At 40.9% G+C, this 72,089-nt stretch overlaps 1 protein-coding gene and 1 long non-coding RNA gene across 2 annotated transcripts in view; both read left to right on the top strand.

Annotated features, from left to right (window-relative positions):
• Positions 1-35,382: 35,382 nt before the first annotated feature.
• Positions 35,383-48,196, top strand: LOC115434690 (uncharacterized). The gene is made up of 3 exons (XR_003937579.1): positions 35,383-35,500; positions 45,830-45,838; positions 48,186-48,196. It is a non-coding gene; the product is annotated as an uncharacterized LOC115434690 (long non-coding RNA).
• Positions 48,197-69,794: 21,598 nt separating this feature from the next.
• The window catches only part of fgf8a (fibroblast growth factor 8a), a 9,345-nt gene continuing 7,050 nt past the window's right edge, over positions 69,795-72,089 (top strand). Inside the window, 3 exon segments of the mRNA XM_030156087.1 lie at positions 69,795-70,170; positions 70,263-70,299; positions 71,067-71,247. Of these exon segments, the coding sequence (XP_030011947.1) occupies positions 70,139-70,170; positions 70,263-70,299; positions 71,067-71,247 (250 nt within the window). The 5' untranslated portion in view covers positions 69,795-70,138.

Genomic DNA, 72,089 nt, shown 5'->3' with positions numbered 1-72,089 from the left:
TGTTGGACGTGCTCCCATTGGCGTAATGCATTTCCACTTTTCAAGGGGGCGCAGCTTCAACATTTCTTTACCGACATCTACGAAATCTATATGTAAATTCAATTTCTCGCACTTCTGAATTTTGTGCAAAATTTGGTGAGTTTTCGTAAATGTTCAGGGGGTCAAAATTGAGCTCAAAGCGCAGGAGAAAGAAAAATAAAATAAGACAAAAAAAAATAAAATAAAATAAAGCCGCAAGCGGCATCTAAAGGCCCTCGCCAAGGGCACGTCCAGTGGATGTATGCTCATCGTTCAGCAGGTGGCGCTCTAGCCCCAAATTTTGTGTCTTCTGATGAATGGGTTTAGGCCTGGGACATTGACAATTGATTTGAGACAAATCAGTGTTTGTATGTCCGAACTGGACAAAATTTTGTATAAATAAATCTGTAGGGGGCGCTATGAGCCAAAATTCAATTTGTTCCATTGAATGGATGTAGGCCTGTGAGATGTGCCACTGAGTCAAATTTGAGCCAAATCGGTGTTCGTATGTCTGAACTGATGCAATTTTCGTGAAGGTAAATTTGTAGGGGGCGCTACTGAGCGAAGTGGCAATTTCTTTTGATAAATGGGTGTAGGCCTGGGAGATTGACAACTGATTCAAATTTGAAACAAATTGGTGTTCGCATGTCTAACGTGAACTAATTTTTGTAAAGGTAACATTGTAGGGGGCACTATGGCGCCGAATTTAAAATTTTTCTGATAAATGGGTGTAGGCCTGAGATATAGACGTCTGAGTCAAATTTGAGCCAAATTGGTGTTCGTATGTCCAAACTGAAGCAATTTTAATAAAAAATATTTTAAAAATTTTTTGTAGGGGGCGCTGTAGTGCAAAATTTCAGTTTCTTTTGATAAATAGGTGTAGGCCTTGGAGACAGATGTCTGAGTTACATTTGAGCCAAATCGGTGTTTGTATGTCCAAACTGATGTCATTTTTGTAAATGTACATTTGTAGGGGGCGCTATAATGCGAAATTTCAATTTCTTTTAATAAATGGGTGTAGGCCTGGGAGATAGACGTCTGAGTCAAATTTCAGCCAAATCGGTGTTCGTATGTCTGAGCTGAAGCAATTTTGTGATGGTAAATTTTCGAAAAAACTTCGCAAAGTTTGCAACCTCGTCACACAAAAACAGTGATGCTGATTCAAAAAATTCGGCTAACTTTTGATGCCCCACTTCTCTAGATACTGTACACCGATTTTGAGCTCATTCGGCCAAACGGCTGAGTAAGAGACAGTTAAAATACAACTTCAGCGAAAACGCTGACTCAGCATTTTGGAAATTTCAATCCAATATGGCCGACTAAGGGTTGGTTTAGGGGCGTGGCCATAATAATATTTTTTGTTTGTCTTCTCATGATGAATCTGTGTACCGATTTTCGTGGCTCTACGACAAACTTTATGTTGGACGCGCTCCTATTGGCGCAATGCATTTCCACTTTTCAAGGGGGCGGTGCCGCAACATTTCTTTACCGACATCTACGAAACCTATATGTAAATTCAATTTCTCGCACTTCTGAATTTTAGGCAAAATTTGGTGAGTTTTCGTAAATGTTCAGAGGGTCAAAATTGAGCTCAAAGCGCAGGAGAAAGAAAAAAAAAAAAAAAAAAAAAATTAAAGCCGCAAGCAGCCTCTAAAGGCCCTCGCCAAGGGCACGTCCAGTGGAAGTATGCCCATCGTTCAGCAGGTGGCGCTCTAGCACCAAATTTCAGTTTCTTCTGATGAATGGGTGTAGGCCTAGGAGGTTGACAACTGATTGAAATTTGAGGGAAATCATTGCTCGTATGTCCGAAGTAAGGACATTTTTGTATAAGTAAATCTGTAGGGGGTGCTATGCAGCTAAAATTAAATTTCTTCCGTTGAATGGGTGTAGGCCTGCGAGATGTACCACTGAGTCAAATTTGAGCCAAATCGGTGTTCGTATGTCTGAATTAATGCAATTTTCGTGAAGGTAAATTTGTAGGGGGCGCTACTGAGCGACATGGCAATTTCTTCTGATAAATGGGTTTAGGCCTGGGAGATTGACAACTGATTCAAATTTGAGCCAAATTGGTGTTCGTATATCTGAAGTGAAGTAATTTTCGTAAAGGTAAATTTGTAGGGGGCGCTATGGCACAAAATTTCAAATTTTTCTGATAAATGGGTGTAGGCCTGGGAGATAGACATCTAAGTCAAATTTGAGCCAAATCGGTGTTCGTATGTCTGAACTGAAGAAATTTTAATAAAAAAATGTAAAAATTTTTTGTAGGGGGCGCTGTAGTGCAAAATTTCAGTTTCTTTTGATAAATAGGTGTAGGCCTGGGAAACAGATGTCTGAGTCAAATTTCAGCCAAATCAGTGTTCGTATATCTGAAGTGAAGGAATTTTCGTAAAGGTAAATTTGTAGGGGGCGCTATGGCACAAAATTTCAAATTTTTCTGATAAATGGGTGTAGGCCTGGGAGATGGACGTCTGAGTCAAATTTCAGCCAAATCGGTGTTTGTATGTCTGAGCTGAAGCAATTTTTGTGATGGTAAATTTTCAAAAAAACTTTGCAAAGTTTGCAACCTCGTCGCACAAAAACTGTGATACCGATTCAAAAAATTCGGCTAACTTTTGATGCCCCACTTGTCTAGATACTGTACACTGATTTTGAGCTCATTTGGCCAAACGGCTTAGTAGGAGATAGTTAAAATACAACTTCAGCGAAAACGCTGACTCAGCATTTTGGAAATTTCAATCCAATATGGCCGACTAAGGGTGGGTTTAGGGGCGTGGCCATAATAATATTTTTTGTTTGTCTCCTCATGATGAATCTGTGTACCGATTTTCGTGGCTCTATGACAAACTTTATGTTAGACGTGCTCCCATTGGCGCAATGCATTTCCACTTTTCAAGGGGGCGCTGCCGCAACATTTCTTTACCGACATCTACGAAACCTATATGGACATTCAATTTCTCGCACTCCTGAATTTTCGGCAAAATTTGGTGAGTTTTCATAAATGTTCAGGGGGTCAGAATTGAGCTCAAAGAGCAGGAGAAGAAAAATAAATTAAAAAAAAAAAAAAAAAAAGAAAAATAATAAGAATTTGAGCAAGAACAATATAGCCGTTTCTATGGCAACCACGTATTTGGCCTTATGTCAAAGCTCTCGAGGTCCCCCACATGTCTGTGGAGTCAGATGTCACGTGTCGTGCACTTACACCCACGTGACTGACCCCGAGTGGGCGTGTCCCATTGACTCCCATTCATTCTGAGTAGGTGTAAATATGCGATGTGTGCACGTCATGTACATCATCGGAAAGGTCTCAGTGCTGTGAATGTGAATATGTGTGAGTGGCGACAGTGGCGAAAGGCGACCGCGTCACTGGCGATTTCGTCCCCATGCGCCCACTGCAGACTCAATAGGCCCTGCGCCAGCTTTACTCGGCTCGGGCCTAATAATAATAATCAGAGCAAGAACAATATAGCCGTTTCTATGGCAACCACGTATTTGCCCTTTTTTGAAAGTTCTCGAGGTCCCCCACATGTGTGTGGGGTCAGATGTCACGTGTCGTGCACTTACACCCACATGACTGACCGTGACTGGGCGTGTCCCATTGACTCCCATTCATTCTGAGCAGGTGTAAATATGCGATTTGTGCACATGTCATATACATCGTCGGAAATGTCTCAGTGCCGTGAATGTGAATATGTGTGAGAGTGGCGACAGTGGCATCTAAAGGCCCTCGCCAAGGGCACGTCCAGTGGAAGTATGCACATCGTTCAGCAGGTGGCGCTCTAACAACAAATTTCAGTTTCTTCTGATGAATGGGTGTAGGCCTGGAAGATTGACAAGTTATTCAAATTTGAGGGAAATCATTGCTCGTATGTCCGAACTAAGGAAATTTTTGTATAAGTAAATCTGTAGGGGGCGCTATGCAGCTAAAATAAAATTTCTTCAATTGAATGGGTGTAGGCCTGCAAGATGTACCACTGAGTCAAATTTGAGCCAAATCGGTGTTCATATGTCCGAGGTGATGCAATTTTCGTGAAGGTGAATTTGTAGGGGGCGCTAGTGAGCGAAATGGCAATTTCTTTTGATAAATGGGTGTAAGCCTGGGATATTGACAACTGATTCCAATTTGAGCCAAATTGGTGTTCATATGTCTGAAGTGATGTAATTTTCGTAAAAGTAAAATTGTAGGGGGCGCTACAGCTCCAAATTTCAAATTTTTTCGATAAATGGGTGTAGGCCTGAGAGATAGATGTCTGAGTCAAATTTGAGCCAAATTGGTGTTCGTATGTCCGAACTGAAGCAATTTTAATTAAAATTTTTTTTTAAAAAACTTGTAGGGGGCGCTGTAGTGTGAAATTTCAGTTTCTTTTGACAAGATGGTGTAGGCCAGGGAGACAGATGTCTGAGTCAAATTTGAGCCAAATCGGTGTTCGTATGTCCGAACTAATGTCATTTTTTAAAATATACATTTGTAGGGGGTGCTATAGTGCGAAATTTAAATTTCTTTTAATAAATGGGTGTAGTCCTGGGAGATAGACGTCTGAGTCAAATTTCAGACAAATCGGTCTTTGTGTTTCTGAGCTGAAGAAATTTATGTGATGGTAAATTTTCAAAAAAACTTCACAAAGTTTGCAACCTTGTCACACAAAAACGGTGATGTCGATTCAAAAAATTCGGCTAACTTTTTATGCCCCACGTCTCTAGATACTGTACACTGATTTTGAGCTCATTTGGCCAAACGGCTTAGTAGGAGATACGTAAAATATGTCAGCGAAAACGCTGACTCAGCATTTTGGAAATTTCAATCCAATATGGCCGACTAAGGGTTGGTTTAGGGGCGTGGCCATAATAGTATTTTTTGTTTGTCTCCTCATGATGAATCTGTGTACTGATTTTCGTGGCTCTACGACAAACTTTATTTTGGACGTGCTCCCATTGGTGCAATGCATTTCCACTTTTCAAGGGGGCGCTGCTGCAACATTTCTTGATTTTCGTGGCTCTACGACAAACTTTATTTTGGACGTGCTCCCATTGGTACAATGCATTTCCACTTTTGAAGGGGGCGCTGCCGCAACATTTCTTTACTGACACTTACGAAACGTATATGTAAATTCAATTTCTCGCACTTCTGAATTTAAGGCAAAATTTGGTGAGTTTTCGTAAAGTTTCAGAAGGTCAAAATTGAGCTCAAAGCGCAGGAGAAAAAAAAAAAAAAAAAAAATCTGAGCAAGAACAACATAGCCGTTTCCGTGTCAACCACGTATTTGGCCTTATTTGAAAGCTCTCGAGCTCCCCCACATGTCTGTGGGGTCAGATGTCACATGTCGTGCACTCACACCCATGTGACCTACCCCGAGTGGGCGTGTCCCATTGACTCCCATTCATTTTGTGCAGGTGTAAATATGCGATTTGTGCACGTCATATACATCTTCGGAAAGGTCTTAGTGCCGTGAATGTGAATGTGTGTGAGAGTGGCGACAGTGGCGAAAGGCGACCGCGTCACTGGCGATTTTGTCCCCATGCGCCCACTGCAGACTCAATAGGCCCTGCGCCGGCTTTACTCAGCTTGGGCCTAAAAATAATAATAATCTGAGCAAGAACAATATAGCCGTTTCTATGGCAACCACGTATTTTCCCTTTTTTGAAAGTTCTCGAGGTCCCCCACATGTGTGTGGGGTCAGATGTCACGTGTTGTGCACTTACACCCATGTGACTAACCCCGAGTGCACGTGTCCCATTGACTCCCATTCATTATGAGCAGGTGTAAATATGCAATTTGTGCACATATCATATACATCGTCGGAAAGGTCTCAGTGCCGTGAATGTGAATATGTGTGAGAGTGGCGACAGTGGCGAAAGGCGACCGCGTCACTGGCAATTTCGGTGTTCGCATGTCTAACGTGAAGTAATTTTCGTAAAGGTAACATTGTAGGGGGCGCTATGGCGCCGAATTTAAAATTTTTCTGATAAATGGGTGTAGGCCTGGGATATAGACGTCTGAGTCAAATTTGAGCCAAATTTGTTTTCGCAGGTGGCGCTGTAGCCCCAAATTTTGTGTCTTCTAATGAATGGGTTTAGGCCTGGGACACTGACAATTGATTTGAGACAAATCAGTGTTCGTATGTCCGAACTGAACAAAATTTTGTATATATAAATCTGTAGGGGGCGCTATGAGCAAAAATTCAATTTGTTGAATTGAATGGGTGTAGGCCTGTGAGATGTACCACTGAGTCAAATTTGAGCCAAATTGGTGTTCGTATGTCTGAACTGATGCAATTTTCGTGAAGGTAAATTTGTAGGGGGCGCTACTGAGCGAAGTGGCAATTTCTTTTGATAAATGAGTGTAGGCCTGGGAGATTGACAACTGATTCAAATTTGAAACAAATTGGTGTTCGCATGTCTAACGTGAACTAATTTTCGTAAAGGTAACATTGTAGGGGGCGCTATGGCGCCGAATTTAAAATTTTTCTGATAAATGGGTGTAGGCCTGGGATATAGACGTCTGAGTCAAATTTGAGCCAAATTGGTGTTCGTATGTCTGAACTGAAGCAATTTTAATAAAAAATATTTAAAAAATTTTTAGGGGGCGCTGTAGTGCAAAATTTCAGTTTCTTTTGATAAATAGGTGTAGGCCTTTGAGACAGATGTCTGAGTCCAATTTGAGCCAAATCGGTGTTCGTATGTCCGAACTGATGTCATTTTTGTAAATGTACATTTGTAGGGGGCGCTATAGTGCGAAATTTCAATTTCTTTTAATAAATGGGTGTAGGCCTTGGAGATGGACGTCTGAGTCAAATTTCAGCCAAATCTCTGTTCGTATGTCTGAGCTGAAGCAATTTTTATGATGGTAAATTTTCGAAAAAACTTCGCAAAGTTTGCAACCGTGTCACACAAAAACGGTGATGCCGATTCAAAAAATTCGGCTAACTTTTGATTCCCCACTTCTCTAGATACTGTACACCGATTTTGAGCTCATTCGGCCAAACGGCTTAGTAGGAGATAGTTAAAATACAACTTCAGCGAAAACGCTGACTCAGCATTTTGGAAATTTCAATCCAATATGGCCGACTAAGGGTTGGTTTAGGGGCGTGGCCATAATAATATTTTTTGTTTGTCTCCTCATGATGAATCTGTGTACTGATTTTCGTGGCTCTACGACAAACTTTATGTTGGACGTGCTCCCATTGGCGCAATGCATTTCCAATTTTCAAGGGGGCGCTGCCGCAACATTTCTTTACCGACATCTACGAAACCTATATGTAAATTCAATTTCTCACACTTCTGAATTTTAGGCAAAATTTGGTGAGTTTTCGTAAATGTTCAGAGGCTCAAAATTTAGCTTAAAGCGCAGGAGAAAGAAAAATAAGACAAAAAAAAAAAAAAAAAAAAAAATAATAATCTGAGCAAGAACAATATAGCCGTTTCTATGGCAACCACGTATTTGCCCTTTTTTGAAAGTTCTCGAGGCCCCCCACATGTGTGTGGGGTCAGATGTCACCTGTCGTGCACTTACACACATGTGACTGACCCCGAGTGGGCGTGTCCCATTGACTCCCATTCATTCTGAGCAGGTGTAAATATGCAATTTGTGCACATGTCATATACATCGTCGGAAAGGTCTCAGTGCCGTGAATGTGAATATGTGTGAGAGTGGCGACAGTGGCGAAAGGCGACTGCGTCACTGGCGATTTTGTCCCCATGCGCCCACTGCAGACTCAATAGGCCCTGCGCCGGCTTTACTCAGCTCGGGCCTAAAAATAATAATAATCTTAGCAGGAACAATATAGCTGTTTCTATGGCAACCACGTATTTGCCCTTTTTTGAAAGTTCTCGAGGTCCCCCACATGTCTGTGGGGTCAGATGTCACGTGTCGTGCACTTACACCCACATGACTGACCGTGACTGGGCGTGTCCCATTGACTCCCATTCATTCTGAGCAGGTGTAAATATGCGATTTGTGCACATGTCATATACATCGTCGGAAAGGTCTCCGTGCCGTGAATGTGAATATGTGTGAGAGTGGTGACAGTGGCGAAAGGCGACGGTGTCACTGGAAATTTCGTCCCCATGCGCCCACTGCAGACTCAATAGGCCCTGCGCCGGCTTTACTCGGCTCGGGCCTAAAAAATAATAATTAAAGCCGCAAGCGGCATCTAAAGGCCCTCGCCAAGGGCACGTCCAGTGGAAGTATGCTCATCGTTCAGCAGGTGGCACTGTAGCCCCAAATTTTGTGTCTTCTAATGAATGGGTTTAGGCGTGGGACATTGACAATTGATTTGAGACAAATCAGTGTTCGTATGTCCGAACTGAACAAAATTTTGTATATATAAATCTGTAGGGGGCGCTATGAGCAAAAATTAAATTTGTTCCATTGAATGGGTGTAGGCCTGTGAGATGTACCACTGAGTCAAATTTGAGCCAAATCGGTGTTCGTATGTCTCAACTGATGCAATTTTCGTGAAGGCAAATTTGTAGGGGGCGCTACTGAGCGAAGTGGATATTTCTTTTGATAAATGGGTGTAGGCCCGGGAGATTGACAACTAATTCAAATTTGAGCCAAATTGGTGTTCGCATGTCTAACGTGAAGTAATTTTGGTAAAGGTAACATTGTAGGGGGCGTTATGGCGCCGAATTTAAAATTTTTCTGATAAATGGGTGTAGGCCTGGGAGAGAGACGTCTGAGTCAAATTTGAGCCAAATTGGTGTTCGTATGTCCGAAAAATTCGGCTAACTTTAGATCCCCCACTTCTCTAGACACTGTACACCAATTTTGAGCTCATTTGGCCAAACGGCCAAGGAGGAGATAGTTAAAATACGACGTCAGCGAAAACGCTGACTCAGCATTTTGGAAATTTCAATCCAATATGGCCGACTAAGGGTTGGTTTAGGGGCGTGGCCATAATAATATTTTTTGTTTGTCTCCTCATGATGAATCTGTCTACCGATTTTCGATGCTCTACGACAAACTTTATGTTGGACGCGCTCCCATTGGCGCAATGCATTTCCACTTTTCAAGGGGGCGCTGCCGCAACATTTCTTTACCGACATCTACGAAACCTATATGTAAATTCAATTTCTCACACTTCTGAATTTTAGGCAAAATTTGGTGAGTTTTCGTAAATGTTCAGAGGGTCAAAATTGAGCTCAAAGCGCAGGAGAAAGAAAAGACAAAAAAAAAATAATAATAATATTAAAGCCGCAAGCGGCATCTAAAGGCCCTCGCCAAGGGCACATCCAGTGGAAGTATGTCCATCGTTCAGCAGGTGGCACTCTAGCACCAAATTTCAGTTTCTTCTGATGAATGGGTGTAGGCCTGGGAGATTGACGACTGATTCAAATTTGTGGGAAATCATTGCTTGTATGTCCGAAGTAAGGAAATTTTTGTATAAGTAAATCTGTAGGGGGCGCTATACAGCTAACATTAAATTTCTTCAATTGAATGGGTGTAGGCCTGCACGATGTACCACTGAGTCAAATTTGAGCCAAATCGGTGGTCGTATGTCCGAAGTAATGCAATTTTCGTGAATGTAAATTTGTAGGGGGCGCTAATGAGTGAAATGGAAATTTCTTTTGATAAATGGGTGTAGGCCTGGGAGATTAACAAATGATACAAATTTGAGCCAAATTGGTGTTCGTATGTCTGAAGTGAAGTAATTGTCGTGAAGGTCAAATTGTAGGGGGCACTATAGCGCCAAATTTCAAATTTTTCTGACAAATTGGTTTAGGCCTGAGAGATAGACGTCTGAGTCACATTTGAGCCAAATTGGTGTTCGTATGTCCGAACTGAAGCAATTTTAATAAAAAAAAAACAAAACTTGAAGTGGGCGCTGTAGTGCAAAATTTCAGTTTCTTTTGACAAATAGGTGTAGGCCTGGGAGACAGATGTCTGAGTCAAATTTGAGCCAAATCGGTGTTTGTATGTCCGAACTGATGTAATTTTTGTAAATGTACATTTGTAGGGGGCGCTATAGTGCGAAATTTCAATTTCTTTTAGTAAATGGGTGTAGGCCAGGGAGATGGATGTCTCAGTGAAATTTCAGCCAAATCGGTGTTTGTATGTCTGAGCTGAAGCAATTTTTGTAATGGTAAATTTTTGAAAAAACTTCGCAAAGTTTGCAACCTCGTCATACAAAAACGGTGACACCGATTCAAAAAATTCGGCTAACTTTTTATGTCCCACTTCTCTAGATACTGTACACCGATTTTGAGCTCATCCGGCCAAACGGCTTAGTAGGAGATAGTTAAAACACGACGTCAGCGAAAACGCTGACTCAGCATTTTGGAAATTTAAATCCAATATGGCCGACTAAGGGTTGGTTTTGGGGCGTGGCCATAGTAATATTTTTTGTTTGTCTCCTCATGATGAATCTGTGTACCGATTTTCGTGGCTCTACGACAAACTTTATGTTGGACGTTCTCCCATTGGTGTAATGCATTTCCACTTTTCAAGGGGGCGCTGCTGCAACATTTCTTTACCGACATCTACGAAACCTATACATAAATTCAATTTCTCGCACTTCTGAATTTTGTGCAAAATTTGGTGAGTTTTCGTAAATGTTCAGGGGGTCAAAATTGAGCTCAAAGCGCAGGAGAAAGAAAAATAAGACAAAAAAATAAAAAATAAAAATAATAATTAAAGCCGCAAGCGGCATCTAAAGGCCCTCGCCAAGGGCACGTCCAGTGGAAGTATGGTCATCGTTCAGCAGGTGGTGCTCTAGCCCCAAATTTTGTGTCTTCTGATGAATGGGTGTAGGCCTGGGACATTGACAATTGATTTGAGACAAACCAGTGTTCGTATGTCCGAACTGAACAAAATTTTGTATAAATAAATCTGTAGGGGGCGCTATAAGCCGAAATTCAATTTGTTCCATTGAATGGGTGTAGGCCTGCGAGATTTACCACTGAGTCAAATTTGAGCCAAATTGGTGTTCGTATGTCTGAACTGATGCAATTTTCGTGAAGGTAAATTTGTAGGGGGCGTTACTGAGCGAAGTGGCAATTTGTTTTGATAAATGGGTGTAGGCCTGGGAGATTGACAACTGATTCAAATTTGAGCCAAATTGGTGTTCAAATGTCTAACATGAAGTAATTTTCGTAAAGGTAACATTGTAGGGGGCGCTATGGTGCCGAATTTAAATTTTTTCTGATAAATGGGTGTAGGCCTGGGATATAGATGTCTGAGTCAAATTTGAGCCAAATTGGTGTTCGTATGTCCGAACTGAAGCAATTTTAATAAAAAAATATTAAAAATTTTTGCAGGGGGCGCTGTATTGCAAAATTTCAGTTTCTTTTGATAAATTGGTGTAGGCCTTTGAGACAGATGTCTGAGTTAAATTTGAGCCAAATTGGTGTTCGTATGTCCGAACTGACGTCATTTTTGTAAATGTAAATTTGTAGGGGGCGCTATAGTGCGAAATTTCAATTTCTTTTAATAAATGGGTGTAGGCCTGGGAGATAGATGTCTGAGTCAAATTTCAGCCAAATCGGTGTTCGTATGTCTGAGCTGAAGCAATTTTTGTGATGGTAAATTTTCAAAAAAACTTTGCAAAGTTTGCAACCTCGTCACACAAAAACGGTGATGCTGATTCAAAAAATTCAGCTAACTTTTGATGCCCCACTTCTCTAGATACTGTACACTGATTTTGAGCTCATTCGGCCAAACGGCTTAGTAGGAGATAGTTAAAATACAACTTCAGCGAAAACGCTTACTCAGCATTTTGGAAATTTCAATCCAATATGGCCGAAAAAGGGTTAGTTTAGGGGTGTGGCCATAATAATATTTTTTGTTTGTCTCCTCATGATGAATCTGTCTACCGATTTTCGTGGCTCTACGACAAACTTTATGTTGGACGCGCTCCCGTTGGCGCAATGCATTTCCACTTTTCAAGGGGGCGCTGCCGCAACATTTCTTTACTGACATCTACGAAACCTATATGTAAATTCAATTTCTCAACTTCTGAATTTTAGGCAAAATTTGGTGAGTTTTCGTAAATGTTCAGAGGGTCAAAATTGAACTCAAAGCGCAGGAGAAAGAAAAATAAGACAAAAAAAAAAAAAAAAAAATAATAATAATCTGAGCAAGAACAATATAGCCGTTTCTATGGCAACCACGTATTTGCCTTTTTTTGAAAGTTCTCGAGGTCCCCCACATGTCTGTGGGGTCAGATGTCACGTGTCGTGCACTTACACCCACATGACTGACCGTGACTGGGCGTGTCCCATTGACTCCCATTCATTCTGAGCAGGTGTAAATATGCGATTTGTGCACATGTCATATACATCGTCGGAAAGGTCTCAGTGCCGTGAATGTGAATATGTGTGAGAGTGGCGACAGTGGCGAAAGGCGACCGCGTCACTGGCAATTTCGTCCCCATGCGCCCACTGCAGACTCAATAGGCCCTGCGCCGGCTTTACTCGGCTCGGGCCTAAAAAATAATAAAAATAATAATAATCTGAGCAAGAACAATATAGCCGTTTCTATGGCAACCACGTATTTGCCCTTTTTTGAAAGTTCTTGAGGTCCCCCACATGTGTGTGGGGTCAGATGTCACCTGTCGTGCACTTACACACATGTGACTGACCCCGAGTGGACGTGTCCCATTGACTCCCATTCATTCTGAGCAGGTGTAAATATGCGATTTGTGCACGTCATATACATCGTCGGAAAGGTCTCAGTGCCGTGAATGTGAATGTGTGTGAGAGTGGCGACAGTGGCGAAAGGCGACCGCGTCACTGGCAATTTCGTCCCCATGCGTCCACTGCAGACTCAATAGGCCCTGCGCCGGCTTTTCTTGGCTCGGGCCTAATAATAATCTGAGCAAGAACAATATAGCCGTTTCTATGGCAACCACGTATTTGCCCTTTTTTGAAAGTTCTCGAGGTCCCCCACATGTCTGTGGGGTCAGATGTCACGTGTCGTGCACTTACACCCATGTGACTGACCCCGAGTGGGCGTTTCCCATTGACTCCCATTCATTCTGTGCAGGTGTAAATATGTGATTTGTGCACATGTCATATACATCTTCGGAAAGGTCTGAGTGCCGTGAATGTGAATGTGTGTGAGAGTGGCGACAGTGGCGAAAGGCGACCGCGTCACTGGCGATTTCGTCCCCATGCGCCCACTGCAGACTCAATAGGCCCTGCGCCGGCTTTACTCGGCTCGGGCCTAATAAAAATAATAATAATCTGAGCAAGAACAATATAGCTGTTTCTATGGCAACCACATATTTGGCCTTATGTGAAAGCTATCGAGGTCCCCCACATCTCTGTGGGGTCAGATGTCACGTGTCGTGCACTTACACCCACATGACTGACCCGAGTGGGCGTGTCCCATTGACTCCCATTCATTCAGAGCAGGTGTAAATATGCACAATTGTGCACATGTCATGTACATCGTCGGAAAGGTCTCAGTGCCATGAATGTGAATATGTGTGAGAGTGGCGACAGTGGCGAAAGGCGACCGCGTCACTGGCGATTTTGTCCCCATGCGCCCACTGCAGACTAAATAGGCCCTGCGCCGGCTTTACTCGGCTCGGGCCTAATAATAATAATCTGAGTAAGAACAATATAGCTGTTTCCGTGTTAACCACGTATTTGACCTTTTTTGAAAGTTGTCAAGGTCCCCCACATGTGTGTGGGGTCAGATGTCACATGTCGTGCACTTACACACATGTGACTGACCCCGAGTGCGCGTGTCCCATTGACTCCCATTCATTCTGAGCAGGTGTAAATATGCGATTTGTGCACATGTCATATACATCGTCGGAAAGGTCTCAGTGCCGTGAATGTGAATATGTGTGAGAGTGGCGACAGTGGAAAAAGGCGACCGCGTCACTGGCAATTTCGTCCCCATGCGCCCACTGCAGACTCAATAGGCCCTGCGCCGGCTTTACTTGGCTCGGGCATAAAAAAATAAAAATAATAATAATCTGTGCAAGAATAATATAGCCGTTTCCATGGCAACCAGATATTTGGCCTCATTTGAAAGCTCTCAAGCTCCACCACATGTCTGTTGGGTGAGATGTCACGTGTCGTGCACTTACACACACGTGACTGACCCCGACTGGGCGTTTCCCATTGACTCCCATTCATTCTAAGCAGGTGTAAATGTGCGATTTTTGCACATCATGTACATGTTCGTAAAGGTCTCAGTGCCGTGAATGTGAAAATGTGTGAGAGTGGAGACAGTGGCGAAAAGCGACCGCGTCACTGGCGATTTCGTCCCCATGCGCCCACTGCAGAGTCAATAGGCCCTGCGCCGGCTTTACTTGGCTCGGGCCTAAAAAAAAAAAAATAATAATTTGAGCAGGAACAATATAGCCGTTTCTATGGCAACCACATATTTTGCATCATTTGAAAGTTTTCGAGGTCCCCCACATGTCTGTGGGGTCAGATGTCACATGTCGTGCACTTACACCCATATGACTGACCCCGAGTGGGCATGTCCCATTGACTCACATTCATTCTGAGGAGGTGTAAATATGTGGTTTGTGCACATGTCTTGTACATCTTTGGAAAGGTCTGACTGTTGTGAATGTGAATATGTGTGAGGGTGGCGACAGTGGCGAAAGGCGACCGTGTCACTGGTGATTTCGTCCCCATGCGCCCACTGCCGACTCAACAGGCCCTGAGCCAGCTTTACTCGGCTCGGGCCTTATTAAAAAAAATATAATATATATATATAAAAATAATAATCATCTGAGCAAGAACAATATAGCCGTTTCCGTGGCAACCACATATTTGGCCTTATTTTAAAGCTCTCGAAGTCCCCCACATGTCTATGGGGTCAGATGTCACGTGTCGTGCACTTACACCCACATGACTGACCCCGACTCTGCGTGGCCCATTGACTCCCATTCATTCACTGCAGGTGTAAATAAGCGATTTTTGCACGTCATATACGTCTTAGGAAAGGTCTCAGTGCCGTGAATGTGAATATGTGTGAGAGTGGCGACAGTGGCGAAAGGCGACCGCGTCACTGGCAATTTCGTCCCCATGCGCCCACTGCAGACTCAATAGGCCCTGCGCCGGCTTTACTTGGCTCGGGCATAAAAAAATAAAAATAATAATAATCTGTTCAAGAATAATATAGCCGTTTCCATGGCAACCAGATATTTGGCCTTATTTGAAAGCTCTCAAGCTCCACCACATGTCTGTTGGGTGAGATGTCACGTGTCGTGCACTTACACACACGTGACTGACCCCGACTGGGCGTGTCCCATTGACTCCCATTCATTCTAAGCAGGTGTAAATGTGCGATTTTTGCACATCATGTACATGTTCGTAAAGGTCTCAGTGCCGTGAATGTGAAAATGTGTGAGAGTGGAGACAGTGGCGAAAGGCGACCGCGTCACTGGCGATTTCGTCCCCATGCGCCCACTGCAGACTCAATAGGCCCTGCGCCGGCTTTACTTGGCTCGGGCCTAAAAAAAAAATAATAATAATTTGAGCAGGAACAATATAGCCGTTTCTATGGCAACCACATATTTTGCGTCATTTGAAAGCTCTCGAGGTCCCCCACATGTCTGTGGGGTCAGATGTCACATGTCGTGCACTTACACCCATATGACTGACCCCGAGTGGGCATGTCCCATTGACTCACATTCATTCTGAGGAGGTGTAAATATGTGGTTTGTGCACATGTCATGTACATCTTCGGAAAGGTCTGACTGTTGTGAATGTGAATATGTGTGAGGGTGGCGACAGTGGCGAAAGGCAACCGTGTCACTGGTGATTTCGTCCCCATGCGCCCACTGCCGACTCAACAGGCCCTGAGCCAGCTTTACTCGGCTCGGGCCTTATTAAAAAAAAAATATATATATATATATATATATAAAAATAATAATCATCTGAGCAAGAACAATATAGCCGTTTCCGTGGCAACCACATATTTGGCCTTTTTTGAAAGCTCTCGAGGTCCCCCACATGTCTATGGGGTCAGATGTCACGTGTCGTGCACTTACACCCACATGACTGACCCCGACTCTGCGTGGCCCATTGACTCCCATTCATTCACTGCAGGTGTAAATAAGCGATTTTTGCACGTCATATACGTCTTAGGAAAGGTCTCAGTGCCGTGAATGTGAATATGTGTGAGAGTGGTGACAGTGAAGAAAGGCGACCGCATCACTGGCGATTTTGTCCCCATGTGCCCACCGCAGACTCAATAGGCTCTGCGCCGGCTTTACTTAGCTCGGGCCTAATTAAAGCCACAAGCGGCCTCTAAAGGCCCTTACCACGGGCACGTCCAGTGCAAGTATGTCCATCGTTCAGCAGGTGGCACTCTAGCACAAAATTTTAATTTCTTCTGATGAATGGGTGTAGGCCTGAGAGATTGACAGTTGACTAAAATTTGAGGTAAATCAGTGTTCATGTGTATGAACTAAAGAAATGTTTGTATAAGTAAATGTTTAGGGGGCGCTATGCAGCCAAAATTCAATTTCTTCCATTGAATGGGTGTAGGCCTGTGAGATTTACCACTGAGTCAAATTTCAGCGAAATCGGTGTTTGTATTTCCGAACTGATGCAATTTTCGTAAAGGTAAATTGTAGGGGGCGGTATTGTGTGAATTTTCAATGTCCTCTGACAAATGGGTCTAGACCTGGGAGATTGTCAAATGATTCAAATTTGAGCCAAATAGGTGATCATATGTCCAAACAGAACCACTTTTAGTAAAATTAAATTTGTAGGGGGCGCTATAGTGCCAAATTTAAAATTTTTCAGATGAACGGGTGTAGACGGGGGAGACAGACAACTGACTCAAATTTGAGCCAAATTGGTGATCGTATGTCAGAGCTGAAGCAATTTTTGTAAAGGTAACTTTGTAGGGGTCACTATACTGCAAAATTTTAATTTCTTCCAATAAATGGCTTTAGGTTTGGGAGATTGACAACTGACTCAAATTTGAGCCAAATCGGTGATTGTATGACCGAACTAAAGCAAGTTTTGTAAAGGCAAATTTCCCAAAAAACTTTGCAAAGTTTGCGACCTCCTTGCACGAAAACGGTGCAACTGATCCAAAAAATTTGGCTAACTTTTGATTCCCCGCTTCTCTAGATATTGTACACTGATTTTGAACTCATTTGGCCAAACGCCCAATACAACGTCAGTGAAAACGCTGACTCAGCATTTTGGAAATTTCAATCCAATATGGCTGACTTCTGGTTGGTTTAAGGGAGTTGCCATAATAATATTTTTTGTTTGTCTCCTGATGATGAATCTGTGTACTGATTTTCGTGGCTGTACGACAAACTTTACCTTGGATGTGGTACCATTGGCGTAATGCATTTCCACTTTTCAAGGGGGCACTGTTGCAACATTTCTTTACAGACATCTATGAAACCTATATGTAAATTCAATTTCACGCACTTCTTAATTTTGGGCAAAATTTGGTGAGTTTTCATAAATGTTCAGGGGGTCAAATTTGAGCTCAAATAGCAGGAGAAGAAAAAAAAAAAATCTGAACAAGAACAATATAGCTGTTTGTATGTCAACCACATATTTGGCCTTATTAGAAAGCTCTTGAGGTCCCCCACATGTCTGTGGGGTCAAATGTCACGTGTTGTGCACTTACACACACGTGACTGACCCCGAGTGGGCGTGTCACATTGACTCCCATTCATTACAAGCAGGTTTAAATATGCGATTTGTGCATGTCATGTACATCTTTGGAAAGGTCTCAGTGCCGTGAATGTGAATATGAGTGAGAGTGGTGACAGTGACAAAGGTGACCGCGTCACTGGTGATTTCATCCCCATGCACCCACTGCAGACTCAATAGGCCCTGCGCCGGCTTTACTCGGCTCGGGCCTAAAAAATACTAATAATCAGAGAAAACAATATAGCCGTTTCTATGGCAACCACATATTTGGCCTTATTTGAAAGCTCTCGAGGTCCCCCACATGTCTGTGGGGTCAGATGTCATGTGTCGTGCAGTTACACACACATGACTGACCCCAAGTGGGCGTGGACCATTGACTCCCATTCATTCCAAGCAGGTGTAAATATGTGATTTGTGCTCGTCATGTACATCTTCGGAAAGGTCTGACTGTCGTGAATGTGAATATGTGTGAGAGCGGAGACAGTGGAGAAAGGTGACTGCGTCACTGGCGATTTTGTCCCCATACGCCCACTGCAGACTCAATAGGACCTGCGCCGGCTTTACTCGGCTCAAGCCTACTAATAATAATCTGAGCGAGTACAATATAGCCGTTTCCATGGCAACCACGTATTTGGCCTTATTTGAAAGCTCTCAAGATCCCCCACACGTCTGTGGGGTCAGATGTCACGTGTCGTGCACTTACACACACGTGAGTGACCCCGACTGGGTGTGTCCCATTGACTCCCATTCATTCTAAGCAGGTGTAAATATGTGATTTGTGCACATGTCATGTACATGTTCGGAAAGGTCTCAGTGCCGTGAATGTGAATATGAGTGAGAGTGGTGACAGTGGTGAAAGGCGACTGCGTCACTGGCAATTTCGTCCCCATTCGCCCACTGCAGACTCAATAGGCCTTGCGCTGGCATTACTCGGCTCGGGCCTAATTAAATCAAACTACACATTTAAAAAGACTATTGAATCCAATTTGTTGAGTAAATATGACAAAATGGGCAAAGTTTAATTTGGAGATGTATATCACTGCTAACAAATGGAAAGTTTGTTTTGATTTGGGTATTATTGTTATGAACTGGATAATTTATTTTTGTTTATGACATGTATCATTGTCATGAAATGGACAGAGTCTATTTTTGTTTTGATTATCTTTTTTTTTTTTTTTTTTTTTATATAGGCATTATTGTTATGATATGGACAGAGTTTATTTGTGTTTTTTTTATATGGGTATTATTGTTATGCAATGGGCAGAGTTTATTTATTTATTTTTTTTTATATGGATATTTGTGTTATGAAATGGACGGAGTATATTTTTTTGTTTTTTATACGGGTATGATGAGGAATTGGGCATAGTTCATTTTTGATAAGTATATTACTGCTATGAAATGACAGTTTATTTTTTGTACATCATTGTTATGAAATGGATAGTGTACTTTTGTTTCTGATATGTGTATTATTGGCATGAAAAGGACAGAGTTTATTTATGTTTTTTAATATGTGTATTTTTGTTATGAAGTGGACAGAGTTTATTTTTGTTTTCATGTGTTCACCATTACTGCTACAAAAAGGACAGAGTTTATTATTGTTTTTTAATATGTGTATTTTTGTTATGAAATGGACAGAGTTTATTTTTGATATGTGTACCATTACTGCTAAGGACAGAATTTACTTTAATGTGAAATGCTGCTGCAAAATGAACAGTCTATCCTTGATATGCACAGTAATTTTGTGTTTTATGCATAGTCAGAATTTAGTCTGATATGTGAGGTTTTTTGAGTTACTCAGGGAATCTGAACCTAGGAATTTAGGGTAGGTGAAGGATGGAGTGAGGGGGTGGGAGATTACAAGTTAAACTTCATCCTACTCCTTTTTGAATGGTTTACTTTATTTTATATTATATAATTCTTTTGTTGTTTGATTTTATTGCAATATTTGAAACAAACAGTTTTCATAGTACCTTTTATCTGAACCGTGATCATTCATTTCACTCAATGTGATGGTTACAAAAGGATTACATCCACAAATAGTATTTTAGGTGCTTTTTTTTTTCTGAAGTCAGAAAGGTGTTTTATCATAACCTCATAGTGTAAACTGATGGATCATTCCTTGACTGGATACCTAACACAGCACATCACAGGCTGGTTTTATTCTAATTTTCAAATCACTAGGTACCACTGATTCACATGCATTGTGGCTGTGACCCAAACTTACATATCATCAATTGTACATATTTCACATGGCTTCACAGCCTATAAGAATGTATATATTTCTGATTTAACTGGTATCACTGTGAAAGAGGAGTTACTAGACACTTTTACACAGAGATCCCAGAAAAAGGGAAGATGGTGATCCCACCGTTGGTATTTTCAAAGCACCCAAAAGTGAGGTCAAGTTAAAATACATAACTGAGAGCAGAGAAGGTTCAAGGTGCTGAACAGACTTTGTATGATCTTGTAACAGTCTCATTTATATATAGAGGGTGTCCCAAAAAAATGTATACACACTTTAAATAACTGTAAAGTAGGTGCTTATTAAAATTCCTTTAATTTTTGAAATGTAATAGAATTTACAAACATCATTTTCTTGTTTTGTCACCGCCTGTTCTCAGACTGACATCTGTTCTGGTCCAGACACTGCTGACAGCTCGAAGCAATGGAATCACATACATCACAAAACAATTCCCTTGGTATTTGTGTGCATTCACGTTCAGTGGCTGCTCTCAATTCAGCGATTGTTGCAGGTCTCATAGAGTAGACGATGTCTTTTAGGTATCCCCATAAAAAAAAAAGTCTAGAAGTGTCATAGGTCTTGCCATACCTTACATTCCAAACAGAACTCTTGGCAATCAGAGTGCAGGTTTATTCGTGGTTCCTATAGTTTCTAAACGTAGACTTGGGAGAAGAGCTTTCAGTTCCTTTCATGTGGAAGCAGCTGCTGGAGGACAGTGATGCATTGACCTCACTCACTCTCTCTCTCTGTCTCTCTCTGTTTTTCTCTTTTTGTCTCTTTCTATGTATTATGTTTTATACACCATTGTTTGCCACTAACACTGTGTCCTCACCAACAGTTTGTGTTCATCTCTCTCAGTCCTCTCTCTTCCTATTCCTTTCTCCCAGTGTATCTGGTTTAGAAACTGTTCATTCCTGATGTTTGGCTCCAGACTCCAACCTGCCCAGTTTGCCTGTGCTGTCCACTGTCTGTAGCGATTGTCAGTCTTTACATTGTTATTTTCTCTCTCCTCTATCCACTAACCCCAGCCAGTCAAGGCAGATGTCTGCTGACCCAGAAGTGCGTCACCATGAACTTTTATATTGACAAAACACCCCCAGAATCAAATGTCAACTGCAATGGCAGCTGGTGAAATTATTTTTTGGTGGGGCACAGTATGCAAGTCAGTTTTCAGCTGCACTATAACCACATATCACGACTAGGATACACCAAAGTACATGCACTGCTGTTGTTAAATATTACGATGTTTACAACCAAAAACCTTTTTAAACTACACTAGACTGCAGATTATACATAGTACTCATGGGCTGTATCATGTATAGCTCATGTATTTAAACATTTTATTTAAAACTAGAAAAGCACTCGGAGAGCGCAGATCTCTCACAGACCCCCCCCCCCCCCCCCCCCGTGCCAGTATCAACATTTCCTGAAAATTTCATCAAAATCCTTCCATAACCTTTTCAGTTATCTTGCTAACAGACAGACAAACAAAAGAACCCCCCCCATCCCCGTCCCCCCCGATCACCACCAAAATGTAATCATTTGTTCCTTGTGCCAGTACCAACATTTCCTGAAAATTTCATCAAAATCCTTCCATAACTTTTTGAGTTATCTTGCTCACAGACAGACAGACGAACCCCGATGATAACATAACCTTGGCCGTCGTTGGCGGAGGTATTGATTTTGGATGATTCCTACCATCTTCTTCTACATCAGAGACAGTTGGGGTGGTACCCTAGTACGCTCTATTGATGAGTCGCCACTGATCAACTGTCACTTTTGTACAAGTGAGACAAGTTCTGGACTGCAGACCATTATCATCTGTACAATGTAGTCATTGCTGGTGTTATTGCAGGGTTTATTTTTAAGGGGCCTCATGAACATGAACTCTGTAACATCCCCAATAATCTGATATTGTTTTTCTGGATTAAAAAAAAGGCACTCCTGGCAATAGCTGGACAACTGTATATCAAGGTAGCTTGTAAACTGATCAGTTATCATTCCTGGCAGTAAATGCCACTGTGTTAGGATATAAATGTAAATGTCTGATACATATATTTGACATCTTTGTGAACAAACTGCATTTTAAGCTATTACAGTTTGTTTTTCTTTACCTGTAAATTATTGGATCATAAATCTATTGACACTTAGGTGGACAAAAAGATGGTCCTTACATTGTAAATCATTATGCTTCACAGTTAAGAGTTGTTTTAAGGTTAGGGTACATAACACAAACATCTTCAAACAAAACATTGTATGTATTAGCAGTGGATACTGGGATTCCTCATTTGCATACAGCTTCAGTGATAGATGGAGTGATTCTCTTCGTCTTCTCCTACGAGTGATTGATCTCTTAACAACTATTTCCCTTACTGAACTTTGATTGAGTAGTGCTTGTGTTTGACTGAAAGGATCTGTGTGTGAATGTATGTGTGTGGCTGTAGGCCGGCAGGAGCCCCTGGACAGGCTCAGCTGGAGGCCTTTCACCTCTCTATTTATGACTTCTTCTTTACATATTCATTCTGCTACTGTTCAACAAAGGCAGCAAGTTGCCTTTCCCCCTCTGTGACTGTATTGCAGTGTGTGTGTGTGTGTGTGTGTGTGTGTGTGTGTGTGCATATGTGTGTGTGTGTCACTCTAGATTTGTGCTGATAAAGAGGAAAGAGAAACATATTACACAGACATATATATATATATATATATATATATATATATATATATATATATATATATATATATATGTATGTATGTATGTATGTATGTATGTATGTGTATATATATATATATATATATATATATATATATATATATATATATATATATATATATATATATATATATATATATATATATGTATGTATGTATGTATGTATGTATGTATGTATATATATATATATATATATATATATATATATATATATGTATACACACACACACACACACAAATGATGCAACAGGTCAAATTAACTGTAACATGAATCTTCCAAATGATCAAAGACATTACTAACGACATGTATAATCAGCTTAAAGCAAAGCTGATGATGTAGTTAGTATAAAAAAAAAATATATATATATATACACACACACACATCTATATATATATATATATATATATATATATATATATATATATATATATATATATATATATATACACACACACACACACACAGGGTGGGGAAGCAAAATTTACAATATTTTGAGGCAGGGATTGAAAGACAGTGTATGACCAATTAGTTTATTGAAAGTCATGAGAATTTATTTGCCACAAGAAAATTTACATAATAGAAAATGTTTTTATTCTATGTGTCCTCCTTCTTTCTCAATAACTGCCTTCACACGCTTCCTGAAACGTGTGCAAGTGTTCCTCAAATATTTGGGGGACATCTTCTCCCATTCTTCTTTAATAGTATCTTCCAGACTTTCTCGTAATAGTTTTGCTCAGTCATTCTCTTCTTTACATTATAAACAGTCTTTATGGACACTCCAACTATTTTTGAAATCTCCTTTGGTGTGACGAGTGCATTCAGCAAATCACACACTCTTTGACATTTGCTTTCCTGATTCCTCATATGCGCAAAAGTTTCTGAAAAGGTATGGATGGTATATTGTTTTTTCTCAGCAGGCACTACGTCAATTGTTTTGAAACCAAACATATATTGATGTCATAATCATACCTAACGCTATTGTTAGGTATGATTATGACATCAATATATGTTTGGTTTCAAAACAATTGACGTAGTGCCTGCTGAGAAAAAACAACTAAATGTTCATTGTAAATTTTGCTTCCCCACCCTGTACAGGGTGCCCTATGAGTCTCTATACATAGGAAAAATAAACGCTTCTTGACATAAACCATTTTTATTAATATAATATGCTCTATATGACTGCCATTTTGTCGGGAACACATTTCAATGCGTGTCCTCCACTGCTGAAGAACTATAAAGAAGAAATATAAAGAAATACATGTTAGAACCATATGTATTATGTCTCCTATGTATGGAGAGTTATGGGACACCCTGTATATATACATATATACATATCTCAAACTAAAATGCACGTGGCTCACACAACATGTGAAAATACATGTCCTGTGTTCCTGATCAGTCGCAGGTGATAGTGGTATGCAATATATGCAAAAATCATTTTGACAAACTATAAATGTCATACAATCACTTAAATTCTCTATGTTCCTCTATCTTTATTCCCTATTCATATAAGCGGTTTTATTTTGTAGTGCACAGGAAAAATGTTTACATCATTTCTCAACCACACACAAAAGACCGACCAACTACATATCTTTGTCTGAACAGGATTGAAATGAAGATGGGTTCGGGACCAATCAGCTTCCTTTTGAAGGTTTTTCCTTAATCTGTCTGATGGTTGTTTCCTCACACCAAGGAGAAAGAGAGAGAGAGAGAAAAGGCAGAGCTGAGAGTTGTATAGTTAAGAAAGCTGTGGTTACCATAGTGAGGGGATGTGATTGGCAGCTGGCAGGGGGGTTTGATTGATAAGAATAACCCCCCCACTATTCCAGTGACAGCTCCTGTCAGAGAGCTGCTCGTCTCACATCAGATGTGGACCCACCCCTTACCAACTCTCTTTACAGCATGTCACAGTTTTTTCAGGAGCGCTGTAAGTCCGGATAAGTTGAGTTTACTTAAAAAATCTGAGGAAACTCGTTGCCTTCAAAAATTAAAAAAGTAATGAGTAATGAAAACTTGAGTGTATTAAACTTAAGTGCTTGATTTGAATGGAATTGCTATTTTAAGTACAACACAATAAAAGTCAAGTTAATTTAAATTAAAATTTGTTGCAATGTCAGTTGCTTTGTATAATCATTAGACCTAATATCATCAGTTCATTGTTCTCAGTTCCAGGTGGATTTAAATTAAAATCTTTTGCAATAGGGTGACACAATGGTGCAGCGGATAGCACTCGTGCCTCACAGCAAGAAGGTCCTGGGTTTGATTTAAACACCAGCTGATGGGGGTGGGACCTTTCTGTGTGGGGTTTGCATGTTCTCTGCGTGTCTGGCTTCCTCCCACCATCCAAAGACACTGACCCCCGTGAGGATAAAGAGAGATCAGAAGATGAATCTTTTGCAATATTAATGGCTTTGTATAATTATTCAACTTACTATATTGTAGCGTGGATGAAAATTATGCAGGAAGATAGCTCAATGCACTTTGTCAATATAGGAAATGCTTTTAATTTGACAAGACATAAGATTTATATCGTTCATGAATAACCATGGATGAACAGGAAAGCCATTGTTCTTCCTATGGCTCTGACTCATGGTGCAGCTCTACAAAAATACAAAAACAAACACAAAAAGGCCAATAAACATTCCATACACACATTAAGTCAAAATGAAAACTAACACCACAACCCCGCTGAACCCCTGCACATAAAAAGAACACAGTTTCAACAACATGCTCAATACTCACAATGCAATGCGGAGATAAAAAGGTGTGGTCATGACTAAAACTTAGTGATTTAAATCCATTCAACTTAAACTTTTTCATACTTTCGACTATGTCTACAAATTAGTACAATATACTTAACATTTTATAATAATGGAATAAAACTTAAATAATTTAAGTACATTGTAGTTAAAGCATTTTAGTAAATACAAAGTCTGGGCTTACAATGAGGATACCTGCGTCAAGAATACACACATTCACAGAGAGTAGCTGTCATACACAGAGAGTAGCAGTCTTTACTGTTATATGTGCTGCTCCAGAATCTCTCAGTGTCTCAGGCACTTTTGTAGCTCTGCTGACAGACCCTGGTTTCTGTACTTGTTGCTGGTAAAACTCTTGATGGTCCTTGGAATACTGATAGGTCTGACCAGAATCTATGTTTCCACAGTTATGATCTATCTCAGATCTTTGAGCCCATGTGGTTCTATTTAGAGCTGCAGCTATCAATTATTTTTGTAATCAATCAAACTATCAATTGTTTTCTTAAATTTGATTTGATTAAACAATTATTTTAATGGGTGAAAAAAAAAGGAAAATTCTGAAAAACACATGTCTGAAAATGACAAACAACTTGTCTTTTATTCCAGAACCAGCTGCTTTGAGAAAGCATATAATTTCAGCATAAAATGTAACTGTCCACTGTGGTGAATGTCATGAATCAGGGATTATATTCAGTCACTGAGACAAAATGAAAAAAGCCATAAGGATTAAACTGTGAACAAACTATTCCATAAACTGAAGCATATTAAAGACACAAACTGGACTCTGCATCTCATCCACCATGTTGCACTTTAACTTATTTTTATTTACTGATTTTTTAATATTATTATTATTATTTTTTACTTAATATATGTTTTTAAGTATTGCTTTTAGATTATTTATTATGAATTTAATATTACACTGATCCTGGGAGGCCCATTTCATTCCTCAGTTTTGTTTTTTAACATGTTTGAATGACAATAAAAGAATCTGAATCTGAATAAAGAATTTCTGTATAAGCAAATTTTGGATTCATTAAACAATATATCAGGATTAGATAAGACAAGACTTTATTTATCCCACAATGGGGAAATACAAGTGTCACAGCAGCATTTACAGTAAAGTGAACATTACAAATATTAGAAAATACAATGGCACGACATTCAAGCGTTGGATTCATTACTGCAAATAAATTTGGGGCCATGGCCAATACATTTGCATCAGGGTACTATTCAAGTAATAGTAGTAGTAATAGTAGTAGTAGTAGCAGTAATTATTATTATTAATTAAATCAGGGTTGTCCAACTCATTTTAGGTCAGGAGCCACATTCAGCCTAGTATAATCTCAACCAGCAAAATAATAACATAATATCCTATAAAGAATGACAATGCCAATTTTTTCTCTTTGCTTAACACTTAGATGCATAAATGAGTCAAAAATGACCCAGTGAGGTTGTTTTTCTTCAATATCTTTGTACTGAAAAGTTTTTGTTTTTCCGTATTCCAGGTATTCCTTAAAAACTTGTTTTTGACATCATGCCGTTTAAATTTTTACCTTTTATAGATTTTATGAAATTGTAGTTTTGTATTACTACCCCAAGCTTCCATGAGCGGGTCAGATATTACCTACATTCATTTTCAGGGGAATTTCATCTCAACCTTTGATTCTTCCTACATTCTACATACACTCATTCAATCATTCATTCTACAGCAAAACCAAAAGAGGTGTGGACACCATGGACCAGATGGTTTGCACCTACACCTGCCAGCATCAAACATAAAGGTGGTCCATAGTGCTGTGTACTACACTATGAGCCAGGGGCTCGTTTCTGCACTAGTTCGTTAAATCGTTAAGCCCAGCGTAATGCAAAATGCATATATTTAACACATTTTGTGCTATCCCGTTTCTGGGCTCGTTCTTTGTTCGTTAACAAATAGTGCAACGCAAAATGTGTTTGTTCGTTACTTTGCTAACCCCAACGCAACGCAAAATGCGCTATCCCGTTTCTGGGCTAGTTCATTAAAAGTGAGCGCTCGTCCAGTTCCTCGTTAAGGAGCTGATTTTAGCGCGGACCTCAGAGGTCCGTGTTAGAAGGAGGATGTATTCTTGTAGATTCATTTCACTTCGTTTCTCTCATGTATTTCCTTTGAAATATTATTTACATTTGTAGAAGAAGATTTAACACAAGTCTGACAATATCTTTAATGATATCAGATTTTTTCCATGGACATTTTGCACTGATAAAAATTAATTTACCGAGTGATGACTTTTCCGCTCACTGAATTTTATTTTCTATGGATTTATGGATAAATAGAAAAGCACTCAGAGAGCGCAGATCTCCGCCAAGGCAGATCAGTGCCTCCCCGGAGAGCGCAGACCTCCACCACGGCTACCACCACCACAAATCTTTGCCCCCCCCCCCCCCAGATCACCACCAAAATTTTGTCATTTGTTCCTTGTGCTAGTATCAACATTTCCCGAAATTTTCATCCAAATCCGTCCGGGTTATCTTGCACACAGACAGACAGACAGACAGACAGACAGACAGACAGACAGACAGACAACCAATGCGGGGAAAAACATAACCTCCTTGGCGGAGGTAAATATAGATTAGTTCAGGACAAAGTGTGTGTGGCTTTGAGAGATGTTTTTGTCCGTTTTTCTACACAATCTGTTTGTCCTGTTGTTGCCGTGGTTACGACCAACAGTTATCATTTAGAGTTCTGTTAATAAAGTCACCAGTGCAGAATTACTGGGGTCATCCTTAGACGTTCAGCCGGACCATACATATGTGTAAATAATTCAGTTCAGTTCAGAGTGTGCGTGTGTGCATGTGGCGGGGGTGCAGACAGCTGAGGGGGTCCATCTATAGTCAGATGAGGGTGAGGAGGTCCATCCAAACAGGTGAGGGTAAGGGAGGAAGTCCCAGATCCGGGCTCACAGATATCCTCTAATGCTTCTTCATTCTAACCATAATGCTGTCAGATGACTGGAAGCAGCGGGAGAGGAGGCGGTCATTCTGGGTTAAATAGTGAACGCACCTGTTTAGCGCACCCTTCAACGCAAATAATGAGTGAACGATGGCTTTGAAACTGCAAAGAGCGCAGAAACGGATTTTGGGTTCGTTAAGCCTCTGTGTTCGCCGACCCATCGTTCGCTCTCTATTTGTGCTGAGGGGCGCACAAATGGCTGCGTTCACTATTTAACCCAGAAACGTACCCCAGATCTACTAAAGGTTTGCGTGTATTAAAACGTGTGCAAACTCAGTGCACATGCAAAAGTGCACACTGCATCCAGTTAGTACATTTACCACAATGAATATGCAATATGGGGCTTTTACACACAATTGTGCATGTGCTGGGAGGAGAAAATATAAATATGTTAATTTAGCACCCGCAAAGTAATTTATCAAAACCGAAAGCAATTTTGCTCCTACATTTAACATGTCTCAAAAGGAGGTGCAAACGGTTTGTATGCGTAATTGCGCACACATGGAAGTGGTTAGGATACATTGAAATGATGAAAGGAGATGCAGAGAACGCATTTTTCACCCTTGTGTGAAGATTTTTGGAGTGACGGAAGAAAAAATAATTAAGACCTATGCACCCCCCCACACACACTTTATGGGACTCTTGTAAAGGCTACTATTCCACTTGATCTGATGATTGTGATTAAAAATACGCACCGACATTAGGCTACAGTGTGACAAAATTATGCAAGCCTGACAGTCACTCAATCCAACTACCACCATGACCCACCCACACACACACACATACACCTTTAAAATGAAACATGAATGAATGAATCATGCAATACCTTCTTTGACAAAACTCCATCACATTTCCATGTGTCTGAATCATTCTGCACACTGTTCCCATTAGTGCTGGTGTATCCCAGAGCGCACGCAAAACCTCCCTCCCGCCCTCATCTAAATAGGGCAGTCTGCAAGACTTTGCACCTGTTGTAATTTGTGCCAGTAATCTTTGTAAATCCCCCACAAACTATGCACCCACCTATGCAAAATTCTAGATGGCGCAAGCAAATTAGAACACGCTAATTGGGATCTTAGTAGATCCGGCCCTATATTATATCATATGGGTCACTGTGGTTTACATTGGCACTCTGAATGCCTACACCTTTTCATGGCTCAACATCGTGACTTCATCAGTGGTACCACCAATGCACAACAGCTCAATCAATCAATCAATCAATCAATCCATTTTTATTTAGCGCCACATCATATCAAAAGTTATCGCATGACACTTTCCAGGTCTAAATCAGACTCACTCACTCACTCACTCACTCAATGCATGTTGACATTGTTCTATTGCTGTTACATGCTATATATTATATATTATATATACTAAGGTTTTTAAATGTGCAAAAGATTAAAAAAACATTTTTAAATTGTTAAAAATGTTAAAAAATGAAAAACAAAAAAATATTTCAAACAAAAACAAAATTTTTTTAAAATGAAAATAAATAAATGATTATTTCTAACATGACAAAAGGGCCATTAAAACACATTGAGCCAGATCTACTAAACTTTGCATGTATAAAAATATGTGCAAACTCATTTACTAACAGTGCGCACTAAGGGTTGCGTCTTTCAAAGGTGCAAAATAGCGTGTCTGCATCCAGTTAGTACATTTGCCTCAATGAATATGCAATATGGGGCATTTACACACAATTGTGCATGCGCTGGGAGGAGAAAATGTAAATATATTAATTTAGCACATGCAAAGTGATTTATCAAACTGGAAAGCAATTTTGCTCTTAGAAACTGCATCTACACTATATTGCCAAAAGTATTCGCTCACCCATCCAAATAATCAGAATCAGGTGTTCCAATCACTTCCATGGCCACAGGTGTATAAAATCAAGCACCTACGCATGCAGACTGCTTTTACAAACATTTGTGAAAGAATGGGTTGCTCTCAGGAGCTCAGTGAATTCCAGCGTGGAACTGTGATAGGATGCCACCTGTACAACAAATCCAGTCGTGAAATTTCCTCGCTCCTAAACATTCCACAGTCAGCTGTCAGCTGTATTATAAGAAAGTGGAAGTGTTTGGGAATGACAGCAACTCAGCCACGAAGTGGTAGGCCACGTAAACTGACAGAGCGGGGTCAGCGGATGCTGAGGCGCATAGTGCGAAGAGGTTGCCGACTTTCTGCAAAGTCAATTGCTACAGACCTCCAAACTTCATGTGGCCTTCAGATTAGCTCAAGAACAGTGCGCAGAGAGCTTCATGGAATGGGTTTCCATGGCTGAGCAGCTGCATCACCAAGTGCAATGCAAAGCGCTGGATGCAGTGGTATAAAGCACGCCGCCACTGGACTCTAGAGCAGTGGAGGCGCATTCTCTGGAGTGACGAATCGCACTTCTCCATCTGGCAATCTGATGGACGGGTCTGGGTTTGGCGGTTGCCAGGAGAACAATACTTGTCGGACCGCATTGTGCCAAGTGTAAAGTTTGGTGGAGGGGGGATTATGGTGTGGGGTTGTTTTTCAGGAGCTGGGCTTGGCCCCTTAGTTCCAGTGAAAGGAACTGTGAATGCTTCAGCATACCAAGACATTTTGGACAATTCCATGCTCCCAACTTTGTGGGAACAGTTTGGAGCTGGCCCCTTCCTCTTCCAACATGACTGTGCACCAGTGCACAAAGCAAGTTCCATAAAGACATGGATGTCAGAGTCTGGTGTGGATGAACTTGACTGGCCTGCACAGAGTCCTGACCTCAACCCCATAGAACACCTTTGGGATGAATTAGAGCAGAGACTGAGAGCCAGGTCTTCTCGTCCAACATCAGTGTGTGACCTCATAAATGCACTTCTGGAAGAATGATGAAAAATTCCCATGAACACACTCCTAAACCTTGTGGACAGCCTTCCCAGAAGAGTTGAAGCTGTTATAACTGCAAAGGGTGGACCGACGTCATATTGAACCCCATAGACTAGGAATGGGATGTCACTTAAATTCATATGCGAGTCAAGGCAGGTGAGCAAATACTTTTGGCAATATAGTGTATATTTAACGCGTCTAAAAGGGGGATGCAAATGGTTTACATGCGTAATTGCACACACATGGCTGCAGTTATTGTCGCAAGGAGACATCGAAACGATGAAACAAGATGCAGAAAATGCATTTTTCACCCTCATGTGAACATTTTTGGAATGACGGAAGAAAAAATTATTGAGACATATGCCCCCCACACATACACTTTACAGGACACTTGTAAAGGGTACTATTCCAGTTGATTGGATGATTGTGATTAAAAGAATGCACCGACATTAGGCTACAGTGTGACAAAATGATGTGCGCCTGACAGTCATTCAATCCAACAACCCCCATGGCCCCCCACTTCTAAAATGAATCTGGCGCCGCTGCCCGTGCATCTTCATCATTTCAGTGTACTGTTCCCATTAATGCTGGCATATCCTAGGTTGCTAGACATTTTGCACCCAGGCCGTCTCATGCTCCAAATGTCCATGGTCTGAAAAGACCTGCTCCAGCATCCCAGAGCAATTTTTCCACTGGTTGTCTCCATGACGACAACCAGTAGTGCATGCAAAATCCTCATTTAAATAAGGCGGTCTCCAAAACTTTCCACCTGTTGTCATTTGTGCAGGCAATCTTTGTAAATTACCTGCACACAAATTAGTAAACACATATTGGGATCTAAGTAGATCTGGGGTATGTTTCTGGGTTAAATAGTGAATGCAGCTGTTTGTGCGCCCTTCAGTGCAAATAGAGAGCGAACGATGGGTCGGCGAACGCAGAGGCTTAACGAACCCAAAATCCGTTTCTGCGCTCTTTGCAGTTTCAAAGCCATTGTTCGCTCACTATTTGCATTGAAGGGTGTGCTTAACAGGTGCGTTCACTATTTAACCCAGAACAACGCCTCCGCTCCCGCTGTTTCCAGTCATCTGACAGCATTATGGTTAGAATGAAGAACTATTATAGGAAATCTGTGAGCCCGGATCTGTGACCTCCTCCCTTACCCTCACCTGTCTGGACGGATCTCCTCACCCTCATCTGACTATAGATGTACCCCCTCAGCTGCCTGCACCCCCCCCCCCCCACACACACACACACACACACTCTGAACTGAATTATTTACACATATATTTCGTGCGTCTAAGGATGACCCCAGTTATTCTGCACTGGTGACTTTATTAACAGAACTCTAAACGGTCACTGTTGGTCATAACCACGCTGAACAACAGGACAAACAGATTGTATAGAAAAACTGAACTCTGTTCCATTCCTCTCATCCACGCGCTCATATCTCATTAGGCGCACGCACACACATACCCGCTGGTGTGTGTGTCACTAGTTCACTGGCTCTGGTCCCATACGGTTCTCATTCATTCATTCATTCATCTCTCAAAGCCACACACACTTTGTCCTGAACTAATCTATATTTACCTCCAGCAAGGAGATTATGTTTTTGCCGGCATTGGTTTGTCTGTCTGTCTGTCCATGTGCAAGATAACTCAAAAAGTTATGGACAGATTTTGGATGAAAATTTCAGGAAATGTTGATACTGGCACAAGGAGCAAATGATAAAATTTTGGTGGTGATGTGTGTGTGTGTGTGTGGGGGGGGGGGGGGTGGGGGTGGGGGGGCACTGATCTGCCTTGGTGGAGGTCTGCGCTCACAGGGTGCTTTTCTAGTTATCCATAAATCCATAGAAAATACAATTCAGGGAGGGGATCAGTCCTCACTCGGTAAATTCATTTTTATCAGTGCAAAATGTCCATGGGAAAAATCTGATATCATTAAAGATATTGTCAGACTTGTGTTAAAAATCTTCTTCTACAAATGTAAATAATATTTCAAAGGAAATACATGACAGAAACGAAGTGAAATGAATCTACAAGAATACATCCTCCTTCTAACATGGACCTCCGAGGTCCGTGTTAAAATCAGCTCTTTAACAATGAACTGGGCGAGTGCACACTTTTAACCAACTAGCCCAGAAACGGGATAGCGCATTTTGCGTTGCGTTGGGGTTAATGAACTAATGCACAAACGCATTTTGCGTTGCGCTAGTTGTTAACGAACAAAGAGCGAGCCCAGAAACGGGATAGCACAAAATGCGTTAAATAGACGCATTTTGCGTTGCGCTGGGCTTAACGATTTAACGAACTAGTGCAGAAACGAGCCCCTGGCCCATTGTTTTTAACACGGGTCATTTTTGACCCACTTACAGAAAAGTGTAGGGTCCAATCACTCATACATCTAAGGGTTAAGTGCAAAAAAAAGAGAAAAAAAATGTGCATAACCTGAACAACCTGAAATTTCTTAAAGCAGCGTATGACTTTCCTCACAAATTATTCTTCAAACTTGTAAAACCCGAGCGATAGCCTAATTTTCACTGACCCATAAATCTTTCCATGCTTATGCACCTAAATCCCTTCCCTCGTGGTGAACAACTTCGAGGATGACTCTTCAAGCAGTCCGTTTGTTTGCATACCAAACCGATGTGCCACTCGCGCTGCAGCAGCAACAAACATGGAAACAAGCAATGAAACCGTGTCCGCTACCGGGTCAGAAGAAATGGAAGGAATCACTGTAAGTCAATTGTCATCTTATAATACGGTGTGTGTGGTCATGAAAAATAATACTTAGACGTCAGTTTCATGGCATTTTTGGAATATGACATTGTGTAGGCTTATCATACACGCAAGTATACAGGGTATGGTTAGGGCCTCACTGCTCACTAAGTACTTACAGTACATGTATGATAATGACAATTATGACACTCATTATCTTATTTCCAGATTAAATTAATCATTTTTAGTCTCAGGATTTCCATGATCATTCAGTGTTGTTAACAGTTCAGTGTTGTTAACAGCCTTTAAAAGTAGGTTAATAATACATGTCAAATTAATGTTAATTCATAAGATACTCTGACTATACTGATGATTAGCTTAGTGGAATAAACATTTCTTTAAAAATTGAATGTGTATGATACTCAAAACATATGCAAATTAAGAAATAGGCTGTAGTGATTACTGCATTTTGATCCCATGCCCTACACCCAACAGATTGCAACAGTTTGATTTTTTTTATAGGAATACATAAGTTGAAGCAGAAATCAGGTCTCCATTCAAATTCAGCAAAGGAAAATATAAAATTATGTGGTAGTCTATACACTATGTCAGTGCTGATTTAATCTATAAAGACCCAGTGCTACTTTTGTGGCAGCTCTCAAATTAGTTTTCTCTCCATTTAACCTTTCTTAAGTGATTTATTGTTGTTTATTATAATATTATCCTCTATATTTTGCATTTTTCAGTGAAAATCAGGTATTTTCATATATTTAATTTGCTGATCGTGTAGATGTTCAAAAAACCCTCACATTAAAGTTGAGGATTATTATTTAAAAACGCAGAGAAAACTGAAGAAAAAGGGACTTTTCCATCAACATATGTCATTAACTGAACATAAACACATTTGTCCACCCACTCATCCACTGTCACTGATCACACTCCATGGGTTTTACTGGTGAATCAATGTTGTAGAAGACGAAAGTGTCTCCACATTTACTACAGAGCCTCTGAACATTCAAATGGGTCATATCTGATTACCATGAAAAGATGACAAACTGCATTTTATGTCAGTTATTTACATGTATTGATAGGATAAGTGAATCAACACATATTAAACATTTTAGATCAGGAGATGCTTTTGGTTACTACAGGAGGCTTGGGTCTTTAAGAGTTACAGTTGTTCACAATCACTGAGATGCATTTTTCCAAAGTTGCACCCCTTGTCTCAAAACTGTAAACACAAAAGCCAGAATTCAAACTACATTCACAAAATCTGTCACTCTTCTTGCAAAAGCAAACAACTGCCTCAAAATGGTTTTACCTTCACTCACAAGCAAACACTGCTTTCAGAACACACACACAGCTAAGCAACATGAAAACATTACAGAGCAGTCATCACACATTACACAGCAAAATAGAAAACACTGCATCCAATGCATGCAAAACATGTTTATTACATATTGTAAATACATTTAACAATGTTCAGCATTTCTTATGTAAAAGATCAAAGTAAACTGTAAAAGAAAAGCACATTACTGTAAAACACTCAAAACTCTTGTACATCTTCAAATCAAACTGATGACAGATTTATTCTGCCTCAGTATCATATCTTTGTGCAGCATGTCCAGAGGACTTCATCGACATCACAGATCAGGCCTTTCCGGGCAGTGGGGTAAAAACCCTCCTGTGTGTCAGATCCAGCCTTTACAGCACCCTACACTTACGTCACCACAAACCATCTCCATTGCTTCTAAAGGATTTTCCCTGGTGTATGGGTTCAGTCATAGACCTTCCACTGCCATGCAGAGAAAAAAATCCCTAGTGGGTTCATGTAAGGGCTGTATGGTGGAAGGCAAACATTTATGAAACTCTGGCTGATATTGACCCACTCCTGTATCTGGACATCATCCCAAACCACAATATAGACAGAATCCTCTGCCTCTCAGGTTGTTTCCATCCATTGCTGGTGTTCAATGCACTCTGAACTAGCTTATATCATGTGCAGTTTGTTTTGATCACATTATTTGAAACAAGTGTGTTCAATTTTGAGTGGTTGTATCTACTTGTTGACAACTGTGCTGTATTTATGTTTAACATTTGCCACTTGTGTTCACCATTTTTTAGGTCATGTGTATCACAGTGAGAAATGTGATTTGGAGAGTGACAGTGTGTGTAGAGTTGTGCAAAAAATGTGTTGCAGGTAGGGTAACCAGGTGTCCCGCACCAGCATTATGACCATTTTTTCCATGTCCTGCAAATTCAGACGATGTCCTGCATTTGATTAGCTCTTGCTCTCCAAAGTGCAGGACAGTCGCCTTTCTCCAAACATGACTTTCATTTTATAGTGGAGACAGCGCTATCACCATTGGCTGTGTCCGCTGACAATCAACCAACATACACGTGGGGTCAGGAGTCCATCAACCTGTCACCAGTGTCTTCCTGACCTCCGCCCACTGACACACAAAAAACAAAGGCAAAAGCCTCAGACACCGGTATGCAAATATTGGTGGATATCATGGAAACTCTGCGCAAAAAAACCCAAAATGCAACTACAGAAAAGAATGGGAAAATTTTTATACATGGGTGAAAGTGGTGGGGGATGATTCACAGAGGGTATTCTGCAAACTATGTCAAACTTGTTTCTCCATCTCACATAGAGGCGAGTATGACTTGAAATGACACACTGTATGCATGTGATGTTTGGTTAGATTTGATCCCTATTCCCTTTTACCAATTTTTAAGTTTGGAGTTTGAACTGAGAGACTTGTGACAAAATATGCTTTTGTTAAGTATGTGGATATTTGTTTTTTGACAAAATTCCACAGGATATTTACCTTATCTTATTTTATTTTTATTACTGTGTTAGAATGCAAAATGTTTGACTGTTCTGTGTTCAAAGGTTTTTGGTCCAAGTAATTTTAGGTTGGCTGGAAGTGGTAACAGCTGTTATAATGTTGTCAGTTATGCCTTTTTGTTTTATTGCACATAGAGTAGTTTACCTTTGAGGACTGAGAATATGTAGTCAAATAAATGTAAAAAAAAAAAAAAAAAAAAAAAAAGCCGATTTTCTAAAAGTATTTAATTACTATATTTGAAACTTGACATTTCTTTGTTGAGTTTTTACAAGTAGATTTTTTGTTTTGTTTTTACAAGCAAAAAAGTTGTTGAGACCTGTGGGGAAAAAAAGTAAAAAATAAATGCACAGTGCAAAAATATGCATACTGTGTGCAACCAAAACAAATTGTTGTTATTCATATTTATAAGCTCGACAATAAAATGCATATTGTTTAGAAATCTAGACTTTGTTCCAGCATTACAGTTACCTGTCCTGCATTGTCCCACACAAACACACTCCTTGTCCTATATGCGGCTCGTAAGCACCTGGTCACCCTAGTTACAGGTGTGAAAATTTTGTGTAAGTATGAGAATCAGCTTAATGTTGTACCAAAAGAGTGACTGATTTGATAAATGAGTCGGAGAATGGGGTTTAGTGTTCTAGCGATTCAGAAAAGCTATAATTCTAGAGGTTTACAGAGCACTAGATAAGTACAACCTGAGGTCTAACTGGACTCAGTGATTCTCTTTCTGCCTACAGATAAGCAAATTTGTTACATCACTTCCTGTCTTTTTTTTTTTTTCTTGTTGTATAATGAAACCCTACTCATTCTTGCATCTTTGAGTGTCTTCTGTCCACCAGTGTCCCACTCAGTTGCTGTTTTTCCAGTGGGTCCTGGTGACTGCTTGAGTGCAGGTCCTCTGCAGTTCTGTGCTCCAGTTCTAACCCCCAGGGCAGCATATGGTAAAGCTATCAGGAACAACGTCCCTTTGAAGAGCTGGGCCCAAAGAAACACAACAGCTCTGAATACAATGCTGCGTCTCCTATTAGAACTGCCGTTTTTCACTTCCTACAAAAAATTCCTGCAAGTCCTAGTACAGCTCTGCTTTTTCAATTTATTTGGCCTTTTGCTCACTGTGTGATCTTTCCTTCTATTACAGTTATTCCACTTAACCTTAACCTGTCTGCTCATTTTTGCCTCCTCTTTTGGCCAAAATTTCCTTTTCCGTTTAGCCTGTTAATGAAAAGATTGCAATTCTTACTTTTCCCCTCTGAGCTCCTGCCTACATTCATGTTTCTACAATGATACTTTTTTTCTCATGGTTTTTCCAAGGTATCTCCCTATACATATTTTCCTGTAGTGCTTGATTGTTTGTAGCCATCATTGGGCAAAAAAAACCTCCACAACTTTTCTTCAGCATATTGCAATTGAAATGGCCTTAGAGGACACAAGTAGAGCTGCAGCTATCAGATATTTTTGTAATCGATTAATCTATCAATTGTTTTCTTTGATTTGACTAAACAATTTTTTGAATAGGTGAAAGACATGTTTGAAAATGACAACCTGTTTTTTTTTTTTTTTTTTTTTTTTTAATTTCAGAACCACCTGAAACAACAACCAAAAAGTATAAAAGTAAAAGTATATATAAAAAATATCTATGTAGAAATAACAACAGTAAGAAAGTATATATAAAAATATCTATAAATATAAACAACAACAAAGTCAAATGACAGCTACAAACAATATGTGCACTGCAGTCTTCAACACATCTGTATCCAACTTACTAACAACCAGTGGTTAAACTGACTTTTGTGAGGCGGGGGAAACCTGCCTAGGCCTATGGTATTGAGTGTCTGAATGAATGAACAGAATCAGCTTTGTTACCTAAATAGTTTACCAAGGCTATATAGCAAATACTAGCTTATACAGGTTTTCCCTAAAGTCTGGACACATAGGCAAAAATCTATATTTTCAAGAAATAAATTTTTCAGCAACATTTTATTTAATTGGAATATTAACAAATTACATCTTCAAAATGATTTCTGTCATCTGTGATGCAAAGATCGATACTCTTTGCAAGATTCACATGAACTTGATGCAATAACTCCACATTACTGTCGATTTCATGTGTCCAGACTTTAGGGACACCTTGTGTAATGTGCTGGCACAAATACTTCAGTGGATTATTTATAGGCTAGCATACAGTTAGAGCTGCTGCAGCAAACCTTCTTTGCTAAATTGGGATTATTGACCTGATAAGGATTGAAGCTTGTGTGACAAGATCATTAAGTGTTTACACCATTATTTTGGATTTGCTAATGGACTTGTTGGGGTGTCAAGGGAACAGGTCAGGTAAGCTACTGTATTTGAAAATTTGCTAGCTGGTAGCTAGTGGCCAGTGACTTGTATGGTAACACAAGGTTTTGAGGACACTTAATGGGTTAGGAACCTTTAGGGTGTCATTGATATTCATTGGTGTTAGTAATCTTTGTCTCTCTCTGGATGTGAGGTCAATTATGCTACGAAGTTGAACCATTGTGAGGATGCCTAGGCTACTGCTATGCTAACTCATGCTAATTGGCTTTTTAAAATTCTTATCTGTGTGAAGGGTTGTCAGTTGCATTTAGGTTATCTATAGGCTAATTTATAATCCAACTCCATTTCAAACAACAAACAAATTAAAAAAAACAAAAAACAAAAACATTTACCTTGTTTCTCAAGTCTAGAGAGTATTTCAGACTCTGTAGGTCAAGGATGTCCAATACGTCAATTACGATCAACTGGTAGATTGCGATGGTAGTGCATGTAGATGGCATGACATTAAAATGAGCTTAATTAGCATAGGTAAAATGGTTTAGCTTGTGCTCCTAGTGGGATTTGAATGCCAATCTCCTGCACCGCAGTCAGTAGCATTACCTACTGAGCTATCCTACCATTAAGATAAATAAAGCACATTGATTCTTTATAAAACTCGAGACTTGTTAAGCAAAAAATGTTTGCATATGTTGTATTGTTCACTTGTAATGCCATATATGTCATACTGTGTGGAAATATGGGGCAATGTGTAGAAGACTAATTTAGACCCAATAATTAAACTCCAAAAAAAAGCTATTAGAGTCATAAACAAAGCTGGTTATCTCCAATCAAGTAATCCACTTTTTGTAGAATCTGGTTTACTAAAATTTCTTGACATTGTATATTTAAAAACAATGGAATTTATGTTTCGCGTTAAAAGTAAAGACCTTCCTTTTTGTATTCAGAAAATTTTCAAGTTAAGAGAAGGACATTATAATTTAAGAGGGATGTTTGTGTTTGAAAAATGTAAAGTAAGAACAAATGTTAAATATCACAGTGTTTCAGTTATTGGTGTCAAGCTATGGAACGAACTGAAGGATGAAGTGAAATTGTGTAGCTCACTGTTGAGTTTCAAAAAGAATTTAATTGGTCAAATTATGAAGGGCTATGAAAGTAATATGATTACAAAATAACTTATTACACTGAATGTAGTATAATTTAAGTTTAAGTATTTATCTGCTGCAACTTAAGGTGTGGACATGGACTAAGGATGTAAATAGGAGAAGCAGAAATAAGCCTCCGGCTTCAGCTTCTTCCTTTTTCAGTTACAAAATGTGTTAATTTTATGTTTGTTTGGTTTTTTTTAATATGTAGGTGTTTTGTTTTGTTGTTTTTTTTAATATGTATGTGTTTTGTATTTTGTATTTAACTGAAATAAACATTCATTCATTCATTCATTCATTCATGTTCACGTTCTGAGATTCCAGTATTTTAGTATGCGCAACATGATGCTAGACAATCCCATGTAGCTCATTTGGAGATGGAATTGAATAAAATAAATAGTAGAGGGTTGTTTTACATTGAAGGAGAGGGAGCTGGGGTTTGTTGTGGACCTAAGGAGGCGGAGCTGAGCTCCGGTGTGCTCCAACTAATTCTTTACTATAATACTGGAAGGTCTCACAGCATCTGTCTGCCTGTCTGCCTGTGTATCTGAGCGATTCTGAGAAATTAACACATTTTCAACTGGCCAATTTGGTAATTTGGTCTAGTAACTGGTTGAAGAATAGTACCATCTCAACATTAAATAACTTTTTCTTTAAAATTCACTTTTTAAAGTCAGGAGGGACTGATTTAATTCACGTTGCTAAGCACTTGCCAGGGGGAGGGATAAGCAGCAGCCTTGCACATCAGGAAACAATGGGCGTGATCAGTGCTGTCCTCTGGTGGTCAAACACAGGAGGTCATTCAGTGTTGTCACTAATATTCAATTAGTGAGATGTTCCATTTCACTGTCACTAGCAAACGCAACCATATTGCACCCTTCAATGCAAATAGCGAGTTATTGATGGTTTAGCGAATGCAGAGGCTCAATGAACGCAAAATCCTTTTATGGCAGGGTTGCGTTCATTAATGTTAACACAACTATTAATGAAGAAACTGTCATGATCCACGTTCAAATTTGGTTTGCTTGTGTCTTCCGTTCCCTCTCCTCCCTGTCTGTGATTGACCAGTTAATGGCATACACCAGGAGCTGATCTGCAATCAAGCTCTCCTCCCGTTTAGAAGCCCTGCTGCTCCTGTGCTGTGTGCCAGAACGTCTTCACTCCCATGCTGGTAAAGTGGCTTCGCTCTCATTTTGGTGTGCTTTGTATTGTGGTTTCCTGGTGCTTGGGTCTTTTGTTAATTTAGTCTGTGTCTGAGTTCAGACCGTCGTATGTATCAACCCTCAGTTTCCATCTTGCGTTTTTTTCCCTGCATGTGTTTTTCAACACCACATTCTGCTGTGTTTCAGGTCCGGTTCCCTTGGTTCAGTTTGTGTCCATCTACCGGTTCGGTGAGTCCTTTGGTTCTCCTTTGTCAGAGTTTTGCTTTTCTTCAGTATGTTTTATGGACAAATAAATGTTTAAATTGCATTCACGCTCGTCTGGGTCTGTCTGTTGTAGTTCACCACACACACTTGGGTTCCGCTAGTCTCAGATTCTGACAGTACGTTCTGGTCAAATCATGGACCCAGGTGTGGTGACAAATATACAGAAGGCTACCAGGGTAACCACTCTTGAGAGGGCCACACAGAGCATGCTGGAACACCTGCAGACCCTTTCTGCTGCAGTGGAGCAGATTTCTGTTCATCCCGCCGCGGTGGACACTTCCACGTCAACCGCACCTGCTCAGTCTGCAGCGGCTCCAGTTCAGCCTGTGACCAGCATGAGAGAGCCTGTTATTCTCTTTCCAGAGTGTTACGCCGGTAGTCTAGGGTCCTGTAATAAATTCCTGCTTCAGTGTTCATTAGTTTTTGACTTGCAGCTGGGCACCTATGTTTCAGATTGCACAAAGATTGCTTATTTGATAAATCTCCTCCGTGGTAAGGCTGGTGAATGGGCTGTCTCTCTGTGGGAATCTCAGTCTCCTGTGCTTGACTCATTTAAATCTTTTTCCACTGAAATGTGCAGAGTATTTGATGCTCCGTTCTGGAGTTCCTCTAATTCTTCCCGCTGCCTTATTTCATTTTCTCAAGATTCTAAGAGTGAATCTGTAGCTGAATTTTCTGTACGTTTCAGGATTTTGGCGGTCGAGAGCAGGTGGAACGAACCTGCTCTCAGGTCAGCCTTTGTCAGAGGTCTTTCTCATGAGATCCAGGATCAGTTATCTACTTGGTACGAACCCAAGTCATTGGAGGACCTGATCTTGCTGGCCATAAAGATTGACAACCGTATTCGGGAGTGCCGCCGGGAGTCTCAGCCCAGTCGTCAGCCTCGTATCCGTGTTCCGTTTTCCCCTCCTGCCATTCAAGACCGGCCCAGGTCTCCTGCTGCAGCCAACGAGGCAGAGGAACCCATGCAGGTGGGGAGGATGTGACTCACACCTGAGGGGCGTCAGCTCCGTTTGTCACAGGGTCTGTGTTTCTACTGTGGTCTAGTGGGTCACGTGCTATGGTCCTGTCCTGTACATCCCAGGGGTCCTTGTTCTCCTCCCGTGACTCACACCCAGGTGAGTGACACTGCTTCTGCATCCACTACACTTAACCGCATCATGTTCCCTGCTTCCCTCCGTTTGAATGATTTAGTCTCTCCGTTTAAGGTGTTAATTGACTCTGGCGCTGACGACAACTTTATTGATGCAGATTTTGCTCATTCTCTTTCCTATCCCTTGACTAGGTTGGACTCACCTCACTCCCTGTGTGGGATTGACGGCTGTTCCCTTCCTGATGTTACCCATCGGACTGCTCCCCTGACCCTCACCATCTCGGGTAATCACAGAGGTGATCTCTCTCCCAGGTTTGCCCTCTTCCTCTTCTCCTTTAGTTCTTGGGTTACCCTGGCTTTCGGTCCACAATCCCCACACTGACTGGACCAACACTAAGGTTTCTGGGTGGAGCACATTCTGTCATGCTCACTGTCGCCGTTCTGCTCTTCCAACCACTTGTCACTCTGCTCCCACTGCTGTCTCCTCCTGATTTGTCTAAAGTTCCTCCCGCCTTTCACTACCTGGGTGAGGTGTTTAGTAAGGATTTAGCTCTCTCCCTTCCACCTCACAGACCCTATGACTGCACCATTGACCTGATCCCTGGAGCCCCCTTCCCTCCAGTCGACTTTATAATGTTTCTCGCCCAGAGAGGGAGGCTCTTGAAAAGTATGTTAACGACATGCTGGTAACGGGGTCTCATCCGGCCATCCTCCTCCTCTCTTGGGGCGGGATTCTTTTTCTTGTCAAAGAGAGACAAGACCCTTAGACCTTGTGTGGACTTTAGAGGACTCAACGACATTAATATTAAGAACCGATATCCCCTTCCCTTAATAGACCCCACATTCAAACCTCTAAACCAAGCCACCATATTCACAAAATTAGATCTCTGTAATGCTTACCACTTAGTGCGAGTCCGGGAGGGGGACAAATGGAAGACTGCCTTCAAGACCCCCTTGGGACACTTCGAATACCTGGTCATGCCTTTTGGTCTTACCAACGCCAGCGCTGTGTTCCAAGCTCTGATTAATGATGTCCTCCATGACATGATCAACCAGTTTGTCTATGTTTACCTCAATGACATTCTGATCTTCTCCAGATCTCCTGAAGAACAATGTCACCACGTCTAGTTAGTACTACAGAGACTGTTAGAGAATAGGCTGTACTGTAAAGCTGAGAAATGTGAATTTAATGTTCACTTTCTCAGGTTTGTCCTCAGTCAGGAGCAGCTGCGACCAGGTCCTGCCAAGATTGATGCTGTGCTTAACTGGAGGGTTCCTACCACTCGCAGGCAGTTACGGCCGTTCTTGGGTTTTGCTAACTTTTACAGACGCTTCATCCGCAGGTTTAGCAAAGTTGCTGCCCCACTGACAATGTTATTCTCTACTAAGAGACTCTTCCAGTGGACACCAGAGGCTGACGCAGCTTTCAAGAAGCTCCGGCAGTTGTTCTCCTCGGCTCCCAGCCTTAGGCATCCTGATCCCTCTCTCCAGTTCCTGGTGGAGGTTGATGCTTCTGACTCAGGTCTGGGGGCGGTCCTGTCTCAGTGGGATCCTACAGACCACAAGGTGCATCCCTGTGCCTTCTTCTCAAGGCAGTTATCGGCTGCAGAGAGGAACTACTTTGGGAACAGGGAGCTGCTGGCGGGGGTGGCGGCCATACAGGAGTGGAGACACTGGCTGGAGGGTACTGAGATTCCATTCCTGGTGTTAACACACCACAAGAACCTCACATATCTACGCTCGGCCAAGAGACTCAATGCTCGCGAGGCCCACTGGGCCCTGTTCCTGGGAAGGTTCAACTTCTCAATTTCCTACCGGCCAGGCAGCAGCAACGTCAAGCTGGACGCTCTCTCTCGCCTGCATGAACCTGCCTCTTCAGGTGAGAACCCTGACACCATTCTGTCTGACACTTGTTTTATCAGGGCTGCTTCCTGGGATGTAGAGAGCGGTCCTGGAGGCCCAGGAGCAATTCCTGGACCCTGGCGCAGGCCCGGGTGACCGCCTGTTTGTCCCTGAACCGATGAGGTCCCAAGTTTTGGACTGGGGGCACTCCTCAAAGCTGGCGTGCCACCCCAGTGCCTCCCGCACTCTGAGTCTCATCTGTCAGTGCTTCTGGTGGCCCAGGTTGGGATGTGACGTCAAGGAGTTTGTGGAGGCCTGCAAGGCCTGCACGACCTGCAGTAGGAGCAAGTCCTCCCAGACCTCCAGCTGGCTTGCTACAGCCTCTGCCAATTCCCGGCCGGCCTTGGTCACACGTTTCTGTGGACTTCGTCACGGGTCTTTCACCATCTGCAGGTATGACAACTATTATGACAATTGTGGACAGATTCTCCAAGACAGTGCATTTTGTTTCTCTCCCCAAGTTACCTCCTGCTCTTGAGACTGCTGATCTGTTGGTATTACATGTGTTTAAATTCCATGGAATTCCCCGAGACATCGTTTCAGACCGGGGACCTCAGTTTTCCTCCCAAGTCTGAAAGGCTTTCTGTAAGGCACTGGGGGCCTCTGCCAGCTTGTCATCTGACTATCACCCCCAGTCCAATGGTCAGACAGAGCGAGCTAATCAGGACCTGGAAGCTGCTGCGGTGTGTGTCTGCTCAGCATCCTGCTTCCTGGTCACTCCATCTTCCCTGGGTGGAGTATGCACACAACACCCTGACCTCATCGGCGACAGGTATGTCCCCATTCATGGTCGGTTATGGTTACCAGCCTCCTGTGTTTCCTTCTCAAGAGACTGATGCAGCCATCCCCTCTGTGGCGCATCACCTCCGACGATGCTGCAGCATCTGGAGCCACACTTGGGCTGCCCTTGCCAGGACCTCCGAACGCAACCGTCGGCTGGCTGACAGACGTAGAGTCCCGGCTCCAGACTACAAGCCCGGACAAATGGTGTAGTTGTCCACCAGGGACCTTCCCCTTCCTGGTGAGTCCCACAAGTTGAGTCCCAGGTTCTTTCAAGCTTGCAAAGCTCATCAACCCATCAGCAGTCTAGCTCAAGCTTCCCGCCTCCCTCCGAATCCATCCCACCTTCCATGTCTCCCTCCTGAAGCCTGTCACCACCAGCCTGCTCAGCCCTGCTGTGGAGGCTCCTCCTCCCCTCATCACTGACGACCATCCTGCCTATAGAGTCCAGGAGATCCTGGACGTCAGATGTTGTGGCCGGGGGATCCAGTACCTCATTGACTAGGAGGGGTATGGCCCAGAGGAGAGGTCTTGGGTCTCCCCGTCACTTATCCTGGAACCCTCACTCGTTGCTGATTTCCACTGGAGGCACCCTGGCAAGCCTGGTGGAGCACCTGGTGGTGCTCCTTAAGGGGGGGTACTGTCATGATCCACTTTTTTAGTTTGGTTTGCTGCATCTTCTGTTCCCTTCCTCCCTGTCTGTGGTTGACGGCACACACCAGGAGCTGATCTGCAATCAAGCTCTCCCCCTGCTTATAAGCCCTGCAGCTCCTGTGCTGTGTGCCAGAACATCTTCGCTCCCATGTGTTTCTTTCCCTGCATGTGTTTTTGAACACCACATTCTGCTGTGTTTCAGGTCCAGTTGTCACATCAGCCCCCAGACGTTAGTCTGGTTTGGTCTGTCTTGTCTGTCATTTCCTGTCTTATTTTGTTTATTTATTTTGTATTTTTGCTCATCGATGGTGACCCAGCCTACACTGTCCGTCGGCTCCTAGCAGCCTGTCGTTGGGGAAGGGATTTCCAGTACCTCATCAACTGGGAGGGCTATGGCCACGAAGAACGTTCCTGGGTGCCCGCCTCCTACATTCTGGACCCTGACCTGATCTGGGACTTCCGTCTGGTGCCGTCCCTAGAGGGGGGGTACCACCACACCACATTCTGCTGTGTTTCAGGTCCGGTTGTCACATCAGCCCCCAGATGTTAGTCTGGTTTTGTCTGTCTTGTCTGTCATTTCTTCTTATTTTGTTAAGTCCTCCTCGTGTGTCATGTCTGGTGTCTTTGCTTCCTGTTCCCCATTACTCCCACCTGTGTGATTACCTTTCCCCGCCCTGATTTGCTACACCTGTGTCTCGTTTTCTCCCCTCCCTCTTGTGTATTTAAACGCTGTGTTTCCCTTTGTCCTGTGCCAGTTCGTATTCTACCTCTGTGTGATACTTACCAGCGTTTTTGGATCCTTTCTGTCTGTTTGCCTGTTTTTTGACCCAGATTGCCTTTTTGACTCCTGCCTTTTTGCCCAACCCTTGTCTGTGCCTCTGCCTCCAACTGATTCTACGTGTGTTTGACCTTCTGCCTGATTTACCGGTACGTGAGTCTGCTTGTTCCTAATGTCCTGTTGCCCATCCGTTAGCTTTCCCGTGTATGACCTGGTTTGGACTCTGCCAATTCTTTGTTTTTCCCTAGTCGGGTTCCCGACACGTGTTACCGGTCTGGGCAGTGAAGCCCAATCTCCGGTCCTGTCTCTGGATCCTGTGAAGAGTCCGGGACCCATTGTCTTCAAGGATCTGTTTATTAATAAGGATCTGTTTATTAATACTGTCTGTGAATTGTCGTTTATTATTGTGTTTAATAAACACAGTGAACTTTAACGTCTGTCTCCGGGTCTTGCAATTGGGTTCAGTTTCCGTACTCAGACCATTACACCGGTTCCCTTGGTTCAGTTCATGTCTATCTACTGGTTCGGTGACTCCTTTGGTTCTCTTTTGTCAGAGTTTTGCTTTTCTTCAGTATGTTTTATGGACAAATAAATGTTCAAATTGCATTCACGCTCATCCAAGTCTGTCTGTTGTTGTTCACCACATGCACTTGGGTTCCACTAGTCTCAGATTCTGACACAAATGAACAAATGACGGAATGAACGCCTCTGCTCCTGCTGTTTCTGCTTCTGTTTCATGGAGATACATTTATGACTAGTCTATATGGTGTTCTAATTTTACATTATTGGGAATGCAATGGGATTCACGATAACTGAGGACAACCTTATTGAAGCCACCTCTTTGCTTTGGTTCCATAGTATTAATTTCGTATTCATTTATTAATGTATGATAAAAAATTTGAGAAATATTCCCACAGCTAGAGGAGTGGATTTAAGCTAGTTGAACCTATGCTAACAGCTTAACGTGGACCTAACATACAACTGAAAAAATGAAGATAAATATTTGTAATGTTTGAGTGAAAGCATAAAGTTTAAAGGAGTAAGTGATGGTTGCACTGTAGAAAAGTGAGCATATAGACATTTTCTGCCTATTTGTCCTCATCTCTTCTGAGCTATGCTCCAATTTGTTTGTGTTGATCCTGGCGTCATGTGCGTCACAACAAGTGTCCCTGTGAAACACAACAGTGGAACCAATATATAGGGGCAGAGATATTAAGGAAATGAAGCTTTGATTCAGGAAAACTGTGATCGAATATGTTTTTTTAATGAGTTCGATTAATTGTTTCAGCTCAAGACACAAGACTCTTTGCCTGTATTTTTTGAGTTGCAGAAAATCAACATCAGAAAACAAATTTTGGTTAAGCACTGCCATTTTCAGTCTGGGAAGAGGTTCAAGTATGATTGGCAGCTGTAATTACGAATGACTGATAACATTCCATTGGACACAACATGAATATGATACTGCTACTCTATTCCATGTCTCAACACAGAGGCTTCAAAAAATGGCTCTACTTTTCAATAGCAGCATAAAATGGTGTCAGGTCATCAATATACCTATGTATTTAATCTTGTTCAGACAAGGAAGGAAGGTGTGTCTCTTCAAATTGAGATTTCCACCCTGATTTCGGCTTCTACATATTTAAGATGCAAATGTAAGTTTGTTATTGTAACTTAAAATGTATGTGTTCTGAAGTGTGATTATATGATTCCTTATTCATATTCTATACATCACAACCTCACAAAAGAGACAGTTGGAACAATTTAAAAAATGCAAATGCAGCGATATTAAAATATACTTTGGCTTGTATTTCACTGCAAACAGTATGAACACAATCTATTTCATATTTTGTTCGACTGATGTCATTTCAATTGTAGTCATGCATCCATTCCTCACATTTAGGCCGCAATACATTTTGAGAAAAAAATGGAATGGGAGCAGTTTAAGACTAATAATGACTTTTTGCTAAGTAATGTGATCAGTGCTTTGGATATTCCATCTATTATGGTGCAGAACATTATTAAAAGTTTGAAGGAATGTGGACGCATTTCAGTGCATAAAGAAGCAAAAGCTGAACCCTCGTAATCTCTGATCCTTCCAACAACACCACATTGACCTTTTGGATCTTGAAGTGAATCAGTTTAGGAACCAATGATATAATTTAATGTAAACCGGATGTTAACATATTGTTTTATTTTAATGATACATTAAGGCCTAATGGAGGAAACAAATAGAGACAAGACAAGTTTTTTAGAAGCAATGATAAAATTAAACTTCTGTGCATTGTGTGTGTCTTGCGTCTATGACAGATATCACACATGCTACTCCAATCAACATCAGGCCCATTTGGTGGTTGTGTTCTCAGGAATGTGAAGACTAAATTTACCTGATGGTATCCTCTCTGTGCTCATACTAAAGGCATTTCAAGAGCCCAATACATACTAGGTTATCTTTAGTAGTGAAATATGATGGCATTCACCAAAGGTCACTGTGATCCTTGTCAAACCCATAATCCAGTACATGCTGTAATAGTAGTAGCTCAGTGAATTAACTAAACTCACAGGGTTATATGTTGAACAGAAAAGACACGTGCCCACTTTTCTGTCTCTCTTATACATAATACTGTAAATGATTAACCAATTAATCATCTTGAATCAATTAAAAAAATTATTTGATTACAATTTTCCTGAATTGAAGCTTTGTTTCCTTAATTTTGCTGCCACTAAACATTGGTTCCAGTATTGTGTTTCACACGGACACTTACAACGTAACATAACATAACGCCAGGATCAACACAAAAAACATGGAGTGTAGATCAGAGGTTGCGCTAGATGTTTTTATTGTCCATCATTTTGATGGACAGGGTTGTAAAAATTCCATCATAACATATTATTATCCGTCATTTCAAATTTTTATTTTATAATGATAATGAGATATATTTAGTTGTATTTACTGTTCACAAACATCTCAATGATGCAGCAACTGTAGTTGCTGCCGGCTGATAAACCAAATGTGATATCACGGCTCACATAATTATATACGCCACTTTTAATTGGTGAGTTATCATGCACTGAGAGTTAGGGTTCCAGTTATGTGATCCAGAGATCTTGGCACAAATTGACATGCCAACAAATAACACATGAAAGGTAGAAAATGTGTACATACAGCACACCAAATGCCATAAGAACTGGCATATTCCTTCCTTGTCCATCATCCTTCACTGCATCAGTCCCTCTTTTTTCACCGTGTTTATCAATGCCATCACATTTACTGGGCTTTCTAAAATAACTAAGGAGACTCGGCTGTCTTCACATTTTGCACTAGCAAAGTAGCATCTAATTTTGGCTAAAGTCAGCTAAACAACAAGACAAGACTTGACACTGACTGATTAATATGCACACTTGCCATCAACTGGACAGGGGGTCTACTACAGGTGAACTAACGGTGAGTCATTTGACTGAAGTAACGGTGTTGTATTCAGCGTAGTTGAGAGCAGAGGCGCTGTTGGGTTATACACAGGTAGGATGCTGTTACAGAATGTTTGATGCCTTGTTAAGAGAGAGACAGACCAGCGATCCTGTGAGCAGGTTCTGTTCACAGTGTTGTGTGAAAACTTTCTTTGGTAGATTACCCTCAGTATTTTAATCTGTCAAAATCACGGATGGCCTTCAGAATTTTCCGTCATTTTTTAAAAAAATCTGTCAATAACGGAATATTTTCAGTTAATGCGACCTCTAGTGTTAATCAGAAGAGACAAGGACAAAAAGGCCCAAAATCTCTAAGTGCTCTCTTTTCTTCGTTGGAACCATCACTAACTCCCTTAAACTTTCATGCTTTCACTCAAACATTACAAATATTTATCTTTATTTTTTCAGTTGTATGTTAGTTCCATGTTAAGCTGTTAGCATAGGTTAAATCCCCATGGATAAATCCACTCTTCTAGCTGTGGGAACATTTCACTAATTTGTATCATACATTATTAGAATGAATGCAACATGGATTCTTTTGGAACCAAAGCAAAAAGTTGGCTTTAATCAGGTTGTCCTCAATTATGGCGAATTCCATTGCATTCCAAAATAATGTAAAATTGTAAAAATATTTGTCTTTATTTTTTTCAGTTTTATGTTTGGTCCATGTTAAGTTGTTAGTAAGTTAGTAAGTTGGATCCAAATGTGTTGAAGACTGCAGTGCACATATTGTTTGTAGATGTCATTTGACTTGTTTGTTGTTGTTTATGTCTATAGATATTTTTATATATACCTTTATACTGTTTGTGTTATTGTTGTTATTATTTCTATATAGATAGTTTTTATATGGCCTTTTACTTTTATACTTTGTGTACATGTTTTTTCAGTAGGTTCTGGAATAAAGGACATGTTTGTCATTTTCAGATGTGTCTCTTCCACATTTCACCATTTTTTTTGCCTATTCAAAAAATAATTTAATCAAATTGAATCAAAGCAAATAATCAATACATCAATTGATTACAAAAATAAAAAGCTGCAGCTCTACCATAAACATACATACGCACATGCACAAAGGAACAGTTGAGATGTAAATTAAATAGACGGACCCTCCTCACCCACTCCTCATATTATGATCAGAACAGCCTCCACCTTAAACCTACGCTGCTTGACTTGTCAACTCTGGGAAACAGTTTCCTATGTGATATAGGCCACTTCACCAACATGTGTGTGTGCAAATGTGTGTGAGTCTAAAAAAGTATGTTTTGAATTTCTGATTTTTTTTTTTTTTAAATTATTCCTACTGTATATGTTTGAGCACAGATCCTACATAAACTATATGTGCATCCAGCTCTTTGGATATGTCTGTTTCTGTGTGTCTTTCTCAAGCATACACTTCTAAATGTGATGTTCATATGCGTAAGTGTGTGAATATGCCCACAGTCTGGTTGTTGCATTGCTCGTATACGTTCATTCAGTTTAGTTAATTCTCAGCATTGGCAGGTCGCCAGGTATTTTTACTGCCTCATTTGTGTGTATGTGTGTGTCACTCCTTGTGTGTGTGCTTACTGAATCTCATGAAAAGTGTTGGCAGGGCACGAATGTGAAAAGCAGCTGAGCAATGTCCAGAGGATGTGGAGAATATGGCAATGGCTGGACCCAATCAGGGAGCAACAACGCCCCCCCCCCCCCCGACTGCAGCTGATGGGGAAACACAGATTCCCACCATGGTCTTACTCTGGTTTCTGCTGGAACTCATTCAGCTACTCCTTCAACACAGAGAAACCAAAGGCAGACAACACAGACAGACAGCCAGTGGACAGATCTGTTCTTCTTTATTGATTTCTCTGTATGTGTAACAAGAACAAATATGGACATCGGGAATGGAGGTTGTTAGAGCTCTGGAAGCTTCTGCTTTGATGAACCACTGCACTACAAACCAATCATCACTGCCTAAATATTCTTACCGTTCAATATTGTTGTGAATATGTACTTATGTGAAGCTTATGTGAATGTAACCCTAACCCTTCTGTTTCTGATGTTAGCTCAGCCTGAGATCAGTAATCATGAAAAACAAGAATTGTGTTCCACTAATTGCGAATTGTGTGTTTGTTACAATAAGCTGATGTTCCCCCATTTTGCATTTCAGGCTCCATGTCTGCTCATATCTAATGGTCTCCTTGTACCAGTGCTCTGGGTCCATTACCTTTTAAGTACCATTAGGCCCTTTCCCACCACAGGAACTTTCGCAGGAACTTTCTGTATTACCCTGAACTTTCAAAGTTCCTGGTGCGTTTCCACCGAAAATTACCCTGGTAACTGACCCTCTCCCAGCCCCGAATTTACCCCGAAGAAGTTCCTGGTAGGGAGGTAGTACTTTCCAGATTACCAGGAACTTTAAGGGGCGGAGCTGTGTTCTGGAGAAGGCTGAGTGGTGGACTAGACTGACAGCATTTCTGCATTCTGTTCACCGCCAATATTTAACTCATTTAATTTCCACAAGCTTTGTATTTTGATAATTCAGAAAATGGACCAAAAGAGAAGCTACAACAAGTGGACGGACGACGAGGAAATTCAGACGGACTTTGAATCGCCAACGCAAAATGAGCGAGTAAAAGATGTCAGAGCCAAATATAAGACACAAGCCTAAAGAAATACAAGGAAAGAAGAAGAAACTTATGCAGAATTAAAAGAAACTAAAGGACCTCAACAGTCGCAGTGGATCTGACTGTCGAACAAACCAATGGTATGTATATCACAGAAATATTCGCTGGTTAGTTGGTTCCATGTTGTAACAGTAGTCAGCGGCATCAGCTGTTTAGTCAACAGTGAAGTCCAGTTAACCTAACACTAACTGGTCAACAGTCTGACACTAAACCTAAATCAGAGAATTGGATGTATTTGTGTTGTCGCTGTGAGCTGAACACTGATTTATTCTGTATGTTTGTGATTTCCACCTGAAATGGACCGGACGGACTTGGCTCTTTTACCAAACCTGTGGCTCGTTTGTGTCCTCGTCCATCGTCTACTGCTGTTTACAACAGCCCAGGTAAGAGATTGGACATGTCACATCACACTGGTAGGAATCTGTCATCATGTGTTCTGGTATTCATTTTAGCATTTTTATTACTTTTCCTGTAGGAAAGTGAAAAAGGGACCAGGACCATGGAGTTCCAGACCGGCTGTCCTGAACTAGCTGGACCAGACCCTGGTCCAAAAGCCTGAACCTTTCACATGTGTTTATTTCCCTTTTAATCTCAAGGCACCTTTGTTTTGTTTCAAATTTTAATTAAAAAAAAAATAAAAATCTAACACTAATACTGTCTGTTCATTTACAAGGCATCAAAATATGAGTATAGGTACTTTTATCAGTAATATGCAGTTGAATTAAATGCAGGCATTTGAGTAAATGTGTGTGACTTCAGGGTTGAACCTGGACTATATCTATAAAACAATAGAAATGAAACAGAACCGTCCAGTTCTGTTTCCAGGATATGTAATGATGGTTAACTTCATTTAAAATGTATTCCAGATGGATTAAGTGATTCAACAACCAGTAAAATGTTAAACCTAAACTGTCCACTTCAGCACTGTGTCATTTTATTGAACTAGAGGTTAGTTTGTGAATGCACATGAACTGGACTACAGTTTCTGTTACTGCTCCTCATACATCATCAACCTGATTTGAATAAATTACCCTGAACTTTCGGGTGTGGTGGAAACACAGTTACCAGGAACTTTTTTACCCCAAAAAGTTCCTGGTAATAAAGTTCCTGGGCCTTTTGGTGGGAAAGGGCCTATTGTCTCCTTCAGCATGTTCAAGTGCATTATTGAACCTATGATTCTATGAATGACCGTGACCTGTCCGCCACCAGCAGCACTCATGCAACCCCAAGCCACATTTGACTTTAGCATTAATGCCAACTTATCACTTTCGTTGCTAGATTGAGCAACTTTTCTAACTACTCCAGCAGCTTTTCAAAAACCACGTAACAACAAATTTAGCTCCTTTTAAAATTTGTTGGGAAACTTTAATCATCTTCTGAAAAGTGGCTCAAGCACTAAAACACACATTTTCCCACTAAATGATACCAATTGATTTTCTCTGTTACAGTCATATCAATCAATCAAATTTTATTTATATACACTATATTGCCAAAAGTATTTGCTCACCTGCCTTGACTCGCATATGAATTTAAGTGACATCCCATTCCTAGTCTATGGGGTTCAATATGATGTCGGTCCACCCTTTGCAGCTATGACAGCTTCAACTCTTCTGGGAAGGCTGTCCACAAGGTTTAGGAGTGTGTTCATGGGAATTTTTGACCATTCTTCCAGAAGCGCATTTGTAAGGTCACACACTGATGTTGGACGAGAAGGCCTGGCTCTAAGTCTCTGCTCTAATTCATCCCAAAGGTGTTCTATCGGGTTGAGGTCAGGACTCTGTGCAGGCCAGTCAAGTTCATCCACACCAGATTCTGTCATCCATGTCTTCATGGACCTTGCTTTGTGCACTGGTGCACAGTCATGTTGGAAGAGGAAGGGGCCAGCTCCAAACTGTTCCCACAAAGTTGAGAGCATGGAATTGTCCTAAATGTCTTGGTATGCTGAAGCATTCACAGTTCCTTTCACTGGAACTAAGGGGCCAAGTCCAGCTCCTGAAAAACAACCCCACATCATAATCCCCCCTCCACCAAACCTTACACTTGGCACAATGCAGTCCAACAAGTATCATTCTCCTGGCAACTGCCAAACCCAGACCCGTCCATCAGATTGCCAGATGGAGAAGTGCGATTCGTCACTCCAGAGAATGCGCCTCCACTGCTCGTTCCCAAACACTTCCACTTTCTTATAATACAGCTGACAGTTGACTGTGAAATATTTAGGAGCAAAGAAATTTCACGACTGGATTTGTTGCACAGGTGGCATCCTATCACAGTTCCACGCTGGAATTCACTGAGCTCCTGAGAGCGACCCATTCTTTCACAAATGTTTGTAAAAGCAGTCTGCATGCCTAGGTGCTTGATTTTATACGCCTTTGGCCATGGAAGTGATTGGAACACCTGATTCTGATTATTTGGATGGGTGAGTGAATACTTTTGGCAATATAGTGTAGCGCCAAGTCATAATAAAAGTTATCTCATGACACTTTACATATCGAGTTGGTCAAAACCAGACTCTAAGCCAATTCACAGAAACCCAACAGAATCCTCCGGGTGCAAACACTTGTGACTGGTGACGGTGGCAAGGAAAAACTTCCCTTTAACAGGCAGAAACCTTGAGCAGACCCTGACTCCTGGAGGATGGCTGTCTGCCTTGACCAGTTGGGGTTAGAGATAAAGGGTAAAGGAGGAGAAAAAGAGAGAGCGATAGAGACAGACTGGGGGAGAGGGGGAGAAGGGGGGAAGTAGGGGGAGACACATGAATGCAGTTGATGCACAGATAACTGAACTAGAACTGTCAAAAGTAGATCAGCTCGTGTTAGTATAACCAATAACCAGAGCAAATGTCCATGACTGTTAATACTACTACTACAAATACAAGTATTAACAGTGGATATACCACTATTACAACAGTTAGTACAACTTATAGAAACCTCTACCATCTATGGAACTATATAATAAACACTGTCATAACTATGTGGATAAGTGAGTGATGACGATGAAGGCAGGAGAGAGGCAGGACCACAGCAACAACATATAAACCCATGGTGTGTCTGACCCCGGAAGTAAGGGATGCCGTCAAGCTGAAGAAGGAGTCTTATTGGGCCTTGTTGGCTTGTGGGACTCCCGAGGCAGCTGGTGGGTACTGGCAGGCCAGGCATGCCACAGCCCGAGCGGCTGTGGAGGAAAAAACTCGGGTCTGGGTGGAGTTTGGGGAGGCCATGGAGGAGGACTATTGGTCGGCCTCGAGGAAATTCTGGCAAACTGTTCAGCGCCTCAGGAGGGGAAAGCAGTTCCCCACCAACACCATTTACAGTGGAAGTGGGGAGTTGCTTACCTCGACTGGGGGATGTTGTCAGACGGTGGAAGGAATACTTCGAGGCTCTCCTGAATCCCACTGCCATGTCTTCCATGGAGGAAGCAGAGGCTGAGGTCTCAGAGGTGGACTCGTCCATCACCCAAGCTGAAGTCACCAAGGTGGCTGGCAAACTCCTTGGTGGCAGGGCACCAGGGGTGGATGAAATTCGCCCTGAGCACCTTAAGTCTCTGGATGTGCAGGGTCTGTCTTGGTTGACACATCCCTGTAACATTGCGTGGCAGTCGGGGACAGTACCTCTGGACTGGCAGACCAGGGTGGTGGTACCCCTTTTTAAGAAGGGGGATCCGAGGATGTGCTCCAACCATAGGGGGATCTCACTCCTCAGCCTCCCGGAGAAAGTCTATTCCAGGGCACTGGAGAGGAGGATTTGACCAATAGTCAAACCTTGGATCCAGGAGGAACAATGTGGTTTTGTCCTGGTCGTGGAACACTGGACCAGCTCTATAACCTCCATCGGGTGCTCGAGGGTTCATGGGAGTTCATCCAACCAGTCCACATGTGTTTTGTGGATTTGGAGAAGGCGTTCGACAGTGTCCCTCATGGTATCCTGTGGGGGGTGCTTCGGGAGTATGGGGTCCGGGGCCCTCTGTTAAGGGCAGTCTGGTCCTTGTATGACCGAAGCTGGAGCCTGGTTTGCATTGCCGGCAGTAAAACAGACCTGTTCCAGGTGCATGTTGGACTCCGGCAGGGTTGCCCTTTGTCTCCGGTTCTGTTCATAATTTTTATGGACAGAATTTCTAGGTGCAGCCAGGAGCCGGAAGGGGTCTGGTTTAGGGACCACAGGATTTCATCTCTGCTTTTTGCGGATGATGTTGTCCTGTTGGCCTCATCAAGCCTGGACCTTCAGCGTGCACTGGGGCAGTTTGCAGCCAAGTGTGAAGCGAGTGGGATGAGGATCAGCACCTCCAAATCCGAGGCCATGGTTCTTGACCGGAAAAAGGTGGTTTGCCCTCTCTGGGTCAGTGGAAAGCCCTTACCCCAAGTGGAGGAGTTCAAGTTTCTTGGGACAGACAATACATACTTTCCTTACTGAGGAGTTGGAAAAGCGGAATTTTATGCACAATACACTTTCGTGTTCTGTTAATCAGGTTGTCACTATACTTATGTACTCCATCAGGTCAAAACATGTTTAGGTCACGACACAAGATTATTAAATAAAGATCATCACAGTGTGTCCAATTCACAAAAAAATATTGTGTAGTCTGACCACAGCCTTAGATGGTGGAGATTTTTGCAGAATCTGTGTCTCTGCTCAGGACAGACATGACATGAGATGATAACTGGTTCTACTAATTTTCAAATCTTTACATACTCAATAAGAATGAGTTGCATGGGTTCTCTAATTAGGCTTTCATTCCAGTAGGGCTCTGAGCCACTATGACTTGTTTGTCAGCAGGGTTATGAAAAAACATTTGATTTTTTGAAACATGAAGGAGGGGTTGAGAATGGACAGAGGGCCCCATATGGTGCCTGGAATTGTTTTTCATTTTCTTTACCATTTATTCTTTCAAATTCCCCATGTGCTTGCATGTAATGCAAGGCACAGGGGACTATTGTTTGTAAAAATTATTATGACTTATTATTTAGCAATGGTATCACTTTGAGGTTCAATATCATTAGCCTCATAGCATAATAGCCTGAGTCATATTTTTGGCCAAATTGTGATATCTGGATAACTTTACTTTCCTGACACTACTCATTCATTTTATATAGATATCACAATTTGGCCAAAAACATGACTTAGGCAATTATGCTATGAAGCTAATGATATGGAACATTTGCACATACTGATGTACATGTGTGAAGTTTAAGATGGAGCCTGTTTTGTGTTAGGAGAGTCATTTTTTGACAGCACCTAACTTTGGTACAAACTTAAAGATGATCTTAGTTACAAATATCCATACCATAACAACAAGATTACACTGATTCCTACTTAGAGGATTAAGAGATAGGTGTTTCCACAAAAATCCTAACATTTTTTTCGGAATCCTTCAGTACCTCTCTGTGTGCAACACCAGCTCTAACATGAGCAACCCCTCCCCTCCCACCACCACCACCACCACCTATTCTATAAGCCACTTTTACACACAGATCCTGTAAAAAATGGCGAGATGGTGACCCTATCATTTTTCCATCATTGACCAATTTCCACAGCCAAGCCAAAGGAGTAACAGAGGTGAGACAGTGTATATTGTGACGTATCATTTCCACATCAGAAATACCCTGAGCATAGCGGTGTTGCTAACCTCTCCAGAGTCAGCCCGTCTTTCACCATTCCACAAATGTTAGCATGGATAGAGCCCTCCGTCCAAAGTGACAACAGCTCACAGATCTCGGTGTTTCCCCAGTTCAACATCTTTCTGGTCTTGTTGATATGTTTGTTTACTGTACATGGCCTGTGCTCATTTTTAAATCCCCCCAGTACGGAGTTCTCACATACAATACTTCATCAAAACATCACACCTTGCTTGCAGGAGAGGTTTTCCGTTTAATAGCATTCCAGAATCATGATTCCACCTTTATCACAGCTCTGTTACTACTGCTAGAGGTGTTACAAAGCCACAATAAAGGTGGGACCAAATGATCTCACCATTTCATTTACACAAACGGTGTTCTGGAATAAAGGTCCAATATTCCAGTAACAGAAGTGCTGTAGTAACAGAAGAGGCTATTCACTAATTTTATAATTTAGCTAAAATAAGCTAAGCTAAGGGTATTGGATTTGGTGGTAAACTGCATGACAGAATACTCTGTGGTAGTGTTGTTAGCATCAGTAGAACTGTCTATCAGGGTAGGTTATTCAATGCAGAAACCAAAATTTACCATCTCCTCATTGACTGTATTTTACAGCACCATGGGTTTTCTCTTGTCAACTCTTTTATATCTCAGTCTGGGCTCTCTTGATGCACTTTTTTTTTTCCCTTCCCCCGTTTATTTTTGTTAAAATTGAATACATTCTGAGCCCTTATGTCTCTATCACTTAACAACACCGTGATGATAAGCAACACCTTTGCTTTTAGATGTAAGAAAACTGTATCATAACCACCATATCCAAGCTGGATGAGGCCAAATGGATCAAACAGGATTTACAGTCACAAAACATGACAATGACAGGTATTTTTTTTTTTAGATTAGAAACATTAGCTGAACTTTTTAAGCCGGTGTGTTCACCGGTGTGTGACAGAATTATGCACATGAGACAGACTGAAGGTATTTCCACTACTACAGCTCCTTTAAACATACTGTACACCTGGGTTTAAAAAGATGATTAAATAGAAAGAAGGGGTGAAGATGTCCAGGGGGAGGGGAGTGGAGAGGGAGGACGGGAAGTGGCAGATGGCTGCATACTGGCATGCAGGGCAGGAATAATGGAGAGGACGGAGAGTGACAGGGAAATGGAAGAAAGGGAGGTTAGAAGGGTACCAGTGGATGTAGGAGAATGAGATTTAATGCATTCTAGGTTAAATTTAAAACAGCAATTTCGTTGAAATTACAGAAGACAGAAAAAGACAACAATTATTCCAGTGTCATCATTAATAATACAACTTGCCAAACCCACACTCAGTGCACTAGCCTGATCCCAACATTGCAATATATTTTATATATACAATATCTATCAGGCTTTGTTCAGGACATTCACATTTTTTTGTTTTAGCTGGGACTTTTTAGGCTTTCATCACGAGACAGATGAATTTTTTAATCATCACTCTTTGTAGATTTCTTCTAAAACAAAGTTTAACCCATGAAGACCCAAATATCACTGACCAAAGGCATCTACTGATCTATAATGTTAAATACGTGTTGATCCACTAATCCTATCAATCCATGTAAATAATTGGTGTAAAATGCAGTTTGTCATCTTTTCATGGTCATTAGATATGACCCATTTGGACGTTCAGAGGCTCCACAGTGAATGTGGAAACACTGTTCTTAAACATTGATTCACCAGTAAAACCCATTAAGTTTGATCAATGTCAGTGGATGGACACACTTGTTTTTATGTTGAGGTAATGATATATTTTGATGAAAATGTCACTTTTCCTTCAGCTTTCTCTGTTTTTTTATATGATAATCCTCAACTTTAATCTGAGCTTTTGTGAACATCTACATGATCAGTAAATTAAATATAGGAAAAAACCTGAAAAATGCAAAAATACAGAGGGTAATATAATAATAAATGGTCATGAGTCACATGGGAAAGACAAAAAATAATAAGTTTGAAGTTGTGGCAAAAATAAGGTTAAAACAAAGCCTTCTCTCTTTTTCTCATAATAACCAAGTATTGCCAGTCAGTTTATACACATACTAACATGCTCCTATTATTGTGAATATTAGAATATTCTTTGGACATGTATATGGTACATTTGGAATGTACGCCTCATTTGCTGATTTTATCCTCCCACAATCACCGTTTCCAATTGAGAGGGCTGTATGTAAAGTGATATTTTCATTAGCCACATAAACAGCTTCTTATGAATTAACAATTTTTCATGAAAAGGGAAATTTTAAAAATATTTTCTTTATGTAAATGTAGTCACTGTCTAAACCCAACTCTGTCAAAAATCCTTCCCTGGTAAACTGGTCTCTCCTAATGAGCCACACATGCATGACTGACAAATATGCAGGTTGAGTTGATGAAAAAATCCCTCCACTAATTTAGTAACGTGGGAGATTTAGTAACATGTGAGTGCAAAAATGACACTGTATGAGTATTTACAGTACCATCCTTTTTGTTTTTGTAACAGTACTGCAAAACTACATACCTTTATACATGATAATATGTTTATATTAAATGACATGAAACTAAATCTGACAAAGCAAAGAGTCTGTTTTGTACATATTATATATTTAGTAGCATATCAAACACATTTAAGTGATTTATGGATTCAAACAGTAATTTGATGAGGAAAAACAATATATAGGACTCAACAGACAAAAGCCATGTGTACTTTTCCGTGGGACTGTTTTGTTCCATTTCATCCACTGGTCTTTGGTTTTCATTAATGTGAATTTTAATCAAGTATGTAAAAATATGCTGTGATAATAATAAAAACAGATGTTGATGATTTTGACTGTGATAGATTACACCATTCTGTTAAATGATGTTCAAAATGGAATATCAACACTACATAGGGCCAGATCTACTAAAGGTTCACGTGTATTAAAACGTGTGCAAACTCACTGCACTCGCAAAAAAATGTACAAACTGATTTACTAACTGTGCGCACTAAGGGTTGCATCTTTCAAAGGTCCAAATAGCGCGTCTGCATCCAGTTAGTACATTTACCACAATGAATATGCAAAATGGGGCATTTACACGCAACTGTGCGTGTGGTGGGAGGAGAAAATGTAAATATATTAATTTAGCACACACAAAGTGATTTATCAAACTGGAAAGCAATTTCGCTCATAGAAACTACATCTATATTTAACACATCTCAAAAGGAGGTGCAGACGGGTTGGATGCATAATTGCACACATGGAAGTGGTTAGGAGACATTGAAATGATGAAAGGAGATGCAGAGAATGCATTTTTCACCCTCGTGTGAACGTTTATGGAGTGACGGAAGAAAAAACAATTGAGATGTATGTGCGCCCTACCCTACCCCTACCCACACACACACACACACACACACACACACACACACACACACACACACACACACACACACACACACACACTCACTTTACTCTCTTTTCCACTCCTGATGATTGTGATTAAAAATATGCACTGACATTAGGCTACAGTGTGACAAAATTATGTGCACCTGACAGTCAATCCAACTACCCCCCCCCCCCTTTAAAATGAAAAAAACATGAATGAATGAGTCATGCCATACCTTCTATGACGAAACTCCTCCAACTTTACATTTCCATGCATCTGGATCATTCAGCGCATTGTTTCCATTAGTGCTGTCATATCCCAGAGCAGTTTTTACAGCGTATTGTCTCCAGTAGCGCATGCAAAATCCTCATTTAAAAAGGGCGGTCTCCAAGACTTTGCACCTGTTGTAATGCGCGCAAGCAATCTTAGGTAATCATTTGCAAACCGCGGTTCAGCCCCACATGCAAAATTCTAGATTGAGCAAGCAAATTAGTACATGCAAATAGGGATCTTATGCAACATTTCCACTACGTGGAACCGGCTCAACTCGACTCAGCTCGGCTCGACTTGGGTACCAGGTCCTATTCCTAGAGACCGTTTCCATTACAGGATACTATCAACTTTAGAGTACCTGGACGTCATAGCGATGCGGCGCGTTACTTCCGTGTCGTCTGCTCAGAGAGTTGCCGATAAACTCGCTTGTTGTGTGTTGCTCCATCAAGCTCAAGCTGAATTTTTACATCTGAATCTCCTGGACTGACCATGGTGTAGTTTCTGGGCTGTCATCATGTGGATTAACCTACCGTTATATTTACTGTCAATTTCCGCATAATGGAAACGCAAAAAGGCCGGGTCGAGTTGAGTCGAGCTGGTACCACGTAGTGGAAACGCTCCATAGTAGATCCGGCCCATAATGCCTTAGCACTTTATGCCCTAAAAAGAAAAACCTGTATACTCAAACTCACCTGTGCAAAGGAAATGTTTTCAATTTCACTCTCAAACTTAACTGTTTTACTTTAGATCTGTGGCCAGAGGTGGACAAAGGGCAGTGTTTCTATTATTTGTCCCTTTGGCTATGAAAGTTGTATCTTACTGGTTCTCATCCACAAATCAGCCTCGGAATTAGCTTCCAGAAGGAGCAATACAGAAGGAGCAATGAAACATGGCATTATGACAGAACTCTTGCTGAAAAGATTAATCAATTAACCAACTGGAATCGACTGAAAATTATATTCAATCACAATTTTCCTGAAATGAAGCTTCATTTCCTTAATTTCGCTGCCACTAAATATTGGTTCCACTGTTGTGTTTCACATGGACGCACATTGTGACACACATGACACCAGGATCAACACAAACAACATGGAGCATAGCTCAGAAGAGACAAGGACAAAAAGGCAGAAAATGTGTGTATGCTCAGTTTTCTACATTGGAACCATCATGTACTCCTTTAAACTTTTATACTTTCACACAAACATTAAGTTAGTAAGTTGAATCCAAATATGTTGAAGACTGCAGTGCACATATTGCTTGTGGATGTCATTTGACTTGTTGTTGTTTATATCTGTATATCTATATATCTCTATCTATTTCTATATATCTCTATCTATCTATCTATCTATCTATCTATCTATATATATATATATATATATATATATATATATATATATATATACAGTACAGGCCAAAAGTTTGGACACACCTTCTCATTCTTTGCATTTTCTTTATTTTCATGACTATTTACATTGTAGATTCTCACTGAAGGCATCAAAACTATGAATGAACACATGTGGAATTATGTACTTAACAAAAAAGTGTGAAATAACTGAAAACATATCTTATATTCTAGTTTCTTCAAAGTAGCCACCCTTAGCTCTGATGACTGTTTTGCACACTCTTGCCATTCTCTTGATGAGCTTCAAGAGGTAGTCACCTGAAATGGTTTCCTAACAGTCTTGAAGAAGTTCCCAGAGATGGTTAGCACTTGTTGGCCCTTTTGCCTTCACTCTGCGGTCCAGCTCACCCCAAACCACCTCGATTGGGTTCAGGTCCGGTGACTGTGGAGGCCAGGTCATCTGGCGCAGCACTCCATCACTCTCCTTCTTGGTCAAATATCCCTCACACAGCCTGGAGGTGTGTTTGGGGTCATTGTCCTGTTGAAACATAAATGATGGTCCAACTAAACGCAAACCGGATGGAATGGCATGTCACTTCACGATGCTGTGGTAGCCATGCTGATTCAGGTTGCCTTCAATCTTGAATAAATCCCCAACAGCGTCACCAGCAAAGCACCCCCACACCATCACACCTCCCCCTCCATGCTTCACGGTGGGAACCAGGCATGTAGCATCCATCCGTTCACCTTTTCTGCGTCGCACAAAGACACAGCGGTTGGATCCAAAGATCTCAAATTTGGACTCATCAGACCAAAGCACAGATTTCCACTGGTCTAATGTCCATTCCTTGGGTTTCTTGGCCCAAATAAATCTCTTCTGTTTGTTGCCTCTCCTGAGCAGTGGTTTCCTAGCAGCTATTTGACCATGAAGGCCTGATTCACGCAGTCTCCTCTTAACAGTTGTTGTAGAGATGTGTCTGCTGCTAGAGCTCTGTGTGGTATTCATCTGGTCTCTAATCTGAGCTGCTGTTAATTTGCGATTTCTGAGGCTGGTGACTCAGATGAACTTACCTTCAGCATCAGAGGTGATTCTTGGTCTTCCTTTCCTGGGGCGGTCCTCATGTGAGCCAGTTTCGTTGGAGCGCTTGATGGTTTTTGCAACTGCATTTGGGGACACATTCAAAGTTTTTGAAATTTTCTAGACTGACTGACCTTCATTTCTTAAAGTAATGATGGCCACTCGTTTGTCTTTACTTAGCTGATTGGTTCTCGCCATAATATGCATTCTAACAGTTGTCCAATAGGGCTGTCAGCTGTGCATCAACCTGACTTCTGCACAACACAACTGATGGTCCCAACCCCATCAATAAGGTAAGAAATTCCACTAAGTAACCCTGACAAGGCACAGCTATGAAGTGAAAACCATTTCAGGTGACTACCTCTTGATGTTCATCAAGAGAATGCCAAGGGTGTGCAAGGCAGTCATCAGAGCTAAGGGTGGCTACTTTGAAGAAACTAGAATATAAGAGATGTTTTCAGTTATTTCACACTTTTTTGTTAAGTACATAATTCCACATGTGTTCATTCATAGTTTTGATGCCTTCAGTGAGAATCTACAATGTAAATAGTCATGAAAATAAAGAAAATGTGAAGAATGAGAAGGTGTGTCCAAACTTTTGGCCTGTACTGTATACACACACATATATATATATATATATATATATATATATATATATATATATATATATATATATATATATATATATACGTTACAGTAGAGATTGAAATCCAGTAGGATTCCTAATCCTACTAGGACAGATAGTAATTGTAGTTTGTCCTAGGACAAACTAAAATTACTATCTGTCCTAGTAGGATTAGGAATCCTACTAGGACAGATCTAGTAGTCTTCCATCTTTATGGACTAGTTCTGCTGCCTGTCACTACCAGAACAACTGCCCTTTTGCGCATGCGCAGCTGTAACTCTACTTGGACAAACTGCCCCAAATACATTGTCAGAGATGTTTAGAGTCATTCTGTGCTGCAGATGGGTTAATTGCATTAAAATTTTTAATGTGCTTAACCATGATGATGGATTAATGTTAATTTTGACACCCTAATTTTCATATATACTTTTACACTGTTGTTATTGTTGTTATTTCTACATAAATTTTTTTTTAATATATTCTTTTACTTTTATACTTTTTGTGGTTGTTGTTTCAGCTTGTTATGGAATAAAGGACAGTTTGTCATTTTCAAACATGTCTGTTTCACATTTTTCCTTTTTTTTGCCTATACAAATAATTGCTTAATCAAATCAAGTCAAAGAAAATAATCGATAGGTTAACTGATTACAAAATCATCAATAGCTGCAAATCTACTATATTATAAACACTCTGATGATACTTTTGGTGTTTCTTAAGAAATACTACATATTTTTGTTTTGAAGTATTGAACATTACCATCAACAGTCAGGTCAAGTATACATTTTTGATAAAATTGATTATGTACTATATGAAGTAAGTGATGAACTGTCTTATGTAAGAAATTTCATCTACAGAGAACCGTATATTTGAGATGAACCAAATAACTAAATTATTTCAAATAATCAAATTTTTAATTTCAGTTAATGAAACCCTACTGATTAAAATGTGGTCATGAGAAAAGCAAAAGTGAGAAAGTGACTGAAGGCATGGGTGGGGAGGTGGGGTGTGTATGTGTATGTGTGTGTGTGTGTGTGTGTGGGGGGGGGGGGGTGGACTCCCACAGAGCTGCTGATGGATGCAGAGCTCCCGGGGTTAAGGGGAGGGCAACTGGACCCTGAGCCATGGCACAAAGTGGCAGCTACCTGCAGCTCATCACAAACACAAAAAGACACACACAAAACTGTTTGTTCTAGTTTTAGTTTAAGACCTGCACTTATTATCATGAGGATGTGTATTATATTAATATATTTCACTGAGGCTTATATGGTCATTAGTTCTAATCGCCAAACGATTTGGGGATGACACAAGTTTTGTTTTCTCAAAATTTTTTGCAGGGTTTTTTGTTATATTGGAAAACAATTGGAAGCATTACATAGGTTTCAACAAGTGTTACTGACAATGTGAATAAATCCCATTTAAAGACAGAAGACATTTGTGTTATTCCAAAAAGTTCATTTTGGCCACAACTGTCTGTCCTTCACTCTGTCAGAGCTACACAACAGGAGGCAAAAGTCAATACATTCTTTACTCCAAGTACACAAAATAGTAAAAAAAATTAAAAAAATAAAACAAACAAACAAACAAACAAACAAAAAATAGTCTGCATTAAAGGTAAAGAAACTGATTCAACTTCTTCGCTGCAAAAGTAAAAAAAAAAAAAAGCAAGCTCTGAAATTTACTTAAAGTATAAGAGTCAACCTGAAGCCTTTAGACATTTCTAGTGTGCAAAACACACTGAACCTCACATCATATTAATATAATGTGAAGATTGTCAAGTGATTCTAGCCACCAATAAAATAAAACAATACTCAATGTCAAACTAATGTCCATTAATGTAACCCCAATCTTCAGTTCAGTATTCAGTGTCAGCTGCAGAACTTGAAAATTCTTTAAATTAAAAAACAAACAAACAAACAAACAAAACAAAAAAAAAAACAAAACACTTTTTATCCAGTCATCCCTGTATCGTCTGTATCATTGAATTACATTTCTATGACGTTTTTGTTTAGTTGAAGATTTCACACACACATTGTGATATAATAAATAAAATGAAAAAAATCAGAGACAAGATTTGGCCTTATTTTATGTTGTTTCAGTCTCATCAAATCTTTTAAACGTTTTTAATTTTCTGCTTCTTGTGTGCAGTATTTACTGACGCATACACTGATCGATCATTTTCATTGTCTTATCCTTTCATGCATTAGGTCAAATCAATATTGGTGTGGTGAAGGTGCACGACGATGCAAAATGAAAGCTATGGATAATTCAGTTCAGTTGGATTAGAACTAAAGTAATGTGTAAAGTAGAAAGTAGATATCGATGTTACAATGTATGGAGTAAAAGCAAACATGTCAGATAAAGAATTTATCAAGTACAGCTTTCTGAAGTACACTAGCGAAGTACTTTTCACCCCTGACATACTCAGTCCGAGGGCACAACATGCTGATGGGAGAACAGGAAGGAATACAACAAACATTAGGGCTGTCGATGGACCAGATATTTAAATGATTCTATCATGTTCCACAGACAAAGCACGTTCCACAGATACCGGAGGGAACAGTGCCAATGTCTCCTCTGCAGTGCCCACTGGTGGCTGATCATTGTAAGACAGGTTTACACTGAAGTCAAGACTGACAAAAAACTTAAATGAATGTAGATCATGGCTTGTATGAGTACATGTGATTCTGCGGGTTGCATAGTCCAACACCACAATATATTATTTATTTATATATTTTTACAAGGAATAAAGCAGCTTATAGCCTACCAAAAATGGTTCAATGGGCCCTCAAAGTCCTGATCTGAATTGTGATGAAGTCAGTTGAAGTTTTTCCAGCCAATTTAATGACACCTCAAGTAACGTTAAGACTGAGTTTCTGTTGTTTGTGTTATAGCCGATACTGAGGAGATCTAATTAGACTAATTAATGGTCTCTCAAAACGATCGATGAAGTCTATGGCTGCGTTCAAGAGCATAATATAATAGTATAATATAAGGACAAACAAACTGACTTAATTTAGGGTCGGTGACCCATAGTAAGTGTAAATGTCTCATCTCTTTCTATTCATGTTTCAATTTTAGTTTAACCCATACAGACGCAGTGTTACTCTTGTGGCAGTTCCTAAATGAATTTTCCTCTCTATTTAATTTTTCTTAAGTGATTTATCACCGTTTATTTTAATATTATCCTTTGCATTTTTCAGTGATAATCAGGTATTTTCCTATTTTTAATTTACTGATCACGTAGATGTTCATCAAAGCTCAAATTAAAGTTGACGGTTATTATATGAAAAAATAGAGAAAACTGAGGAAAAAAATTACATTTTCAGCAAAGATATCAATAACTGAATGTAAAACCAAGTCTGTCCATCCACTGTCAAACTGGATGGGTTTTACTGGTGAATCATATTGTAGGTGTTTCCACGTTCACTACGGAGCCTCCGAACGTCCAAATGGGTCATATCTGATGACCATGAAAAGATGACAAACTGTATTTTGCACCAATTATTCACATTCACATTCCTCATCACATACAGATGCTCCAAAGCTATTCCGAAATGTAGTTTTCCTTCATTCTTTCATATATACCTTTTAAGGTGACAATTCCACATCTGTCCAGGGACTGCAGATTAAAAATAGCCATTGACCTAACTCATTTTCAGCATTTGGTGCATTTACAGCAATGTAAATCAATGTACAATGTTCCTGGAAAGTAAACCAGTAAATAGCCTAAATAAATAAATCCACGAAGATCTCTAAAATACATTAGTCTCCAGGATCCAGCAGCTCCTTGAGGAGAGAGGAGGCCGCTGTGTTTATCAGAAGAAGGGAGGGGTGTTTAAAAACGCTAATCGCCTGTAATCCTTTTAATATGTCTCACACTTTGCTCTCAGATACACAAAGCTGAGCAGCTCCAGGAACGTCAAGAACTGTAACAGTGTTCATGGACAGTAGAGAAGAGGAGGGAGCTGAGATACAACTAGATGGACAAACACATCATGTATTCAGAGCTTAACATGCTGGATCAAATGTATTATTATTATTATTATTATTATTATTATTATTATTATTATTATTATTATTGTTGTTGTTGTTGTTGTTGTTGTTGTCATTTTTTGAGGTTTGTGCAAACTTGTTGTGTGCGCCTTTTTTCTGCCAAGTGTGCACGGCTCCTCAGGTAGAGAGATGTTTAAATAAGAGGTGGTGGTGGTGGTGGAGGTGGAGGGGGGTGTCCGCTTTTGTTCTGCTGAAAAAGGGGCTTGTTCTTAGCTGATCAGCCCTGCCATTTTAACCGGGGGTGTGTGAGCTTGACACAGGAGTGTGGGATGGGAATATAGAGAGAGGAGAGAAGCTGCGTCCTGTTTGAAGTCCTGCCACAGCCGCGCCGCGCCGTGCCGAACCGACTAGAGCAGCAGCATCGAGCCACTCCGAGCCCACAGAGGAAGCAGCCAGCTGCGGGATCACATGCACCTGAAGGCCGCACAGGAATTACACTGGAGACGGACTTGCCTGACATCCCGGATAACCTCGTTTTTATTTGTTTGTTTTCTTGGTAAAATTAAATTAAAAAGAAAAAAACTGCCACGCTTGCACAACTTCACTTCTCAGCTGTGCTTCTGCAAGTGCACTTAGACTTTTCTGACGAGCCAGAAACTCTCGGTTTCATTAATGATTCTGTTCCATTAATGCCTGCATGTGAGGCATTCAAGTACCTACCAGGGGGAGCTGAGCCTAGGATGGACACTGGTTTGGTCCCTTTTTTGCGTTCGTCACTGAGCCTGTCTGTCAGCACTTGTGACATATTATAGACTTCACGTTGTGAAATCTGTTCGACTAAATCAGCTGAAGCTTGCAGCTCAACTTTTCCCCCCCGAATTTTCTGGAAGTGCATTTCATCTGAACCCAACATGCGCCCCGTTCCATACGGACTCAGCTATCTGTAAGTATTTTTCCTCCTGTACTCCCACACTAGAACGCCGTTTTGTCATCCACACAGAGCTCGAACTAAAAGGACTCTATTCTTCTTTGCAGGTTTCTCCACATATTTACGTTTTGCTACTATGCTCAGGTATGTCACCACTTCTATTCATTTTAAGTTGAATGCATTTTTGAATGTGGGACTTTTAGAAAATAAGTGGGTTCGGTCATCTGTATGTGAACCATATGGTAGCTGAAGCTTGTGATGCTCAGGGAAAAGGTGAGAGATCTTCACATTATGTGATAGGCCACAGTATCGGAAAGCCCCTACGGCGCGCGGCCTGCTGCCAGGTTGGTGATGACCGTGCGCACCGGCTCTGGCACCGGACACACGGGCACAGACGGGGCACGGTGACATGGTTGCGAGTCTTGTGGAAAATTTCGTGAGGATCAAAGTAACCGAGAGCCAGTGGTTACGTCAGCCACGGCCCTACCATCACCAGGGCGCACCGGGGAGACGGTTCCGAGGGAATTAAAAGATTGGGCTTTAGCGGGAGGTTAAGATGGGTGTTCTACTGGTCCACAGTCTGAACACCAACAGCTTCCAATATTTTATCAGTTTTTTGCCTAAAGTTGGTGCTTGTTTGCGGTTGCTTTGCGCTGTGGCGCACAGTCTGCCGTGCGCCCAACCTGTAATCACACCATGCGTCTTTTTTGTAAACTGTTAATTTAATTTGGCAGCAGTTTCCTGGAACTTGTTACACTTGTCTCCAGGAGAAAACAAAAACCAACCGTTACTGCTCTGCATTTAACATCTGGAATTATTTACTTAGACTTAATTTCAGTAGAGAGAAAAAAGAAAGCAAGAAAGAAACTGTATGAATACTGATGATTATGATGACATTTAATTTCTGACAGGTAACCAATCAGTCCCCGCCTAATTTCACGCAGCATGTAAGCGAGCAGAGCAAAGTGACGGACCGTGTGAGCCGCAGGTTGGTCCGGATCTATCAGCTCTACAGCCGAACCAGCGGTAAACATGTGCAGATCCTCCCCAATAAGAAGATCAACGCCATGGCCGAGGATGGAGATGTGCACGGTAAGGGAAAAAAAACAAAACAAAAAACCCCAAAACATTAAAACTGAAATACTGCAGAGATATTTTAAAGTAACTCAGGACTTTCGCTCTAACCGCCAGAAGGTTAAAATATTTGTTGCTCTTCGTTTAATTTATATCGATAGATAGATAGATAGATAGATTCCTGTCCGCATTTTACGTGCATCTATTAACCCTTTCACGCATTTATTACTGTAGTGGACAGGTATTCAGTCTTTAATTAAAGCTACATTTTTTTGCAGTTATGACCCCAACTCTTTATTGTGTTTTCTAATAAATGTTATGTTCGCTTTACTGTTGCTTTGACACTTCCCCACATTTTCCCACTGTTGGACAAATACAATCTTAACTTATCCTGGTATATCATTGAATGAATCCAAAATATGTGGCTACACAAAAAAATCTCTAATAATCTACAGTTTGTGGAATAGTTTGTTCACAGTTTAATCCTTATGGTTTTTGTCATTTTGTCTCAGTGGCTGAATATAATCCCTGATTCATGACATTCGCCACAGTGGGCAGTTACATTTCACGCTAAAATAAAATATTTTCTTAAAGCAGAGATATATTCTCTTTGTGGAAAGAGCATTATAGATGTGTTTATTCTTAAAGAACTAATACCATTATATGTTAAACTGTAAATGCATGGAATCCACTTCAATAAATAACTGGGTGTTATGATAAAGAAGATATTGAAGAAATCTAATTGAATATGCTTTATGTCAAAGATGCCACTAGTTTATTAACAATTCATGCATGAAAGGGTTCATTGCTTTGTCATTCAATACATTTCCCCTATTTCTGGATTTTTTTTTTCTTATGGA

This window comes from Sphaeramia orbicularis, chromosome 15 (genome assembly GCF_902148855.1).
Source record: "Sphaeramia orbicularis chromosome 15, fSphaOr1.1, whole genome shotgun sequence".
Lineage (NCBI taxonomy): Eukaryota > Metazoa > Chordata > Actinopteri > Kurtiformes > Apogonidae > Sphaeramia > Sphaeramia orbicularis.
Note: the sequence above shows the minus strand (reverse complement) of the source record. Positions and strands in the feature narration are given on the sequence as shown.